This window comes from Dioscorea cayenensis, unplaced genomic scaffold, assembly GCF_009730915.1.
Source record: "Dioscorea cayenensis subsp. rotundata cultivar TDr96_F1 unplaced genomic scaffold, TDr96_F1_v2_PseudoChromosome.rev07_lg8_w22 25.fasta BLBR01001714.1, whole genome shotgun sequence".
In the NCBI taxonomy this organism is placed as follows: domain Eukaryota; kingdom Viridiplantae; phylum Streptophyta; class Magnoliopsida; order Dioscoreales; family Dioscoreaceae; genus Dioscorea; species Dioscorea cayenensis.
Genome location: NW_024088105.1, coordinates 1 through 53,557, shown reverse-complemented (window position 1 = coordinate 53,557; position 53,557 = coordinate 1). Strand labels below are relative to the sequence as shown.

At 33.5% G+C, this 53,557-nt stretch overlaps 7 protein-coding genes and 1 long non-coding RNA gene across 8 annotated transcripts; 2 read left to right on the top strand and 6 right to left on the bottom strand.

Annotated features, from left to right (window-relative positions):
- Nucleotides 1-895: 895 nt before the first annotated feature.
- On the top strand, nt 896-3,867 carry LOC120256901 (pollen receptor-like kinase 3). The gene is made up of 2 exons (XM_039264570.1): nt 896-2,321; nt 3,155-3,867. Exons 1-2 carry the CDS (start codon nt 896-898, stop codon nt 3,865-3,867), a joined length of 2,139 nt encoding a protein of 712 aa, XP_039120504.1.
- A 13,020-nt stretch (nt 3,868-16,887) lies between these two features.
- On the top strand, nt 16,888-19,715 carry LOC120256903 (probable nucleoredoxin 1). Its single transcript, XM_039264572.1, has 4 exons — nt 16,888-17,079; nt 17,390-17,873; nt 18,173-18,652; nt 18,868-19,715. Exons 1-4 carry the CDS (start codon nt 17,015-17,017, stop codon nt 19,528-19,530), a joined length of 1,692 nt encoding a protein of 563 aa, XP_039120506.1. The 5' UTR covers nt 16,888-17,014; the 3' UTR covers nt 19,531-19,715.
- Nucleotides 19,716-26,014: 6,299 nt separating this feature from the next.
- On the bottom strand, nt 26,015-29,707 carry LOC120256904. Its single transcript, XR_005535456.1, has 4 exons — nt 29,548-29,707; nt 28,303-28,484; nt 28,125-28,228; nt 26,015-26,438 (listed from the first exon to the last, which is right to left on the bottom strand). It is a non-coding gene; the product is annotated as an uncharacterized LOC120256904 (long non-coding RNA).
- A 162-nt stretch (nt 29,708-29,869) lies between these two features.
- On the bottom strand, nt 29,870-35,123 carry LOC120256902 (pentatricopeptide repeat-containing protein At3g18110, chloroplastic-like). The gene is given in 9 exon segments (XM_039264571.1): nt 29,870-30,391; nt 30,393-30,530; nt 31,010-31,100; nt 31,267-31,467; nt 31,613-32,073; nt 32,075-33,163; nt 33,165-34,742; nt 34,744-34,925; nt 34,928-35,123. Coding segments are annotated over 9 exon segments (4,335 nt in total). The 5' UTR covers nt 35,115-35,123; the 3' UTR covers nt 29,870-29,983.
- A 470-nt stretch (nt 35,124-35,593) lies between these two features.
- Nucleotides 35,594-38,185, bottom strand: LOC120256899 (transmembrane protein 87A-like). The gene is given in 6 exon segments (XM_039264568.1): nt 35,594-35,935; nt 36,086-36,222; nt 36,310-36,405; nt 36,492-36,929; nt 36,931-37,423; nt 37,888-38,185. Coding segments are annotated over 6 exon segments (1,560 nt in total). The 5' UTR covers nt 38,106-38,185; the 3' UTR covers nt 35,594-35,757.
- Nucleotides 38,186-38,635: 450 nt separating this feature from the next.
- On the bottom strand, nt 38,636-41,960 carry LOC120256900 (probable nucleoside diphosphate kinase 5). The gene is given in 6 exon segments (XM_039264569.1): nt 38,636-38,830; nt 38,922-39,031; nt 39,653-39,760; nt 41,123-41,295; nt 41,297-41,348; nt 41,908-41,960. Coding segments are annotated over 6 exon segments (522 nt in total). The 3' UTR covers nt 38,636-38,804.
- Nucleotides 41,961-43,223: 1,263 nt separating this feature from the next.
- Nucleotides 43,224-49,549, bottom strand: LOC120256897. Its single transcript, XM_039264564.1, is given in 9 exon segments — nt 43,224-44,200; nt 44,677-44,853; nt 45,533-45,651; nt 46,338-46,377; nt 46,379-46,441; nt 46,733-47,005; nt 47,157-47,354; nt 48,359-48,702; nt 49,178-49,549. Coding segments are annotated over 8 exon segments (2,007 nt in total). The 5' UTR covers nt 48,662-48,702; nt 49,178-49,549; the 3' UTR covers nt 43,224-43,366.
- Nucleotides 49,550-49,712: 163 nt separating this feature from the next.
- Nucleotides 49,713-52,798, bottom strand: LOC120256898 (protein AE7). The gene is made up of 6 exons (XM_039264567.1): nt 52,711-52,798; nt 52,116-52,246; nt 51,371-51,476; nt 51,164-51,263; nt 50,140-50,185; nt 49,713-50,054 (listed from the first exon to the last, which is right to left on the bottom strand). The coding sequence occupies exons 2-6, from the start codon at nt 52,237-52,239 to the stop codon at nt 49,954-49,956; spliced, it is 477 nt and encodes a 158-aa protein (XP_039120501.1). The 5' UTR covers nt 52,240-52,246; nt 52,711-52,798; the 3' UTR covers nt 49,713-49,953.
- Between the last annotated feature and the right edge of the window lie 759 nt (nt 52,799-53,557).

Sequence of the window (53,557 nt, the reverse complement as noted above, 5' to 3'; positions counted from 1 at the left end):
AAAGTTTCTAACTAGTTTTTCTTATCTTTTTTTAAAAGGTAATTTTTCTTAAGTGAAAACAAATAAGTGTTTTTTTTTCCATTTTTTAGGTTTATTTTTTTCTTTAATGATGAATTATTGTCTATTTAGCTTGAAATTGCATCATATTAATAGTGATTTTTCCTAATGTAATTTTGATCGAATTTATTCTTAATAATATCAATGATACTAATTGAAACATTCTTCCATACATCTCCTCATCTGTTAACCATTCTAATTTCATGATATAATAAAAATATTTTTTTTAATTATTTCAAATTATTATTGTATTCACATATATTTTTTAACCAGCTATTTTACAATAAGATAATTGGTATTTCAAATTTCTCTCAATTTATGGATGAAAGTTCAAATCCTGTGATGCAAAATGGTGTTTGATCAATAGATAAAAGTTATAAAAAACTTTTATTTACACCCACCAGTTTTTTACTAATATTACTAAAAACTAACAATTTCAAACTTAATTTTTTTTTGCTAGATAGTAATGAATACATACATACATATAATATTAATATTAATGTTTTTTTTAAATGAATTATTAATATACTTATTTTAAAAAACTAATCCCCCAATCACATTATGTCCTCCCATCCAAAGTCAACTCTTTGACTTGGTCAAAAAGTCAATTTTTATCAACCCCAATTTTATCTCCCACCACCTCTCCTCACCATCCCCTTTCTCCTCCTTTCCTCCCTCTCCTCAACCCCATCCTTAACCCAAAACACCCAAAAAAACATAAAAATAAAATAATAATAATAATAATAATAATAATAATAATAATAACAAATTCAAGAAATGGAAAACCAATACCAAAATCCACGTCCAATCTCCTCCCATGCATTTGCCTAACCCTTTCATGGATGCCCATGCAGCTTTCCTCATCCTCTTCATCCTTCTCCTCCTCCTCCATTCTCCGGCCACCTTCGCTGGAGAAGAACAACAAGATGAAGCTAAAGCTCTTCTCCAATTCAAGAACTCCCTCGCCATCTCCTCCACCGTCCTCTCCTCATGGATATCCAACACAAGCCCATGCAAAACTCAACCAACTTGGTCCGGTGTCTTCTGCATCAACGGCCTCGTTGCCGTTCTCCGTCTCGACAACATGAACCTCACCGGAAAACTCAACCCCTCTCCACTTCTCAATCTCCGAGGTCTTCGTGCTATTTCTCTAATCTCAAACTCACTTTCCGGCCCTCTTCCTGATTCCTTCTCTTCATTAACTTCTCTCCGAGCTTTATACCTTCAAGGAAACCAATTCTCCGGTCCAATCCCACCGGACTTTTTCTCCAAAATGACACGCCTTAAAAAACTCTGGTTATCCAAAAACCAGTTCACCGGCGCCATCCCCGGCTCCATCTCTTATGCAAAGAACTTGATTGAACTCCGACTCGAAGGCAATAAGCTCACCGGCCAAATCCCTGACTTAAGCTCACTCAAACTCTTAAAAGGTTTAAACCTTTCAGAGAACAATCTTGAAGGTGAAATTCCTGCTAGTCTTAGTCATTTCAGCGAGAGCTCTTTCGTCGGAAACCCGGGCTTGTGTGGTCCTCAGCTCAAGAACCAGCCATGCAAACCGAATAGCTCGGCGACAACAAACTCATCGGTAGAATTCATTGATGCTAAACAACAAAGCCAACCAGAAGAAAAGAAGAGCAATGTGGGCATATTTGTGTTAATGGTTATACTTGCTTGTGCCGTTGGATTTGCATGCATGTCAATAATTGCTCGTTCACGTACTAAATCAGATAGCTTTGAAACTCTTGGCCATGAACAAATGTTTTCGTCGAAAAGATCATCATCGGCAACAATGGCAACAACGGCATTAGCAGCAGCACAGTCATTACCCATGAGGACAACGGAAAGGAGTGTAGGAGAGGGAGCGGTAGCTCAGAAAAGACAAGAGAATGGGAATGGTAATGGTAATAATAACGGAACGGGACGGGGAACGGGGAAAGGGAATGGAGGGGAGTTGGTGATGGTGAATGAAGGGAAAGGGATAATAAGGTTGGGGGACTTGATGAAGGCAGCAGCGGAGGTGTTGGGGAATGGAGGATTGGGATCAGCTTACAAGGCAGTGATGGGGAATGGGGTGGCAGTGGTGGTGAAGAGGATGAGGGACATGAATAGGGTGGGAAGAGAAGGGTTTGAGGCAGAGATGAGAAGGTTTGGAAGGATGAATCATGGTAATGTTTTGCCACCTTTGGCTTACCATTATAGGAAGGATGAAAAGCTTGTTGTCTCTGAGTTTGTTCCTAAGGGTAGCTTGCTTTATCTTCTCCATGGTTAGTACTGTTTCTTTCTTCATTTTTCTTCTTCTTCTTCTTCTTCTTCTTTTTTGACTTTATATTTAGAGAATTTTGCATTTATATTTTTGATAGGTTTTGTAGCAATTGTTGGAATTGTTTATTTTGTTGTTTTAAAGTGCTAATAGGAACAAAAAATAATTTTATTTGAAAACTTATATAAATATTAATCCTGTTTTACCTAAGACTATACTGGTTTGATTTTTTTAGAATACAGATAAACTATTGATTATGAATGGAAATAAAATATTTGATATTTTAGAATAATAGTTTTTATTTAATTTTATAATATGGATAAACTATATCACACTTACGTGTGATATTTTAATCATATATGTCTTCTCATTAACATGTCATTATAACATTTTAATACTAATTATAAACTTTGACATATCATCATTATAACATTTTAATACTAATTATAAACTTTGACTCTTATAATAGAAATAGAGAATGACAACCCTAGTTACATTGAAAATAAAGAATTAAGAAAAACTAGATCCATATTATAATCTCACAGACATAACTGATCTTGATACATATATATATATATATATACATCTTTCCTTGTATGGACACATATATATTACAAAGCTTATTCATCTACTCCAATGTAACTATCCTTATCATCTATCTAAATACCAATATAAAAAAATTCATTAACATAGCGTGAATATATCTACCATTTCTTAAAATATATCTACTTATTATAAATTTTATTAGAACTGTCTATATTTGGTTTTCCTCTATCAAAATCACATCAAATTTCAGTTCTGATAAATTATATAAATATGTGAACATTTGTTTTGTAGGAGATAGAGGACAAGACCATGCAGCATTAAACTGGCCAAGACGTCTAAACATAATACTTGGCATAGTACGTGGACTTGCTTATATCCATGCAGAGCTTGTCACCACTGACATCCCTCATGGCAACCTCAAATCAGGCAACGTTCTCATTAATTCCAATTTTGACCCTCTCATAGCTGACTATGGCTACATCACTCTCATCAACCCTTCTCAAGCCTCTACAACCATGTTTGCTTACAAATCCCCTGAAGCCATTGAACAACGCCACGTGTCACCTAAATCTGATATCTATTGCCTCGGAATCATAATTCTTGAGATCATCACTGGCAAGTTTCCTTCACACTATTTAAATCAAACAAAAGGTGGTACTAATTTGATTGAGTGTGCTACTGTTGCTATTTCTCAAAATCAAGAAATAGATTTATTAGATCCTGCTTTAACAACTACTTCAACTTCATCAATCCCAGACATGCAAAACTTTTTACGTATTGGTTTAAGTTGTACTAAACCTAACCCTGATCAAAGACCTGACATTAAAGAAACAGTTAAGAGTGTTGAAGATGCTGGGATGATTGCAATAGAGAGATTGAAAGTAAAGACTAGTACTCATAATCAACAAGAGGTTTTTCAGTTGCAAGATGTTACTAGTGAATTGATATCTATTGATACTGATGAGAAAAAGAATGCGGAGAATGTATCCTTAGCCATATTGTAATGTGGTAATTCTTTTTTTTTTTAGTTCCTAGCATTTTGGAAAGATAATTCAAAGTTATATATATATATATTGTGATGTAGTATCACAATTGATTGAAGTCAAGAAAAAGTTGAATTGTTTAGAAGAGACTTGTTTTATTCAGCTAGTCAGAACTTATATTTTTCAATTGTTATTTTTTCAGTGTAGTGTTTGAGTATTTATTTGTAATTGATTTGATTATATATTTTGTATCTTGATGATAATTATGTGTATTTAGATGTCTTCATTAAGTTGTTTTGCATTACATTAAATTATCCAAGGCATTAGTTAATTCTCATGTAATAATATTATTTTATTTATAAAATATTGGATACATCTATAGAAACAATGAAATTTATTTTTTTATAATATTAAATATAAAAAAATAATTTAATATTAAGATTTTAATATTGTAAAAAAAAATCACTTTGCTTCACCCGAATATTTTATAAAACTTTTTTTTTTCGTTTTTAAGTTTATGATTATGAGATTTTTAAAAGGCACGAGTTCTAAATAGTTTAAGGTAAAGGTATCGAAAGCTTTAAAAAGAATAAACCTCTCTCCCAAATCCCAAAGAGTGTTATTTTATCTATAATATTCACATTGGAAACCACTTGCTGTTATTTGGACCAACATGTGTTGATCTTTGGTTTTTTAGATAGTGTTATATTTGTTTATTACCCATTGATTTTATTTTTAAATTTATATAATTTTTTTATTTATAAAATTTTTTAATTAGTAAGTTGATTTGGATTTAGTTATGTGTAAACAAACCCATTTGTATCTATATCTTATTATAAATTTGAGTATATAAAAATATATTCATAAATAAATTTAAATTTCACCCATAACAAAAAGTATTCACTCTAATATCAAGAATCTCAAATTTATCTATTTGAACATATCTTCAAAATTTTGAAGAAAATGTATACAAGTAATTATATGATTTACTAACATATACAATACTCATAATAATATTTTTGGATATATATGCAATTTGAAAAAAAATGAAAAAACAAATTATGCAGACCAAACAAAGATTTTTTTTTTTCATATTTAATTAATTATTAATGGTTAAAAACTTTTGCTTTGTAATATAAATTCATATTAAAGTGAGATTTATGTAGTTTTTGGTTAGATGTAGTTAAAAATGCAGTGGATTTTCAATTATAGTATAGCTGTAAATACTAGAGTTTAAAATGCAGAAGGGTCAAATATTGGTTGATTGTAATTGAAAATGTTGAATTTCAAAATTTTATGTTTGTTTGAAAGGATTTGTAAATCTAGATTTTGAAAACATGTGTTTGGTTAAATGTATTTTAAGATATAACCACCTTTGGTAGGGTTGCCTCACTTGGGTTATCACTAAATTTTTATATAGATCAGGGACCATATTAAAATAAATATTAAAATAAGTTTAAATGTATAATTTACAAGTGCCTATCTTCAAAATAAATAAATAAATAAAATTACCATCCGTAAATCTTTTAAATATATTTTATATTTCAAACTTAATTTTATCTTTTTTGGAGAATTCTCGAGACTTACGCTTTATCTTCTCAATATTTTCAAAAATATCTTTATTTACTGATGATGTAAATCTTATCTCTTTATAATTTCTTTATATCTCAATCTATACGATTTTAAAACATACTTTTAAACATAAATGGTACGTAAGTGATAATACACCAGAAATTATAACATTTTTACACATTTTTTAATCATTCAGTCTCGCATGAAAATAAATATTAAAATAAATAATATTTTTAAACATAAATGGTACTTTAGTGATATTACTTAAGTGACCATATTAAAATAAATATTAAAATAAGTTTAAATGTATAATTTACAAGTACCTATCTTCAAAATAAATAAATAATAAATCTTTTAAATATTTTATATTTCAAACCTAATTTTATCTTTTTGGAGATTTCTCGAGGCTTACACTTTATCTTCTCAATATTTTCACAAATGATGTAAATCTTATCTCTTTATAATTTCTTTATATCTCATTCCATACGATTTTAAAATATATTTTTAAATAGGTACTTAAGTGATAGTACGCCAGAAATTATAACATTTTTACACATTTTTTAATCATTCAGTCTCACACGACTTATAAGACTTTCTATTAAATTAGAAAGTGCAGTAGTTACAAATCCAAACATAATCCATTTGTAACTACTTTGAAGTTCATTTCAGTAGATTTTGAAAAATTTTATAATTTCAATTACATGTAATTCTACATCCGGCCAAACTAACACACCCTTAGTTTTCTCCAATATCTCAAAATCTTAACCATGGTTTTTTTTTTTTATAAATTCGGATTTAAAATTTATTTATTGTTTAAGTTGTAAAATTCATTACCCTATGATATATAAATTTCTAGTTATTATTGGTTCCCAATGTATAAGAATGAATTCATGCTATTTGGTTGTCATGTCATGTTATCTATCATGGAGTGTAAATAAAATTTGCATGTTACATTATATAAATGTGATATCAAATAAAATAATATTCCATTAATTGAATAGAAAATGATATATATGTCCTTATAAACAAGTGAAATTATACATACACATACATATTGAAAAAACTTAAATTATACATTACACACTACATGATTTTTAAGACATATCTTTATAATTAAACTCCTTATTTCCTTTCTATCTTATTTCTTTTATTCCTTTTTGGTTTGTTTTAAGATTTGTTATACTTTTAATTTTCAAACATTTTCATTTATAAAAGATTTTAATTAATAGGTTGATTTAGTTTTAATTATGTGTACAAAAACCCATTTGAATGTATATATCCAGAAAAGTTAAAATTTGAGTGTGTGCATATATATATATATATATATATATATATATATATATATATATATATATATATATAAATTTGGAAGCAATGCATACAAATAATTATATGATTTACTAGCATATATACTCAAATATTATTTTTGGATATATATACACACATATATAGAATTTTCAATAAAAAAAATTGAGGTTGTCTCATTCTTAGCTTTAAGTCTTAATTAAATTTAAATACTTAAATTTTTCTTGACTTAAAACAAAAAGAAAAATTCTTACAAATATTGTCAATATAAGAATTTCCAAAGTGCCTTAGTTCTAAATTAAACCTCCAAATTGCTGAACTGACATGCACCACAATAGACCAAATATGTGGTCAAATTAAAGTGACTTAACTCCATATTTGAGAAGTTTATGAACAGCCAAGAAGAGATGGTTAACTGATTCTTCTACCTTGTGACAAAAACACACATATCACAATTGGTAACATGTTTATATCCTCCTAATGTTTGAGATTATGGATATCAATTTTATTTTTTTAAACAAATTAGTTGAAAATTTTTTATTTTACAATCCCATCACATAATCTACTTACAAAAGTACTTGAGGAAGCTACATAACTATATATATCTAACATAGGAGTAGTACGTCATTATGTTCTCACACTAGGTTCTTGGATTCACTTTGTCTACTTCTTCGAAGTATATATAAAACATATGGAATAAAAAACTATTATTTTTATTTTTTATTTAATTATTTATCAAACAATTTTTTTAAAACTAGAGCTATAAAAATAAATTTATGCCACTCTTTGTTCCGGCCCAGCCAAGGATGGGGCGGACGGAGAATCCCCGTTCGTGAATCCATCCCAGTCCCTGTGGGCAATGCTACCACCTCCCCATACACTTATAAAATTTATTTTTTTAAAAAAAATTATTTAATATCAAAACACCCATAAAAAACAAAAAAATCATTCAATATAAAAGCTCCATAAAATAACATATCAAAAACTTATAAAAAAATCTCCAAATATTAATCAATATATAGCAAATCATAAATATAAAACTTATACAAGTACAATCATACAATCTAATACAAACTAAAACATAAAAGAATAATTAGAATTTTTGTTTTTCTTTTGAGAGGTTTTGAGAAATATTTTAAGGAGTTTTTATTTTAAAAATAATATTTTAAAAATTATAATGATAAAAGTATAATTAATTAAAGTAAATTAACCAGATAGGATCACGAGTTAGAGAGCACTCCCCATCCCCAACCCATTTAAGGCCCACACGGGGAAAAGAATTAAGAAATCTCCATTCTCATTTTACCGTGAAGATGAGAATTCACAGGCCCACTACCACCCTAGGTTTTCTCCAATATCTCACAAATCTCAATATGTCCAATATCTCACAAATCTCAATATGTTTTCTTTGTTTGTAAATCATTTATTATTTCAATTACAAAATCCATTATCTTATGTAATTATAAATTTCAAGTTGTTATTTATTGGTTTCCAATGCTTAAGAATGAGTTCATGCCATTGTTTGTTTTGCCATATTATATATCATGGATTCTAAATAAAATTTGCATGGTTTAATAATAAAAGTGTGATCTACGATAAAATAATATTTAATTAATTAAATGGTAAAATGACATTTATATCTCTCAAAAAACATGAAATTATATGTATATACATACCGCCGCTGGCAAAACTTAAATTTTAAAGTATATATACTAATTATAAACTATGACTTATGTTATAGTGAATTGAGAATAATATACCTAGTTTATATTAGAAATAAAGAGTTAATATAAACTATATTTATATTAAAATCTCATCATAACTCTTAAAACATGTACTTCTTTCTTTTGGGTGGCAACTATATGGACTAATTATATACATTATATTAGGCTGCCTCTAGATTTCAAATCTATAAGCGTTTCACAGTAATGATTAGATTTACATTTAATAGTTACTATCCATTCATGGTTATAGTATCATACAATACTTAACTCTTTTTTAATAGCACCAGATTAATATAATAACTAATAATATCTATAAAATAACAACCGTTAAATAACCATTAGATGATGATCTAACGTTTGCTGTCAAACGGCCTTAGATTTTAAGAAACTAAGGCCATCAACAGGATATTATACATATACATACATATGGATCTTTACAAACAAATAACTAAGTGCATCAGTTACATTGGCGCTAATATAATAAAATACATAAAAGTAACATCTCTAGACCCAACTTAATTATTAATAAATGAATATATCTTTTTTTTTCATATAACGTGGATAAGCAAGGGTCAAGGCATTCACACTACCGGGATTGACTATTTGATTCATGCACACTCACCCAATATACGTGGAGATTGGGTTTCAAGCTCATTCTCATAGCTAAAGGCTTTTTTTTAGTACCATTACATCATTATGAATCCTGAATAATTTCACAGTGGGATCAATAAGGGTGTTTGGTTATATCTGTTGGGTCCAGCCCATTTGTTGGGTTGGCCCATGTTTAAAAAAATGAAGCTATGTTGACTTATGGAGGAGGGCTTAAAGGGAATTTCACAGGGTAAATGCTCTCATCTTTGATGAGAATGAGGGTGTGACTATTCATGGTTTTTTGAGGAAGAAAAAGAAGAATAATCTAAGGAAGAGAAGGAGGAGCTAGGGTTCTTGGAGAAGGCAAGATTGGAAGGCTTCGTCGCGGATCTCTCCTAATCCTTTGGTTTTGATCCCTCAACTCTCATTCCTTAGGGTCCTTTTTGTGAACCATCCTAGTGTATGGATGATGTATGAGTGTTGAATCTCTTTTTCTTGTGAAATTCATGTTCTTTGCATGTACTCCTCTAGTGAGCTAGAGATCTTGTTGTTATCCCATAAGTCAACATAGTGGAAAACATGTTTAAGAGGTCTAAGGAGTCCCAGTGGTTTTTCCCTCGATTTGTAGGGGTTTCCACGCTAAAAATCGTTTCTTGTGTTGATATATGTTTGTTCATCTCATTCTAACTTGAATGAGGGGTTTAATAGCTTTTTATGAGTTGTTTTGAAGCTTTGAAGCCTTGTAGAACCTTTGGGAGGAGCATTGAAGCCTCGAGGAAGACTTTGAATGCATTTTACGGCTTATACTGGGTCTGCATCACGGGCCGCACGGAATCTCCAGTGAAGCTTCACGGGGTGTATGCGGGCGCATGACCCCCGTATGTGAGCGATGTTTTTGCTACTGATGCAGTGAGCGATGCTGGGTGAGCAGATGTTTTTGCTACGGTGCCGTGCGAGCGAGAGAGACTCACGGGCAAGCTTGCGCCGCGCACAGATTTTTCCGAGTGAACTTCACGGGCAAGTGTGCGCCCGCATACCGGGCCGCATGTGAGCGATAGCGATGCTACGATGTCGATTGAATAGTATATTACTACGGATTCTCAGCGTTTTTCACTGTTTCAAAACCCGTTTAAACCCCAACAATATCTACCATTTTTTGAAATGACTTTTTAAAAAATAAATTTTTATTTAAAAATGAAAACAACCATATTACATATGCATAAATTAAAAGAACAGATGATTCATTTGGTTTGTAGGACATAGAAGACTAGACCATGCAACGCTAAACTGGTTAAAAACTCTAAACACTGTGCATTGCAAGATGTCATTAGTGAATTGATATCTATAGATACCAATGAGAAAAAGAATTTGGTTAATGCATCCTTAGCCATATTCTAATATGGTAATTCTTTTTTAGTCCCTAGCATTTTGAAAACGAATGAGAAAAAAAAAAAATTCAAAATTATCAGGTTATACATATATTAATATTGTGATGATGTAGACCATGTCATATCACAATGGGAAAAAATTGTATTGTTTTAAAGAGACTTATTGTTGTGTAGATTGAGAACCTAATCAAATGGGAAAGAGTGCAGGGTGCATGCAATACTCTCACACAGAGAAGATAATCAACAATGACTTGAACTGATACTCTTCGGTTCACTGCAATTTCATTACTTATAAATTCACTAGATAAATAACAGCATACATTATGAGATCCATAAACAAACAGCTTATAAGCTTACACACATACTCATAAAGCACAAGTGTTTATACAGAAGATTCAAATTTGAATATTTGCATATAAAAGATCAAGCTTTTACCATTAATTTGGACAAAGAGTTTTAGTCTTTGTTTTTAAGATAGTGCTACATTTGTTTATTTTTGATTGGTTTTATTTTAAAATTTTAAATAATTTTTATTTGTAAAAGATTTTAATTAGTTTGTTTATTTGGGTTTAATTATGTGTATAAAGCCACATTTCTATGTATATTTCTAAATTAAAAAAAGTTAAAATTTGAATGTGTTTGTATATATATACATTATAAATACATGTATTTTTCAACCAAAAAGAAATGTATTCACCTATCTAATTTAACATACTTAAATTTATCTATTCTAATATATATAGAATTTTCTAATAGGCAAAAAAAAAGGGAATTTTGAAATTGTTAATTTCATTTTATGACATGGATTAAACCTTAATTAAATATAAATTTTTAAAACCTTCTTTGATTCCAAGAAAAATATTTTTCACAGATATTTCAGGTATAAAAATACATATGTGACTAAAGAAGAAGTTCAAAAAATTGTTTATGGTTTTTTACTAACCTTGGAACATTTAAAAAAAAAATAAAATTAGAGAACAAATAACCCCCCACCACCTTGGCGTTGAACAAGAAAAATTTAACAAAACCACTAGATGTGGTAACCATCCAGAAGAATTAATAAAAAGAACAAAGAACAAAAGTAAACAACAAAAGCTACGAACCAACAAGTATCTTCCACATTCCCCATTTTGGAAAAAGCTCTAGCCCGAGTTTTATTACTGTGTCTCCTCCGACGTTGGAGGCCCGCTAGACTCAATTAGCACAAGAACCTAAGAACTCCAGGCTATGAAGTATGGTCGCCATGGGTTCTTCAATTCTATCTTCACTTTGAGACCTTCTTCGAAAGATGAGAACTAAGACAATAGCATGCAATTAATTTTCAAAATAAGGCAATATACAGGCATGACATTAATATTAAAGATGTGATCATTTTTAATAAATCAAATATTCTAAGCTTTAACGACTAAAACTTCTAGTTCGTGGAAGACACTCCAAAGGTTTTTCATAGATAGCGGTAGGTGTATAAAATAATTTAATCAAGCAGTTCTGATTACTTTCTCTGCACTAGATTTTAAATTATAGTTGCTTTATATCATTTTTAAAAATTATGTAAAGCATATTGAATAAAAAACCATTATTTTTTTGTTTTTTTATTTAATCATCCATTAAACAATTCTTCAAGAACTTTTGATTTGTAAAACAACTTCATTTGAAAATAATCTTCAGTTTTCTCCAATATCTCAAAAATCTCAAATTCTCAACTATGTTTATATATATATATATGTATATTTCTAGTTAATTATTATTTAAATTAAAAAATCCATTCCCGTTGTTATTTATTGATTTCTAATGCATGAGAATGAATTCAGACCTTTATAAAAAAAAAAAAAAAAATCAGACCATTTGGTTGTCATGTCATACATATATCATGCATTCTAAATAAAATTTGCATGTTACAATGAAAATGTGATCTCAAATAAACTAATGTTTAATTAATTAAATGGTAACATGACATGTATATCCCTCTAAAAACATGAAATTATTATATGTATATTCTACACTCCCTGGTTCTTCAAAAAATATGTATGTAATTAAAGTTGGTGCAAAATAATCCAATGTATGTATAAAAAAAAATTATTCTGATCAATTTATACAAAATGACAAATTGGTAAAATATACATCACAACTCTCATCATCCCTCCTTATTTCTCTTTCTAACAATAAATAAATAAAAATAAAAATAGATTACCCCCTCCACACTCCTCAAGTGAACCAAACATAGAATTTTTTTTTTAAACCCTTTATTCTCCTCTCCTCATTACTCCTCCTCACCCCTCTCTCTTTGAACCAAACAACCGTCTCTGATTTTTCTATATATTTAAGTCATTTTCATTTATAACAGATTTTACTTGTGTGTTGAAACACATTTATATGTATATAAAAAAAAGAAGTTAAAATGGATCTATTCCCTAATATCTTCAAAATTTGGAAGTAAATGTACTTAAGTAATTATATGCTCTACTACCATATATACTCAAATATTATTTTTTTAATATATATAGATAGATAGATATGGAATTTTCAGAAAAAAATTGAAATTCTTAAACTCATTCTTAGCCTTAAATTAATTCTTAATTAAATATATATTTTTAAACTTTCCTTGATTTCAAAGATTATATATATATATATAATATTATTCAAACCTGTTTAAGTGATCCAAGCTTTTATTATCTAAACTAATCATAAACAGTATATATCATGAATTTTAGTTTAAGAATTATTATTATAGAACAGTTTCATATAATATTAATTGGTTACATTATAAATAATTACAAAAATAAATTAAAAAAAATACAACAATTCATTGTTTACTGGATTCTAATTATTATCTTATTTTCTCATTACAAAATTTAATATCTAATGTTAAAGAAAAAGAAGTCTTTAAGTCCTTAAGTCCTCATTAAAAGAAAAAGAAGTCTTTAAGTCCTTAAGTCCTTATTAAAGGAGAAACCAAATAAAAAAAAGTTATGTTTGTGATAAAGATGTTTGGTGGAAAGCTTGAGCTTATTTATGATATGAGTTAATGAACAAAATCGAATAAATTATTCAGCATTGAAGTTATTTGCGTGTTTTATTCCACACCATTTGTTTATTTTATTCTTTTATTTTCTTTAACTTTTTGGTGACAAAGTCGACAATGACAAAATCGAAGACAGACGAAGTGCAGAGATGCACGCGATTACGGTGGCTTGAATAGGGATGGCAACGGGTCGGGTCGGGTCGGGTGCGGGTATTACCATACCCATGCCACCCGACACGCCCACTAATATACTCGAACCCGACGGGTTTTAAAAACCCAAACCCACGCACGCCGACGGGATGATCAGGGTACCTGCAGAGTATACCCGCCCGCCCCAATATTAAAAAAACATTAATAAAAAATATATTATTTTTATAAAAAAAGTAACTTAGGGGCCGTTTGGTTCGTGGTAATGACGTATTACTCACGTAACGAGATTACCAGTAGTAATATGAGTGGGAATGTTATATTGTTGGGAATATTGGGGTAATTTAATATAACCATGTTTGGTTGCGAACTCTTATTAATGGGAATAATTTATTCACGTGTTTGGTTGTTATGGTAATCTATTTGTTAAAATATTAAAACTTATAAGATTACCATGGTAATCCAAGATAGACACCAAATTTGGTGGTAATAGGATTACCACTTCCTTGGTAATATTTATAAGTTGGTAATGTGATATTACCATCTAGATTACCACTTATGCAATGCCAAACGTGGTAATATTTTCAGATTACCACGTAACACGTGGTAATCTTTCTACATTACTGCGAACCAAACGGCCCCTAAAAGTAATTATAATTTTTTATAAAATAAAATTATTATAAAATTACAAGACCAAACAAAGACCTAAATTGTTAAGTTGTAGAACATATTAGTATATATATATATATATATATATGTATATATATATATATATATATATATATATATATATATATATATATATTATATAAATATTTTAGTAATTTTAATTTTGGATCAGGGTATGGGTTCGGTGCACGGGTCGGGTATTAGAATTCTCATACCCGCACTCGCACCCGCTTTCATCTAAGTCGGGTTTACTCGAACCCAGGCCGAAACCCCGGTCAAATCGGGTTTTACCCGTCAAACTCGGGTCGGGTTGGGTCGGGTATGGGTATTATTGCCATCCCTAGGCTTGAATGACCTCCTGTGAATAATCCCCCCGCTATGCAACCCTGGAGGGGAGAATGAGAGGTAATCCCTCACAGTAACTCCCAGGGGGACCTTAAATATAAATTAGTACTCGAGAGGTTTGAACTCGAGATCTCTCAATTCTGATCATGAGTAGTCTTATTGGGCCAAATTTTGGCCAGGGTTCATTTTCTTTAACTTTTTAGTTATTATTATTTAGAAAAATAAATTATAAATAAGATAGTTTCAAAACATTCTAGACAAACTATTTAACATTTAAATTTTTCAGACAAATCACTTATTTTGTTATTTTATTCCATCTTACAACATGTACTCTCCATTTAATATTTATAATTTTTATTTAATATTATATGTTTACATATAATCACGTAAGTTTTTAATTTAATATATTTTTTTTTGTTTAATATTATAAATTTCTGTTAATAATCTAATATTTTTGTTTAAAATTATATATTTTTTTTTAAAAATTAAAAAAATAATTCTGTCAACATCATCTAATCTTATGTTGATATAAGTCACTTTTATGTCAAGGGAAAAAAAAATTAGACCATCTCAAAATTAATCATTACTTTTGAAATCTTAGACATGAAAAGGATGTCCTATATAAGTTTTTAGTTAATAACTTTTTTTGAGACAAAAGTACTGTGACAATAAGTTCATGTAGTTGTCGGTCTGACAAATTCATTAAATTCTTTCTTTAAAGCTGAGGATTACATGAGTATCATTCATTACTCTGATGTGTCACTCATGACATCACTACATGGTCTTTCTCTTTGTCATGTATAATTTTAAATATATATATATAATGTAAATAAATAAAAAAAAGGAAAAAAACATTAAATAAAGCATAAAAAATTATAAAAAATATGACAATTTTTTTTTTATTTATCACAAAAATAGTGTAGTGGCTGCCCAACATTTTACAATAAAATAATATAATATATATCTACTGTAGTGACCATTATATTTCAATATAAAATAATAAAAAAATATACTGTAATAACTAATTTATTATAAAAGTGTGCTGATACTGTAAGTCTGTAACAAAACCATTAGATCTAATTAATCTTTAACTCTTCGATTCATATCTTGAATGTTTATGAATATCTTTTTTTATATGTCATAAAAATATATAGAAAAGAGATGGAGAAGAGGTAAATTATAATTAAGAGTGTTTGATATATATATATATATATTATTTATTGTCTATATTTTTTTTTTCTATTTATCATATATTTATTAAAATCTATATATACATATTTATATTGTGGATGAATTACTAATTACATATATAATATTTTAGAGTAAATTATATAATTGATCACTAAACTATCTATGAGTTTTTATATGGGTGTTAATGACTATCTGACGTAGCACGCCATGTCATGACGAGCTTTGCCACATCATTTTAACTCCAATGCCAGCGATTAAAAAAAGTTTATCCTTTTTCTTCTAATTTATTGACCAAAATAATAACTCATGGGATAGTTTATCGACTAATATATAATTTATCCCTAAATATTTTTTTACTTTCTTATAATAAATAAATAAATATATATAATATTTTATTCTCGTTAATTTTTTTTGATAAATTGAACGCTTTTGTATTTTTTATTTTTATCAGATTGTCTTTGAGATGTTTCGAACTCGAGATCTTTCAAACACAAACAAGATAATAAAATTACTGAGCATCTTTCGATCTTTATCAAGATAATAAAGCATTTGATTTCTTTTTCTCGCATGTATCACTTTGTCCCAATCATCCTCATATCATCATTTTGAATAATAATAATAATAATCATATACAAACAACCATCCAACCCGTTTTACAATCTTATCACATTCACATTCACTCAAATAAGTTTATAAAAAAAATATTTAAAATATCCTAAAAATTAACCTTTTTATTTTTTATTTAGGTAAAATCACAGGGCTTTTTTTTAAAATATGATATTAAATTTTCTATTTTTTTTTATTTGGACTAATAAAGATGGTTTATCTGCCATTATTTCTTTAGTTATCCATATTATTTTAAGAAAATCCGAAAGTTGCATGCTATTATTGACTTCATTCTAGTCTTTTATATTTCAAGTCCACGTCAACATGAATTTTTTTATTTTATTTTTATCTTATTTAATTTTATTTAAATAATTTTATTTTTATTTATTTATTTATTTTATTTTATTTTTATTTTTTTAGCTTGGTCACTAAGAAACCACCTTTGAGAATCACACTATAAAAGGAAAACCTGAGAGCCAAAAACAGAAGCATCACTGAAACCCTTTTTCTTTCTTTGTTCTTCTTCTTCTTCTTCTTATTCTCCGGCGATTTACAGCTATCAACGACGATGGCGGGTGTTGAAACGGCGGTAAACGGGGTCGGAAGCCATGATCTCGTCTCAATCCTCTCCGGCGAGTCCAGAGACTTCCTCGTCCGCCACAGCGGCGATCAGGTTCCGATCTTTTTTTTTTTTTAAAGTACTTTTGGAAATCTTCTTCTCACTTTCTTTGATTTAATTGAAAAAGAGAACAGAAATTATGTTGATAAATTTTCGAATTCTGGTTTTGTTGTGGTGTATTAGGTTTTTCCAAGTAGAAACGAACATCATCTGATTGGAAATTTCAATTATTTTCAGGAGATTTTTATTTTAGGGTTTTGGTTTTGTAGGAAAGATTTAATTTTAATTTTTTTTACCCTAATTGGATCTTTGATATTGGACTGGTGGATTGAAACTATGAGTTAATCCTCAAAATTAATTGCAGGTTAAGACTTGTGATCTTAAATGGAAAGGTTGTGGCTTTATACTTCTCTGCTTCATGGTGTGGACCTTGTAGGAGGTTTACTCCAAAGCTAATTGAGGTTTATGGTGAGCTCTCTTCACAGGGAAAGGGGTTTGAGGTTGTGTTTGTTTCAGGGGATGAGGATGAGGCAGCATTCAATGAATACTTTGCTAAAATGCCATGGCTTGCTATTCCATTCTCTGATGAGAAGACAAGGGATAGCTTGAATGAGTTGTTCAAGGTGAGGGGGATACCACATTTGGTTATCCTTAGTGAGAGTGGAGTTGTGCTTACTGAGGAGGGGGTGGAGGCTGTGAGAGAATACGGCGCCGAGGCTTACCCTTTCTCTCAGGAGAAGATCAAACAATTCCAGGAGGGAGAGATTGCAGCTAAGCAAGCGCAAACTCTTTGCAGTGTGCTTGTTTCTAACTCTCGTGATTTCTTGGTTTCGAAAGATGGAACTAAGGTAAACTCTTATATAATCATTATATATGTGTGTGTGTATTGTTTGTGTGATGATCTTAGTTTTGAATGATGAAACTAAGGTAAATTCTTAGCCATCATGTGTGTGTGTGTGTAACTTGATAAAACCTTAGCTTCAAATGATGGAACTAAGGTAAGTTATTTGACTGATCATTTATGAGTTTGTGCGTGTGTGTAGCTTCACATGATCTTAGTTTCGAATGATAGAATTAAGGTGAATTCTTAGACCGATCATTTATATATGTTTGTGTGTGTGTGTAATTGAGATGGATATGTGTATAGGTACCTGTGTCAGAGCTTGAAGGGAAAGTCGTAGGTCTCTACTTCTCGGTGAGCTCTTTCCCTGGTAGCCGTGAGTTCACGCCGTCGCTAGTGAAGGCATATGAAAAGCTGAAGGAAAATGGTGAGAATTTTGAGGTTGTGCTTGTGTCGTTGGATGATGAGGAGTCAACTTTCAATGCAAGCTTTGCAAGCATGCCTTGGCTTGCTATCCCCTTCAAGGACAAGGCCTTGGAAAAGTTACCCCGCTACTTTGAGCTCGAGACATTGCCAACACTTGTTATTCTTGGTCCTGATGGGAAGACTCTGAATTCAAATGTTGCTGAGCTTGTTGAAGAACATGGTCATGAAGCTTACCCATTTACTCCTGAGAAAATTCAGGAGCTTGCTGATGTGGCAAGGGTGAGAATGGAATCTCAGACATTAGAGTCCCTTCTTGTTTCTGGGGAGCTTAATTATGTCATTGGAAAAGATGGTGCAAAGGTATGCTCATCTGAATATGGTCTGAAATCAAGAACTGTTATTCTTCCATCTTCATTTAGTGAACCAGCAAGATTGATTTCTTTGCATTTTGCTCGACAAGTTGATACTCATACATAGCTTAACTGTTTGCCTTTGATTCATTTACAAAGTCATTTGTGGATATTCTTGAGAGATTTTGTATTTATCTCCTTGATGTCTGGTTTTTCTAATTGCAGATTCCAGTTTCCCAACTAGTTGGGAAGAACATCCTTCTCTACTTCTCTGCGCATTGGTGTCCTCCGTGCCGTGCATTCTTGCCCCAACTCATCACAACTTACAACAAGATCAAGGAGAAAGACAGCGCCTTCGAGTTAGTTTTCCTCTCAAGTGATAAAGATCAAAGCTCTTTCGATGACTACTTTGCTGAGATGCCATGGCTTGCACTTCCCTTTGGGGATGAAAGAAAGAAGTCCTTGAGCCGCAAATTCAAGATTCGGGGAATTCCGTCTCTTGTGGCCATTGGTTCATCAGGAAATACAGTGACCACTGAAGCAAGAGGTCTCATTATGGTTCATGGTGCTGATGCATACCCATTCACCGACGAGAGAATTAAGGAGTTGGAAGCTGAAATAGAGGAGATGGCAAAATCATGGCCGAAGACTCTGAAGCATCATCTACATGAAGAGCACGAACTCGTATTGACTCGCCGTAGGCGATACAATTGTGATGAATGCCAGGATGGAGGACAAGGGTGGTCCTTTTACTGTGAAGAATGCGACTTCGATTTGCACCCCAAGTGTGCATTAGCCAAAGAAAAAGGTGTTGCTAATGAGGAAGGCGAAGAAAAAACCGGCAAGGAAGGCTATGTTTGTGATGGAGAAGTTTGCTACAAAGCTTGAGGCTATTTAATTTGCAGCGACTAGTCCTTGTGCTAAAAATAAGAGAGTGTCATCTTGTGTTATGTCAGTGTGTTTTCCATGTTAAGTATTCTGAATATATTGTGAACTTTGAATCCTTGATCTATAATGAGTGATTTTGGTGTGGTGGTTCTATGTATTTTGATGGACCGTCTTTTCTTTCTTTACTTGTGTTTTTATTATTATTTACAAGGATGAATAAATGTTGAGGCTGATGGTCTTGCATGCATTCACGTAAAGTTGTCCTTCGCAGTAAAAAGGAAAAGTAAAATATTTGCATAAGGCAAATATGTCCTTAAGAAAATCAAGTTTTCAATGAGTTTATGTTGTTGAGTCCAGTCCATTCATTTGGTGGAGTAGACGAAATAAATGGCCCATGTTTAAAAAGAAAGGAAAAAAAACTATGTCAACTTATGAAAAGACAAAAGTGTAATATAAGGTGAGGTTTGGATGATTGATTACCCATTCGGGATAGGACATACTAGAGAAAAAAAGAAAAAGGGAGAACCAAGAAGGAAGAAAGAGTGTTGAACCAGGACAAGAGATTATTTGGCATTAAAATTTAGTGTCGGAGTTTATCCCAATATTTTTAAAATTGGACCAGATAATGAACCGGGTCTTATATTTGGTTATAGGTCAATCGGTATGATCCGTCGGACCAGATGATGTCATAAATAAATAATTATCTTAAATATTAAATATATATTTATTATATATATACATATAATAACAAACTTTATCATATTTTTAATCATAATTATCTTAAATATTTATTTTAATATCATTATGATTTTATCAAAATTATTGAAAATTTAAATAATTAATCTAGATAAAGCAACAAATACAACTCCCTAAACCTTTTATTTCTTAATCTATTAATCATAAATGCAATGATGATAACTACATAAATTAAACCACTAATTAAATTACTAATTATGTGAGGATGAGACAAGGCATGAATAAAAAAATTATAAACAAAACTAGAACTAAGTATGGTTAATTTAATTCTCATATTTAAGTCCTAAATGATATATACCTCTTAAACAATTTACAAGTTTTTGTTTATTTTCTCATACCTCCAAACTCCAAAGTTCCAAGAATCCAAACAATATTTTCGACAAATCAAGACTCAAAGAGCATCATAAAATTAAGAAAAATAAAAGAGCCAATTCATGCCCCAAGTCCTTTCTTACAAAAAAAAAAAAAAACAAAAAAAAAAACAAAAATTGAAAACCGGGTTCCATCCGGTTTTGGTCCGACCGGCCGGTTTACCGGTTTGGCCGGGTTTGACCGGTTTAAAATTTGGTCAACATTAATTCTAAAACCGGACCGGGCTATGGGCCGGTTCCCGGTTTTTCCGGTCCAACCGGCTGGACCGGTTCGGTTTTAAAAACATTGGTTTATCCAAATCCATTGGAGTGATCCTTGCAAATAGTTCTCCTCGGCTTTAGGGTTTGCTTCCTCATTCTATTTTCTTCTTGATGTTTGTTGTGCTGATCCATACTTGAGATGATGAACGTCTTGATGCAACTCTCTTGTTGATGCAGTGTTGTCATTCATCTAGTTGTATCTAGTGAGGACTCTTGTCATCCTATAGTTGATATAATGAAACATACTTCAAGTGGCTTTAAAGAGTCTTGTGATTTTTCCCTTGATCCAAAGGGGTTTTCACACAAAAACCTTGGTGTTTACTTCTTGTATTGTTGTTAATATCATTCTAACACATATTGAGGGGTTTGATAGCGTCTTGAGTTTGTTTCAAGGTTTGAAGGGGTATATTGGACCTAGGAAGGTCATACAAGCCTCATAGAGCCTTTACAAGTTTGGAAGAAGACTATGCAGGTAGTGTGCAGCCGCATAAAGACCGTACAGACTTGGCAGAGAGATCTTGCGGGCAGTATGCGCCCGTAGACGGACCGCACATTAAATAGTAACATCACTACAGTGTCATGAACAATGACATTTCTACAATAATTTCCGCTGGTCTTTACATTGTTGCATTGCAGGGAACCCCCAACAAGTGGAATTAGAGACCAGGTTGGAAAGGGATTGTTTATTATGAGTCGAGATGGCCAAACAAGCTTCATGTGAAATGATAAAGTCAACCCAATCGAATTATTCAATTTAGAAGCCCAAGATGTAATATTTCCTTATTGTAAAGAAATTGTACTTACCGGTGATGGGCAAAGCAAAGCCAAAGAAGGTGACTGATGATGAATGAGAAATACTACATCCAAAGGCTATTGCAACTATCAGGCAATAGGTAGATGTCAGTATATTTCATCATATCTCTAAAAAAGTCAAAGCCGATGAACTCTGGAAAAAGTTAGAAGCCATGTATGAAAAGAACACTTTCAGAAACAAGACCTCAATCATTCTAAGGCTAGTAAACTTGAAGTACAAAGATGGAAGAAGTATGACAGAGCATACTAGTGACTTTCAAGGCGTAGTGAACCAATTGGCTTCCATGAAGATGCTTTTTGAAGATTAGTTGCAAGCATTGTTACTCCTAAGCTCTTTACCAGATAGTTGGGAAACTTTAGTGGCATCTCTGAGCACTTCAACACCAAGTGGAAAGCTAACCATGGAAATGGTTAAGGAAAACCTATTGAGTGAAGAGACTAGAAGGAAGGAAAAAGGTGAAGTTTTCTTTGGGGTTCTTGTTTCTGAAAAGCCAGAAGGTTCGTGATAGGCAGGCATTCTCAAGGTCATGGCAACAAAGATACATCCAAAGACAGGTCGAAGAACAAGAAGAACATCAAGTGTTTTCATTGCAACAAGATGAGTCATATGAAAAAAGAGTACAGATTTCTCAAAAGAGAGCATAGTGGTGGAAGTAAAGAGAAGGAGACTAACACAATAGTCACAGAGGGTGACATCAGTGTCATTTGTGATGATGACTGTACTAATCTGGTGAGCCAAGAGAGTGACTGGGTATTTGACTCAAGAGTTTCATTTCATGTTACTCCCCATGGTAACTTCTTTTCTACTCTAGTGGTGACCTTGGAAGTGTCAAGATGGGTAATAGTGGTGCATCGAAGATAGTAGATATTGGAGACATTTGCTTGGAGACCAATAAGGGGTTTGAGCTAGTACTTAAGGATGTTAGGCATGTTCAAGATATTTACCAAGATTTGATATCCACAAGAAGGCTTGATGATGATGATGATGATGATGATGGGTTTGTTAGTTGATTTGGTGAGAGCAAGTGTAAGCTCACCAAAGGTTCTCTAGTGGTTGCTAGAGGGAAAAAGATGAATACACTCTATATTACGCAAGCTAAGCTACACATAAGAGAACTAAATGCAGTTCTACAAGATGCAAGTATTGAGCTATGCCATAGAAGACTTGGGCATGTTAGTGAGAAAGGGCTACAACTTCTCTCCAAGAAGAATCTTCTACCAAGCATGAAAGGAGCATATCTTAAAACATGTGTTGATTGCTTAACATGAAAAACACATAGAGTGGCATTTCATTCACACCCCATCCAGAAAATCAAATATTCTTGATTTGGTTCATACTGATGTTTGTTCTATGCAGACAAAACTTTAGGGGGTGGACACTATTTTGTGACCTTCATTAATGATCATTCAAGTAAGGTATGGGCAATTGTTTTGAAGACCAGAGATCAAGTGCTTGATGTCTCAGGGATTTCCATGTCAAAGTTGAAAGGGAGACATAAAAACAGTTTAAGTTGAAGATAGTAAGAGCAGATAATGGTGATGAATACAGAGGGTCATTTGAGAACTATTGTAGACTCCATGGAATAAGGTTTGAGGAGACTTTAACCAAGACACCTCAGCTCAATGGTATGGCTAAGAGAATGAACAGAACAAATGAAGAGAGGGTCAAGTACATGCTTTCTCATGCCAAGCTTCCTATATCTTTTTTGATGTTGTCTCGTTCTTAAGTTAAAATCTATATTAATTATAAATATTTAAATTTTCCTTAATTTCAAAGAAAAATAATTCTTAAAAATATTGTCAAGTGGCCAAATTATAGTGGCTCCACTCTGCATTTGAGAAGTTTGTGAGCAGTCAATAAGAGATGGTTAACAGATTTTTCTACTGTGTGACAAAAAAACAAATGCCACAATTGGTAATATGTTATATCCAAGATTTTCAGACCCGGACCAGCCATCGACCCGGAGAAAGGTAGGGGTCAGGGGTCGAGGGGTTCAACCTGGTTGAACCGAGGTTGAACTGGGGTCAATAATTTTTATTAAAAATAATATAATTTTTAGTTATATATAATTAAAAAAATTAAATATTGAAGAATAAAAAATAAAAAAAATAAAAACATGATTTTTAAAAATTTAAGCGAGTATTTTATATAAATAAATATTGAAGTACACCACATTAAAAATGTAAAATACACCCAATAACATAATAATAAACTAATATAAAATTAATTGAGAAGCATAAAAATATTCACAAGGAAATACACAACTAAAAAATTCATAAAAAAAATCAAAATAAAAATATTCCCTTGGTCTCTCCCTTCCTTAGTTTTATAATTTTACATTATAACCCTAAACATTAATATATTATAAAAATAAAATAAGAATTAAAAAAAAAAATTGGTGCAAACCCTTGTAGATGACCCGGCTGGGTCACCGGGTCATCGGTTCGATTGTCCGGGTTGCCGGTTCAACCCCGGTTTTATCAAAATCCGGTTTTATATATTGAACCGGACCGGTTTTAATGCCGGATCCTGGTTTACCCGATCCGACTGCCCGATCCGGTCTGGGTCTGAAAACATTGGTTATATCCTCCAGATGCTGAGATTTTACATATCAATTTAATTTTTTAAAACAAATTAGTTGAAATTTTTTTATTTTATAATCCCTATCACATAATCTACTCAAAAGAGTACTTGAGGAAGCTATACAATTATATATGACTAGTCATTATCTTCTCACACTAGCTAGGCCCTAGGATTAACTTTGTCCACTTCTTCAAAGTTTAGATAAAACATATGGAATAAAAACCTTTATTTTTATTTTTATTTTTAATTATTTATCACACAATTCTTTAAAAACTATAGTCCTGAAAAATAAAATCATGTTGAAATAAGCTTTAGTTTTCTCTAGTATCTCACAAATCTCAACATTTCCTTTTTGTTTGTAAATCATTTAATATTTAAATTAGAAAATCCAATACCTTATGTAATTACAAATCTCTAAGTTGTTATTTATTGGTTTCCAATGCTTAAGCATGAGTTCATGCCATTTGGTTGTTATGCCATATTATATATCATGGATTCTAAATAAAATTTGCATGTTTTATAATAAAAATGTGATCTGAAATAAAATGATATTAATTAATTTAATGGTAAAATAACATGTATAACCCTCTAAAATTATAAATACTTATATCTATATATATATATACATACGGCCGGCAACTTAAATTTTTAAGTGTAGATATTAATTATAAATTATGACTCATGCATGTTACAGTGAATAGAGAATAATATACCTAATTTATATTAGAAATAAAGAATTAAAATAAACTATATTTATATTAAAATCTCCTCATAACTCATAATACATTACGTCTTTTTTCTTTAGGGAGAAAATTACATAGACTTACATATACATCTAGAGTAATACTATTTAAGTCAAATTGGTATTAAAAAAAAAAAGAGTTATGTGAATATTAACATTGATCATTTGGACTGCCAATTCGACCTATCAATTCAGTCTAAATATCATTATTTTTTTTCCCATCATCAACATCATCATTATTTTGAATTACAATATTTTAAAATTTTGTCATTTCCTTTTTTTTTCTCCATATATATATTTTTCTATCATCATCATTATCATTTTCAATTAGAATATTTTATTCTTGTTATTTCCTTCTTTTTCTCCATATATATCTTTTGTATGATCAACATCATCATCATTCATTATTTTAGATTATAATGTTTTATTTTTGTTATTTCCTTCTTTTTCTCCATATATATATATATATATTTTCTATTATCATCCATCATCATCATCTTTTCGGATTATAATATTTTATTCTTGTTATTTCCTTCTCTTTCTCCATCTTTCTTTTTTTTTACATCATCCTCATTAATCATTATCACCATTTTGAATTATAGTACATATAATAATCATATACATATGACCATCCAACCCGTTTTACACAAACAGCCTTATCACATTCACATTCACTCAAACAAACTTCAAAAAAATAAAAATAAAAATATCCTAAAAATTAGCCCTTTTTCTTCTTTTTATTTTAAGTAAAATCAGAGGGACTTTTTTAGGATATTAAATTTTCTATTTTTTTTTAATTTGGATTGATAAAGATGGTTTACCTGCCAATTATATTCTTTGGTTTTCCATATTATTTTAAAAAAAAAAATCCAAAATTTTGAAAGCAGCTATTTATTGAGAAAAGATAAAAAAAATAAAACTACAAAAGGTTTAAACATAACAAGGAAAAGGCTAAAAACAAAAAACAACTGATACATAATAAAATAAAAAATAGATTAAAAATAGAACCTAATCTAATCCCTGATAGTAAAAACTAAAAAGACCTCACGTGTGAAGTTCTTCCCTTGATAGTTGCATGCTATTGATCTTATTCTAGTCTTTTAATATTTCAAGTCCACGTCAACATAAACTTTTTATTTTATTTTATTTTATCTTATTTTATTAATTTATTAGCTTGGTCTGAGAAATCACAGTATAAATAGAATACCTGAAAGCCAAAAAGAAGCATCACTGAATCCCTCTTTCTTCTTCAATGGTGGGTGTTGAAACGACGTTCAACGGCGTCGGAAAGCCATGATCTCGTCTCGATCCTCTCCGGCAAGTCCAGAGACTTCCTCATCCGCCACAATGGGGATCAGGTTCCGATCTTTTCACTTTTTATCTGTTAATAAATTCTCGAGTTCAATATTTGTTGTTGTGTATTAAGTTTTTCCAAGTGAAAACTAACTTCATTTGAATGAAAATTTCAATATTTTCAGGAGATTTCGTTTAGGAGGTGATTGGTTCGTAGTATCACAACGCAATGAGATTACTATGATAATGAGATTGAAAATGCTATATGCCAATAATCATGTTGGGTGGAAAACTCATATTATATATTAATCAACTTAATAATGTTCTAAATTTCTCAAAATACCAATATATATAATTTTAAATAAATTTAAATTTAAAGTAAAAAAAATTGAGATAAAAAAATAATTAAATTATAACATCAAAAATTAATTTTTACATAATTTTCCCAAAATATGTTTATATCTAAGATTTTGACTAAATTGAAAGCTAAGATAAAATGAAATTTTTACATAAAAAATTAATTATAATAATAAAAAATTTAAAGTTGAAAAATATTCCCAAAAAAATAACATCATCCAAAATTAATTAAATTTTTTTATCCAATGAGTAAATATGCAGTCTATTAAAATTATTATTTTTTAAACAAAAAGCATATTTGTTCAAAAATAAAAAATCAATTTACCGCCTACATGGTAACCCAACATAATCTGTTTTAATGATAATGAGATAATAAAATTACTTGATAATATTATAAAATTGGTAATCACATATTACTATCAATATTACCACCGCCGCCAATCCAAATATGGTAGACGGTAATGTTCCCTGAACCAAGGCCTCTTAGGGCTTTAGTTTAGTAGGAAAGATTATTATTATTATTATTTACTCTAATTGGATCTTTGATTTTGTACTGGTGGATTGAAACTATGAGTTAATCCTCAAAATTAATTGCAGGTTAAAGACTAGTGATCTCAAAGGAAAGATTGTGGCTTTATACTTCTCTGCTTCATGGTGTGGACCTTGTAGGAGGTTTACTCCAAAGCTAATTGAGGTTTATGGTGAGCTATCTTCACAGGGAAAGCAGTTTGGGGTTGTGTTTGTGAAGAAGCATTCAATGGATACTTTGCTAACATGCCATGGCTTGCTATTCCATTCTCTAATGATAAGACAAGGGATAGCTTAAATGAGTTGTTCAAGGTGAGGGATATACCACACTTGGTTATCCTCAGTGAGAGTGGAGTTGTGCTTACTGAGGAGGGGGTGAAGGTTGTGAGAGAATACGGCGCGGAGGCGTACCCTTTCTATCAAGAGAAGATCAAACAATTCCAGGAGGAAGAGGTTGCAGCTAAGCAAGCACAAACTCTTCGCAGTGTGCTTGCTTCTAACTCTCGTGATTTCTTGATTTCTTATGACGGAACTAAGGTGAACTCTTATCTAATCATTTTACATATATATATATATATATATGTGTGTGTGTGTGTGTAACTTGAGATAATCTAAGCTTCAAATGATGGAACTACGGTAAATTCTTTGACTGATCATTTATGTGTGCATGCGCCCGGTTGTGTGTGGGTGTAGCTTCATATGATCTTTAGTTTCAAATGATAGGATGTGTGTGTGTAATATGAGATGATATTAGTTTTGAATGATAGAAGGTGAATTCTTAGACCGATCATATATATATATATATAAGAAAAGATAATCTAGGTACATCCCTAAAATATTCATCCTCTAAAAATATATATGTCAATTGAGATGGATATATGTTAGGTACCTGTGTCAGAGCTTGAGGGGAAAGTTGTAGGTATCTACTTCTCAGCAAGCTCTTTCCCTGGTAGCAGTGAGTTCACGCCATTGCTAGTGAAGGTGTATGAAAAGCTGAAGCAAAAAGGTGAGAATTTTGAGGTTGTGCTAGTGTCATTAGATGATGAGGAGTCAACTTTCAATCATACCTTTGCGAGCATGCCTTGGCTTGCTATCCCCTTCAAGGACAAGGCCTTGGAAATTTTACCCCACTACTTTGAGCTCGAGACACTGCCGATGCTTGTTGTTCTTGATCCTGATGGGAAGACTCTGAATTCAAATGCTGTTGAGCTTGTTGAAGAACATGGTCATGAAGCTTACCCATTCACTCCTGGGAAAATTAAGGAGTTTGAAGCTGAAATAGAGGAGATGGCAAAATCGTGGCTAAAGACTCTGAAGCATCTTCTACATGAAGCGCACGAGCTAGTATTGACTCGCCGTAGGCGATACAATTGTGATGGATGCAAGGATGGAGGACAAGGATGGTCCTTTTACTGTGAACAATGCGACTTCAATTTGCACCCTAAGTGTGCATTAAAGGATGCTGGAAGAACCATGCCTTGGTCAGCCTAGCTAATGAGCAAGGCGAAGAAAAAACTAGCAAGGAAGGCTATATATGTTTGTGATGGAGATGTTTGCTACAAAGCTTAAGGCTATTTGCAGCGACTAGTTCTTGTGCTAAAAATAAGAGATTGTCATCTTGTCTCATATCAGTGTGTTTCCTGTATTTCGTATTCTGAATGTATTGTGATGAACTTTGAATCCTTAATCTATAATGAGTGATTTTAGTGTGGTGATTCTATGTATTTTGAATGACTGTCTTTTCTTTCTTTTCTTTATTAAGGATGAATAAATGTTGAGGCTGAAGGTCTTGCATGCATTTACTTCAAGGAAAAGAAAAATACTTGCATAAAACAAATATGCCCTCATGAAAATCAAGTTTAATAAGAGACTCAATGAGTTTATTATCAAGGTAACAGCAAAACAAGTGATGAAGAGACATGAACTCTAGACTCTATGATGAGCTTCAATGGCAAACAAGATGTGATACTAAACCACATGAAAAATAAGTATCTTCACAAATTCATAAAACTAACATTACAAAAAGTAAAATCAGAGCAACACAACGATATTAAAGAGGCTCAAATCATTTTCTGGTATTTGATTAGCCAAAGGAAATGAGATAGACATAGTGAATAAACCAAATGTGAAAATTAAACTTTCTTTACTTTCTGGTCCTCTATTCTAGTTCAATTAGAATATCATATCTCCTCAAGATAACCAAGATGTATAATCCTTTTTTTTTAACCAACATCTCCAAAATGATTGCTATTATTTGAATTCTTCCAGCACAGTATCACAGCTCATTTTAAAAAAGAACAATGATTAATTACCTCATGCATAAAGTTTTCCGCATCACATTGTTGCTCCATGCTTTTCATAAGCTTCTTCTTAGACAGTATTACTTCGAAAGAAGTCTGCGAAAGACCTCTAATAGCACCTTGAGGGAAGACAAGAAAGAAATGCTAGCAACCTTCAGTTACATGCATTTTTCCAGGGACCTAACATGCCAAAAAATAGCACCAACGAATCATCAGCCACATAAAAACCAAGGACCAAGATTCAGATAAAATATCAGTCATTTGCCAAAGAAAAAGAAAAAAAGACTACATAAAACATTGCACAAACCAAAAAAAAAAATCATAATCACCTGTACAGGGCAAAGCACTTGTGTTCTGGAGGAAGAAAAGAGGATATGATCATTTAGGCAGTGAGTTCCATGACCTTCCTTCTAATTTGATGAATAGAAGAGTTCAAATGCTTGATTTCTTAAGAACCTTGTGTAGCCATCTCATGAGCCTTATGTTGTCTTCTCATAAATTTTCTTGTGCGAAATTTTGTCGGCTTCCTTGCTCTAACAAGACCCCTTTCCCTCATTTTTTCCAGTTTTTCCCGGCTGCGTTCTAATTGGGTTTTCATAACCTTGTCCCTGGTTTCTTTAGGCAACAAAGCCAACTGTGCAAACTTCTTTGGCCGCAACTGCCCCAGTTGTTCATGTATATCATTGAAAGCCTGAACTAAACTAGCTCTCATGAAATATCCATCTGTGAGCTTCATTGAGTTTGTTTTAGGCAGAGATATTGCATCCTTCAACTCTAGGTCAAGACAGAAGGACGAGTCCTTCAGCCACATCCTAAGGGAGTGAGCCTTTGCCACAAGGAGCCCGTCACGAGTTTTAGCAAGGCAGAAACGGTGATCCCATCTCCCAAAGATAGGCTTTCAGTGTTTTATTTAGAGACACCATGTTGTATTCTGCACCCCCTGTTATTAATACAACAGACTTTGGTGACTCTGGAATCCCCTGCAGTGATGCATCCTGACACAGATATAGACAATGTGATCAGATGCCATATCCCTCAGAAATACAATGAACGTTATAAATGTGGCAATCCATGATCTTAAATCTTGAATGAACAATAGCGTGAGATTTAAAGAGACACATCCCATGACAAACATGGAGAGGCAGATAATATTTTCGGTGGTATCATTGAGCATAGAAATGCAAAATTATGTCTTACACAACCAATGATTTCAATTGAATGGTAGCGCTTGTTAAACTTTTGAAACCAACTCCATGTCGAAACAACTATAGTGATATATCTGAAATTAAAGACAAAAAAACTTGATCTTCTATAGGCTAATTTGATGATGAAAAAACCCCCAAAAAATGCTTTCTAGACAGTTCAAAGAGCACAAAAGTTATCTCAATCATGCAAAAAAACATTAACTATAGCAAACTTTAAGATGCCAATATAGTCACGAAGTTCATTAGAAAAGTATGTTTGAAGCACTGACTTGCATGAGATCAAGCCATAAAGTAAGAGCAACAAGAGCGGCACCGCCAGAGAGTTTCCTGAAATCAGCTCCCCAATCTTTCTCAGCAACCCTGCATCATTTACAAAATTGTTAGATCATACCCCCAAAGCTCGGAAGAGACAGGAGAGACTGCACTTGACATCTAACTGCTACAGTGGCAAAATGAGAGTAATGACTATATATGCATATATTAAAGATAAACAAAAAGAATATGACATCATGTATTATGATATTACCGGAACAAATTGTGGCGGTAAATGCTTTTCTTGATAGCCAATTGCAAAACCCATGATGCAGTCGCTCGTCTTTCAAATGCCCACAGTAGATCTTCAACTGCATTGACAAAGTTAAACGCAGCATTATCTTCCATAGGCCCCAAATCTTCAAGCAACCGGTCCACCTCCACAATCAGTGAGTCAGCTTTCTCTGTCAGCAGCCTGCATAACATGAAATAGAGGTTCTAAGAAAACAACAAACTTGAATGGTCCCAATATTCCGCTCACTGTAGGGAATGACATGAAAATAGAACCTCAATATGCACCATGTTATGTGAGAGTGAGAAAAACAGAGCAGTTATTGTACCTGATCGGAATATCAAAACCATTCTCCTGCAGTGCATTTAGGAGCAACATTGCATCATCAGTTTGCTCACATCTACTTGCAGCCCTGATAAAACAAGTCCAGATTCTATGATCTGGCTCCACACCATCTCTCTTCATCTCCAGAAGTTTTGTAATTCCCATGTTATAATCTCCCTTCTTCAGGTAAGCATCAATAACAGAACTGAAAGGCAGTGTACTGAGCTCCATCCCAGATGCTTTCAAGTTATTGAGAATGTTCTCTGCTTCCTGAGGATGCCCACCTGAGCCATATGAAACCATAAGCAGGTGCATCGTAGCAAGTGATGGCTGTACACCAGCTTCTTTCATCAGAGAAAGCACATTCTCAGCTTTAGAATGGTCTCCGGAGTCTCTATATATCTTCATCATAATATGGTAAATTAACCGATCCTGTATGCAAACTTTTGATCTCATATTCTCAAAAGAGTTCCTCAGCCTGTTCCCACAGTTGTTCCTTAGCACATGCAGCTAATAAGCTTTTGTATGTATCCATCTTGGGCTCCAAACCCTGTTTCTTCATATCATTTAGAAGAGAAAACCCTTCTTCAGGCCTCCTGTCCCTGCTGTACATCACTATAAGAGTGTTGTAAGTGTCCTCATCAGGTTTGTACCCTGCTTCTTGCATTTTCCTGTAAGTCTCCACTGTCTTCTTAAAATCTTCCACTCCAGTGTACATTTTGAGAAGTGAGTTGAAAATGGAAAGGTCAGGCTTAAAACCAATGCCTTCCATCTCAGCTAACATCAGTTCAACATCTCTCAATCGTTTTCCACGGCACAACAAAGCAAGCATACTCCTATACAGATGCATTGTGGGCAAATATCCTGCAGCCTTCATGCCATTGTAGATCTTCTTCACCTCAAAGATATTCCCGACTCTTGCATAGGCATCCAGCATCATCAGAACTGTACTTTTGCTAATTTTGAAGTCCATATCTTGCAGCTCCTGAACAACAACGTAGAGTTCATCTAGCCTCCCGTCAACAATCAATGCTTGCATGAGGCCATTAACAGAATCAATGGTAGGCTGAATACCATCTTTCATCATGGTATTGAAGATTGCCCTTGCCTGCTCATAGCGGCCATTTGCAGCGTATGCATTTATCAGAGCATTCCAGATTTTCCTATCAACTAGTGACCGTAATCTGAGATCCTCAACAATGCTTTCTGCTCTCTGCCACATCTTTAGCCTGCCATACGTCTCTATCAAATTAACATAAATAGAAAGATTGATTGCAATGCCAGCTCTTTCGGCCTGATTAACCAAGTGATGTGATGTTTCCGGAAAACCCATCTTGCAGAAAATATTGATCACACTCTCATAAATCTTCCAAGAAGGTTCCAGCCCAAGAAATTTCATGTCTGAAAATATTTGAGAAGCTTCATGGAAGAACTCAGTCTCTTCACAGCAGATGATCAAGCTTTCATACATGTTATAACTAGCACCAATGGATTCAAAGTTGCACACCCTCACCTTATTGTACTCTGCTATAGCAGCTTCTGCTTTGATGATCTTTGCACAACATGAAAATCGTAGCTTCTGCTATCAAAGTATGTGAATTGGGCGCATTTTCCTTTAAAAAATTGAGTAAATCATGCATCTCAGCATGCCTGCCTGATGAAACGAATGCATTCATGATAGAAAACAAATTCTCTCTTTCGGGCTCAAATCCTGCATCAACAGCACGTTTCAAAACTTCGGCAGCTTTAAAGAAGCACTCCCCTTTTACAAGAATTGACAAAATCACTTTCGAGCTGAACCCAGACTCCTCCATGTCCCTAACAACCTCTCTAATCTCCTCATCTTTACTCTCCTTCGCAAGAACGCCAAGCATAACACCATAAAGTCCCTTATCTGGCCTAAACCCATCCCGCATCATCTCCCTATACAACACCATTGCCTTCCTCACATCGTTAGACCTCAAAAGAATATCCACCATCACCGAATAAGCTAAATTGTCGGGCTTGATCCCTGACTTCCTCATAAGCTCAAATGTGCGAACCGCCTCATCTCGCATGCCAGCCTTTGCATACCCGCAAATCAAAGCACTATATGCCCTCAGTGTCGGCCTCACCCCAGCCTCCACCATCTCCCCCATCACCCTCTCCGCCTCCGTCACCTTATCAGCCTTCCCCAACGAATCAATCAACACTGTATATGTCACAGCATCAGGACTACATCCATCCTCTCTCATCTCTCGATACAACTCCACAACCAAATCCAACATCCCCATTTTCCCATACATATGTATCATCGTATTATAAGTAATCTCATCCTTCTTGAATCCAGCATTCACCATTTGCTCACAAACTCTCTCAACCTCCTCAACATCACCATCTCTCGCAAATGCATATAACAAAGCATTATAAGTGACAGCATCCGGTGAAAAACCTCTCTGACCCAATTCATCAAACACCCTGCGGGCATCCCTTGCCATACCACAGCGAGCATAAACAGACACCATACCATTATAAGTCCACAAATCCGGCAGGCATTTCGAAGCCTCCATGCTCTCAAAGACCTCCACTGCCTCACTGAAGCTCAAACTATGCGAGCAAGCACTAATAAGAGTATTGAAAGTGATGGTATCGGGACGAAGCCCAGCATTGCGGACTTGCTGGAGAAGCTCACGAGCAGAGCCAGGAACCATAAGGCCGGCCTTCGCCTTGGCATTGATGAGAGTGTTGAAGCTCACAAGATCAGGGGCGATGCTCCGGGACTTCATCTCTTCAAGAAGCTTCTGGACGTCGTTGAAACGGGCGGCGCGGGCGTAGACGCCCATCATGGCATTATAAACCTGGACGGCGACGGCGGAGGGGTTGGACTCCGGGTCGGCGCAGCGAGCGAAGAGTTCCTCGGCGATGAGGGTTTGGCGAGCGCGGCCGAGGACGGAGAGAATGGTGGAGAGGAGGCGAGGGCCGGGGGAGTGGCGGCGGTGGAGGGTGAGCCATTCGAAGACCTCGAGAGAGCGGCGCCAGTTGACGTGGCCGACGGTTTTGACGACGAAGCAGAGGTCGGTGGGGGTCATCTGCACGGCACGTGAGTCGAGGATGTCGGCGACGAATTCGGATGGGTTGAGGGCGAGGATCCGACCCTGATAAGAGCTCGACGCGCTGGCGCCAGTCTTTGGCTCGCTTCAGAGCCAGCTTGTTCAGCTTTTTGGCGCGGGTTCGGCTGCGTTTGGAGTCAAGTGGCTCGGCGGCGGGAAGCGGGTTCGGATCTGATTCGGATTCGGGTCTGGAGGTGGATCCGATTGGGGGATGGGAGGGAGAGGGAGGGGAGAGGAAGGGGAATAGTCGGTGAGATTGAGGTTGGGCCATCGGATGGAAGGTATTGAACGGTTGTAGATGAAGTCTGGTGAGGGTTCGCCGGAGGTGGTGGTGGTGGTGGAGCCGGCGGAGTGGAGCCGGCGGGGAACGGCGGAGAAGACGGTGATCGGAGAAGCGGTGAAGGAGATTGATGGCATTGTGATAGAACGAAGCATGAGCGGGAGTGAAAGGGAGGGAAGAAGGCAGAGAGATATAATTAGAAGGGTCTGTGCTTATCTCTAGGCAGATGAACGGCCGATTTTAGATAGCACATATCTCGAGGCATATCATAAAGAAAAAGATAAATCATCGGTTTTAAAAAGTTATAATTTTACCGTTTATTTTTATTTATTTTTTTTATAATTTTTGTTATAATTTGATTATCTAAATATAGACTATTAACGATGTATGTTCAAATAACTAAATTATAATAAAAAATAAAAATCATAATTTTATAAAAAAATTTATAAAACTGGATAACCAAATTAAGAATATGATAGGAGACTGTTTAAATTGTTTACCCTAAATTATATATTAAATTTAATTTAATATCAATTAAGATAATAACTTTCCAGAATCCAATTGAAAGACAACTAAACCAACACTAACCAAATGTGAAAAAAAGTGGTGATGAATTCTCATTTCTCTTTGATAGTAGTAATTGTAGTAAACTCTAATCCAATTCTTATCTTAATCTTGACAAGTAAAAGTAGCACAAGGGGTGTAAAAAGGAAGAAAAGAATAAGCCAAAAAAGGGAGAAGTTTAATGTTACAAAATGTGGTATGTTGTGGCTTGGGTTACTACTCCCTCTTATCTTGTTCAAGATCACCATTTTGTTGATCTTCAAGTTTTGAGTTCAGTGTTGTACTGTAATCTGGTTTGGTGGTTGTCCTTTGATGAGAAATGTAGCTGGTTTTATCGGTGGAAGAGAGTTTTCTCTGTCGAAATCTTCGTTGCTTTCCGTCTGAGTATGCATACCTGACGAGCAGTGAGACAGAGATTTCTATGACAACTGTAAAAATAATAAAGAGATGTCTTTCAATGGTAACTATGTTAACTGGAATTGACAATCTCAGTGAAATGAACAAAGGAAATGATGAAAAGCATAAATGAAATGGAGAGAACTACCTCATTGAGTTCTGGGATGGCGACCAGAGAGCACAGACGACGCAAAGAAGTGAGAAGGATAAGACATGCCAGAAAGCCGGAATGATCCAAGCATTTTCCCATCGTTCATTGTATCCATCGGTCGACTTGAAGTAAACCTGCAAGAAGACCATGGCAAAAGTTTTCATGAAGTAATAATCACAGTGGAGTTACAAATACAAAATTGTACAATATATGAACATTACCTCGAAGCAGATCCAACAGACAGATACAATGGTAGCCGCGGCCAATGCATTTCTGAATTTCATATAAATCTCTAGCTTTGCCGCCATTCGTCTAGCCTGTTAGATTAACATATCAATTGGTGTTCCTTCATATAAGAACTAATGGACATTAAGGTAGTAAACTAGTGTAAATTCAGCTACACCTGGAGTTTGTCCAGTGTTTTGTATAGAGATCTGAAAATCCAAAGAATGAAGAATCCATCCAAGAGAGCCACTGGAAAAACCAAGAATAGCCTTGCTTTACCAGAGAGATCACTTACAGCTCCTACATTCTCTGCCACTTCAAGGACCTCAGAAGCTAGAAAAAAGGTTGCTCCAAGCATCATCACTTTGGAGGTAAGGCCACCAAGAGTAGGCCTTACAACTCCAAATCCCATTGAAACAACAAGGATAAGCACACGCGCAACCGTCCGCTTAACAGCACCAAAGGTTACTGCCCAAAATGTGATCCCGCCTGGACGAACACCGGTTTCATTGAATTTAGCATAATCAAAGTACCACAATGCCATTTCAAACATCCCCAATGCGATAACAAGTGTTACACAATTCTGCAGTGGTATGACCTCTCTCCAAAACTTCGCGTACTTGGGAAAACCAAAAGATACCAAGTACCACAAAGGCAAGAGACATTAACCCATAGAAATTCATGAGAGGAGCCATCCTCCCAGGAAGATACCCAGTTGGGTTTTTCCATATGGTCTTGCCTTCTACAACCAATCCATCAAGCGATGAATCACAATAAACGAAGTACAAGTTATACATCCCAGTCCTTAATATAGGTATCGTTTGAGACGGTAATGTTGCAACAACTTCATTTCCTTTGAAGGAAGCAGCTAAGACTTTTGGCCAACCAGGGTTCTTCGCAGACTCACGGTGTATGATAGTCCCCTCTGTACAAGCACCCAATTTTGCAAGGTCAGTTGTGCAGCAAACGGCTCTTAGACCACCATATGCTGAGCCTCCGATAGTCTCACGATCTTCAACCTCGAAAATTATGGCCTGAACCATCACCTCATCAGTGTCTTTCTTCTTGGAAGCAAATTCTTCAGACCTCATAAATGTGATCTTTTCAAATCTAATTCCATAAAGACAATACAAAACATTGAGTTCATCACTTCATTCTCACAATTTTATCTTGTAGATTCAACCTACATATAAATTCAAGTTGAGTTTTTTATACAAAAAGTGAGATAACAAAAGATACTACAGAACAATAAAATTCATTCTTTTACATGAGCTCTTGAATCATTCTAAGCTTTACAACTTCTTCTACCATTAACACTCCACTGTAAACAAATTTCACTTCCTGGAAATTTTCTCTCAATTCTTTGCAATACTACTCAATTAACACAAAAAATTCTAGTAAAAGCATGAAGGTGTTACACTATTTCCATTCCAGCAAACAATTTAGTAACCAAAACAAATGCCAAAACAAAAGCAACAGCACTAGATCTCAATTTCCAATCAAATATCTCGAGAAACTACACTAGATCTGAGAAGGAATCATATAGAAACTAAACCAGTAATAAAGAGGATTACCGAATGGAAGCCTCCTCGCTGGCAAGTCCAGTAGCATTAGAGCCAGGAATGGACGCATAAAGGCCCTCACTTCCACCATAAAGCACGAACGCATTCCCCTTGGCTGTGAACTTCTCGCCAGCGTAGTCATGGACGGATGCAGCAGCGAAATGGATAAGGAACACGGAGAGGAGAAGCAGAGCCAATGCAAAGCTATAGGAGCCATGGAACTCCGCCATTGAAGCTAGAAAGGAGTGGGAGAGAGCTCGGAGAACGAGCTGGATCTGGTCTAATGGAGAGAAACGCAGGGGTTTTGGGTTTTTATAGTCTCTCTTTGTTCGTCGGTGAAGAAGAGAAAGTGTATATATATATATATATATATAGAGAGAGAGAGAGAGAGAGAGAGTAAATTATCATTTAGTCCTTAAAAGTTATATTAATAAAAAAGAGATACTCGTTTACTTATTATTTAATTTTGATTTAAATTTTAAATTGGATTTATTTTAAGTAATGTTTTATCAGCTTTTTGGAATGGGAAGTAAAATGAAATAAAATAAATGATAAATAATTTTGTTGAAATAGAATGGCAAATAATTTTGCTATTTTTCAGGGTGTGGCAAGTAAAGTCTCAAATAATTAAATAATAAATGATAAATAATTTTGTTGAAATAGAATGGCAAATAAGAATTTCCATCTACACTGTTGATATTATAACAAAACCTATTAAAAGTCTATTTAAATTTACCAATATATATATATACAATTTTCTTGATTTAAATATTATAAGACAACAAAAAAAAGGAGTAACAAAACTGTCTTGATTTACAACAACTTTGATTTAAATAAATTATAGAAAAAAAAATACATTGTCAGTAACACAATGTAAATAAAAATAACTGAAAGTCCAGTGAGCTTGAAAGAACATCTGATGTGAGTGTTTAGAGTTCATCATGCTTTAAAGCTTCTGCAAAATGGGAACCAGTATTAATATAACATGGTTAGAATTTCGATTTATATATATATATATATATACTCATGAATATATATGAAAATACCTGCAGATATATCTTTAAAGAAAAATGAAATTTCTCGTGCAGCAGATAGGCGAGAATCCGAACCATGGACACAATTCCTTTCAGTGCTCGACCCGCACATAGCTCTAATGCTGCATGATAAACTCGAGAAAAGGTTAACCGGAAATTCTACAGTTTCATCGATGAAAGAAAATGGTTAATGTGCAGTAAAATATTGAGCTGAGAATAAACTGTTGCTCACTCAATTTGTGCAATTTTCATTGTTCATGGTCTCATGGTTAATTGAACATGCCATATGTAATTTAAAAAGTAATTATTTAACTTCTTTAGTTTTCAGATGTGTAATCTGCTACTCAAACAATTGAGCTCCTGCCACATGACTTGAGAAATTGAATGTGTTCAACAAGAGAACTAAATTGAATATTTTTTTACTTAAAGAACTAAGTGATAGATCAGCAGTGGCTTTAAAAGAGATTGTTTGAGATCATCTCATGTTGTTTTTCTGAACTGAAGAATTAAGTAGAATTTTGTACATTTAATAGCAACTGAATGGAAGTTGGCATTCATATCCAAAAAGTCCAAAGAGAATTACATAAAAGATTGCCAAGCAGATTTGCATGTACCACTGTACAGTTTGTAGTATAAGATGGGTCAAGAAAGGTATATTTTTATTGGGAAAGTAAATATCTTTTTCATCATCACGACACAAAGTAAACGATTGCATAATAACTAGTTATGTACAACATACAAACCTGTTAGGATGAGAAATTTTGGCCTGTTTTGCATCAGTCGGTCCAATTAAAGAGCGCCAATCAGAGATTGCATTATACTTCTCGATAACCATAACAAGAACTGGACCACTAAACCATTGATCAAATTAGTCAAGCATATAAATCATTTGTTGCTAGTCAAACAGATTTATACTTTCTACAGTAAGGAAACAAAATCGAAGAAACATGCACATAAGTATGTATGACAACGCAAGAACAGGTACAACCATAAAACTCAAAAAGATGGCCATCAGCGCAAAAAGAGACAAGTTCCGGATACTGCCAACTTCATGCAAGTAACAACTGCAAACATACCAAGGGCATGGTACAAGGAAGAAAAAGAAATGAACATACTGTTGCAAGAATAAATGGTCATATCTGCATTAGAGATGCTTCTAGGCTTTCTTCATATAACAGTCCTAAGTACTTAACTCGTCTATTTAATCCACTTGTAAATCGGTAGCAAGGAATGGGGAGGTTTGTCCTATTATTTTGTTGAAATTGTTATTGATGATATTCAAGAATGTTGTAATACAAACAACCAGAAATGTGATATTAAAATTTATACAATACTAGCTTTCTAATGTATATATTGGCCCTTCAATACTGCTATCTAATGGTGGGTTGTAATAATAGCATTATTCTTTACATATCTGTGATTTAAAGTCTATTAGCGAGGCATTAATTTGAAGCATTTAGGCAAAGGATTAGGCTAACTAGGCATTAAAAAGAGAATTCTTAAGTGTTTGAATGGGCAGAGGACTAAGTCTGCTATGAAAACTTTGTTACTTGGATAAATGAGAAATTAACAAGGGCATTATTTACTAATTATACTTTTCTTACCGCTTACATAATTAAAAAAACCATCCATATCTCAATATAAGTTTCAAATAATGTAAAAAGTATGTTTATAATTAGTATAGTACTATTACAAACTAGAAATAATAAATTATAGGTTTTTTTTTAAAAAAAAAAAACCCATATTTTCACTGTTTATTGAGATTTTAGGTACTTGTATTTGCTAAAATGCCTCCTATTTCATTCAGAAGAAAATAAACTCACAAGAATATCAAATTCAAGAATTAGATGAGAATGATGATAGTGTCACGACATGAGATATCTCATGTATACTCAAAGTGAAACTCGCATTAAGTATAAATTGTTCATAAAAGGTTGTTTGCCAAAATTCATGAGATAATACATTAAGGTTTAGTGGATGGTGTTTATCTATAATTTTCACTAAACTAGGTTAAAACATAGCATTAAACTTAATACCCATGTTCTGGATATTAATCAGGACTGACCCCGCCTTAATAACATCCACTTAATACCCAATCAAACAAATCCAAGAAAACTATGTTTATCTACAACAAATACCTTCATGAGAACAAAAAAAGAGAATGAGCCTTGGAACTTCATAATGTTAATTAGAATAAATGAAAGCAATAATACCTCATCATATATCTAACAAGGTCAGGGAAGAAACTTTTCGCCGAATGTTCAGCGTAAAAGAGCTTCGCTTTTTCTTCATCTAGCTGAATCATCATCTCTCTTACTATACCAAATCCTGATCTTATAATTGTCTTCTTTATATCATCAGTATAGTTACCAAGCAAACCATCAGGGTTTGATCATTGCCAATGTCCTCTCTTTCTCCGAATCCGCATTACATATATAACTACAATCTCATAGAAGAACACACCATAACTGACACAACACTCAGTGAAACAATCAGAGTTACGTAAATTTCATCATATAATAATAATAATGATAATCCTACATTGATTAATGCAATTAGTTTGGACTTACAAAAAAAACTCATTTTTTTTTTTTGTTTGAATCAACATAATATTTGTTTGGTTTGCATCTGATAAAAATTTTCAATGCCAGATAAAACATGAAAAGAAGAGATCCATTGAAAAGCTTCAGATCAGTACATTTTATTGCCAAAATCTAATAATCCAATAGTTATCAAGAAAAAGAAAGCAGTAAACACATCAAGAGTCCAAGACATCAACTTTTCATAATCCGAGTGGTTTTTAGTGAAATTTATCTTCTAAAAATCCAAATTTCAGTGCGAGAAACTTAAGAGAAACATCAGCGAATGAAAATATCAGGAATTTAAAGAACACTGTTGAATTAGGAGAAAATTAGTTAGAATCGATCCAAATTAGTGTCATTAGATTAGAATTCAAGCTCAAAAGCGACGATAAAAAATAGAAATTTTTGAATTTTACCTGAGAATCAGGAGAGAAGAGAAGATGAGCAGCGAAACAGCGATCGAATTCATGAGGAATGGGGAAAATCTGAGAGGTTTGTCTTCTTTGCGAGTGAAGAAGGGTTTTGCTTTCTTTTTACATATTGGCCCTTGGAAAAATTAAAATGGGTAAAGTTCACAATTGGTCCCTCAGTTGTGCCCAAATAATGTTTTTTTTTTTTTCAAATTCATCTTAACTGAATTAAAAATTAAAAAAATTATATAATTTAAGGACTAAATGATGTTTTATTTTTAATTTAAGAGATCAAAATCTAGGAACTAATTATAGCTTTGACCACGAATTAAAACTCATTGCATTCTAAAATGTCTGAAATAATTTTTAATCTCTCATCAATTTTATTCTCTCTTCTATACCTTATTTTTACAATTTTTTTTACAACCAATATATATATATAATAACCAATATATATATATATATAATATATATACATAGACTTGTCCTCAGTACGATTATAAATCTTATGTCTCTATGGCAACTAACATCTTTACAAAAAAAAAAATTATAAACGAATAATCTATACAACACAGGTAGATTTGAAATTTAAGTAACTTGATTTTCAACCGTTGGATGAAATCCAATGATCTTCATTAAGTTTTGAATTTCTATTACTGTATATATAAATAGTAACACAATAAAATATATGATACATAATAATTTGACCTGAACTACACCGTTCATGATGCACAATCATTCAATCAATTCCAGTCATTGAATCTGATTTTTACTAGATCCATAGTTAAGCTAAAATAAACCTTAACACCAGTTTGGTCAATAGTACAAATATTTAGTAACTGTTGTTTGACACTATTGATGTATTTACTATAGTAAAATATGTCTATCTCTCCCAGACCTTTTGAACTCTGAGGACGTTCTCAGAGTATGTTTTCTTATATATATATATATATATATATAAATACACACACCTATCAAGAGGGAACTTGCTTGCGAAATTCCAAGTTTGCCATTTATCTTTTTGTTAACTCCATAGATGTTGCAATATTGCGAAAATTGAAGTGCTTGTTCACTCAATATCTTATGGCCAAGGGTTCAGCAAACATTTTCTGGTTTTAAACTTAAAGATATTTTAAAAAAAATTAAAAAGTAGCAATTGTAGCATATGAAGAATTCCCATCATGAAGTAGAGCAGATCACCAATACACAACACACACATACATTCTTTCTACTTTTTAAAATACAAAACAAAAATAATTGTATTTCACTGCCAAAATGACAGTCTTCCATGCTTGGAACTCCACTCCTAATCATTTATCTACAGATTGCTCAGCAAAAATCTTATGTTGGGTTAGAGCACTACACAAAAAAAAAATTCTAAAATGAGATCAGTGCACTATGTTTTGCTCTAAATGAGGGTTAGTTTATCAACTGAGTTACCTGCAGAACTTTACCACTTTAACAATCACAAAGAACCAGTTGTTTGACTTGTTTCATTCACTGAATCATCCATCTCAAGTTCAGCTATCAATTGCTCAATATTTCTCCTGTAAATAGGCATGTAATGGTCATTGATCATCATTTGCGATAGTCTCAGTTTGCCATACAACGACCTCGGAGTTGAGAAAATCCCAATCTTCGGCTTCTCTGGTTCAATACAGTGATCTTCCTCATCACTGCCGCTATCCTTATCGTCATCATCTTCGTGTACTGGCTCGTCGGGGAGTATGTTCACAATGTGCATAATCTTGCCGGGTGGGTAAAATCTCCTCATCTCTGATGTGGGACCGGGAAGGAGGCTCTCCGATGTGCTCTCAGCCACCTCCGCTGCCGCTGCATCCTCCTCTTCCCTTATTTCCTTGGCAATGTCAGCTTCTTCTTCAGTTGCCGGTGGTCTGTACAACTCATTCTCAAGCTGTTGCCATAGTTCTACCTCTGTCATGCTATCCTCAGTCCTTCCATGACCCACAAGATCCTCACCCTCGCTGACATCATCTTCATCATCCCGGTGAGTAGGACCATTCCCACCACCATTTGCCGAACACTGGGCTTCCATCTCAGAAGTCCAGCCTTTACCCTCGGATGTGACTACCTCTGTTGTTTCCAATGTAATGGTTTCAGTTGCTGTTCGGAGAGGTTCAGAACTGGTTATTGTTGAGCCAATGGATATTGTGCTTGATTCTACAATGGAACCTTTGTTAGTCCGACGACGAGGTCCAATACACGACCAAGAGGATAACCGTAATGGTTGACGGGTCCATGCAGCCTGTGCCACATTCCGAGCTCGCTTCATCACGACCTGCAAAGTTAAATAAATCATAAGCCTATAGACTACAGGGTCACTTTCAGTCATAAGTTGGAGCAAGATCCATACACAACAAAGAAGGCATTTCTACCCTACTTGCATGTACAAAAACACCATTTACCTTCATCATGTACATGTTCCTTTTTATTAATCTTCCAAAACATAACATTTTGGTACCAAAAAAACAGGTGCAAGGTAAAGATCACTAGTATTGGATTCTTGTCCTGCTATAGAGATGAACATAATAATACACACATCTGGAGGTTTTGGTTGTGATTTGCAAGGTTGCATTCACGTATGTGTGCGAATGCAGTAGGTTGCCCTTGACACATATTTAGATGTAAGTAATATACACATATAGAGATCCCATTGTAACACGCAATCATGCAGTCATAGGTTTATGCAAATTCACTAGGTATCAATAGACAACCAAATTATAAAAACAGGGCAGGTCAATCTAGAGAGCAGACCTGAGTTCCAGTGGATACCGGGCGGAGGATTGCACCAGCACCAGCAACCCTGGCTCTAGCACTGGCTATGGATGGGAGACGAGATCCTAGTGCAGATGCAGAACGATACACCGTGCTAAGGATTCTTGTTTGCTCAATTTGATTACGCAGATCATTCAGCCATGCTGATGCTGTTACCTGCCCAATAAAATTTACAAAATTATTTTTTTCCAATACAAACATTTCCATAAGAATTTGTCAATCTATAATAAAACATCACCAGTACCCTCATTTCTCAGATAAACATTCTAAGAGGAGCTTCTCTTGGAAAAAATTATGTGGAGCCCCATCATACTGCACATACGTTGCTTTGAGATTAGTGATTAAGTTATTAATTTTGATTAAATTATATATGAATTTCATAGTTCACCAATCCCAAAGCAACACATATATGGTGCACCAGAGTCCTCATAATACTTTCTAATAGGAGCTCCTCTCAGAATCGTTTCTCTGACAATAGGATTTCAACTTTATATTGCAGTGAACCTAGCCGGTATGTATTTTATGGAATACAACAATTGCTAGTTGAATTGCAGATGCAACCTTCCATTGACCTAGCTGGATTACTCTTACCTATAATGTTTAGATCTAGTTGAGAAAGAATGGAGTAAATGGTTTATGCAGGACTCTCAATCCATTATCATTTTGCAACATCTCCCATTCTTATAATAAAAGATTTGAAAACAGTCTTTTAGGCAACAATGGAATGAACAAGAGGGTGTAACATTAGCAGAACATAAACTATTTCCAAACCAATTAAAGGCATAATTAACATCTCCTGCATCTGTACTAAAGAATCAAAGTTTTAGAATAGAACCTCAGCACGTAGATCATCTACAGAAGCCGCAGAAAAGGTAGGCACAAGATCAGCTCCGTTAATTACTGAGGTGATAAAGTCCACACCTGACTCTGCCAACTCCCATGTCATACAGGCAGCTGCATGTGGAATAAAATGGAATTAAGACAAACACCACCTTTAAAAGAATATGCTATGCATTACAATATAATTCTTTAAATAGTACAAACTCATGAGATGAATCATAGTTAACCAAATACAAAATGGCCTGCTAATAGTCTAATGCATAAACTGAAACTCACAATGCACCTAAGCGTAAGCAAGTGAAGACTACTTATTGAGTCCTACGTAATTACACCTGATATTGTTCTTTCCTCAAATTTATGCATTAGCATTATTGATTCTCAAATATAACTAAGAAGCAGACCGCGCAAACAAAATGTTCCAGCATCAACATTTGACCATCTAGTCTATCTTACATAGGCTAGTACAGGAACCAATCACGCAAAAGGGCACAGTTTATACACAAACAAAAACATGGTTCTTGGAGTAAAAGAATAAAGCCATGTGCCACCATGAAGTCAGAGAAAAGGGACATATAGTTTAGATGCAATTACTACATAAACTGATGTAGCAGAATTTTCTTGTGTGTTCCTTATAAACTGTATGTGATATCCTTGATTAACATTTGAAGCACAAAAGTAGACAATAATCTTGCAATAACATCTCAAATAAGCATTGGCTCCAAACTCAAACTACCTAAAACTTCCATTCAAAATGGCTTACAATAGGAGATACAAATGTTTGTTTTAAGAGAAAACAAAACCTGGAGCAAATGTTACACAAGTGGTGGTGGAGAAACTCTTGTTGTTCCCGCAAAACGTAAGTCAAAAGTGCTGCTGTACCTCCACCAAGAGAGTGCCCCACTATCTGAAGGCAAATGTTCACCAAATAAATAAATAAGCCACTGGTGTCATGAACATAACAAACATCAAAATGTTTCAAACAAGCAATAAATGTCAGAAAAAGTCAGAGGACTCACAACTAAACAGAAGGTAAGTAAAATAGGCAGTACGTGATGCTACAACCATCACTTAGATATATATGTAAAGAATTAACATTCTTAGATCAATAAAATAACAGGCTGAAGCAACATTATTTTAATACTATGGATATTCAACTCAGTAAAAATCCAATACGAACTAGCATGATAAGGATCACCTTTAGTTTGTAATCTGGATAGTCATGCAATGCTTTTGTGAGACAAGGAGTTGCCAGCTTTGCAATCCAACGTGCAGCTGCAACCATTCCACAGTGTGCATAACCAAGAACTAAATCACTGACGCCACCTTCTTTTATAACAGTATGATGGAATGGCACAACTGCACCAGTTGCAGCTGTTAGTGTATCCCTGATGCTATGAGTTCCTCTGATCAGAAGCAGAATACAGTTTGTGTTTTTATCAGCTATAATTGTAAATGCTGGCTTCAAGATCTGCAAGAAAAGACTTATTAAAGTTAATCAAGTCAACATCATACAATATTACCTCAAACAATAGATAATACCAGTAGAATTTCACAGTCTCTTGTGAATCTAGCAGAACATAATTTCAAGTTATCAAGATAAATAACACAAGATTACTCACTCCTGCTTTAGGTTCTTGAAGAATAACATCTTCTTCAGAATACCCAGTTGCCTCCAAAAATAAAGGAAATGGTTTTTTCGAAAAATGCCAACAAAGGGTCAGCAAATTCAACAGGTACTTGAGTTCGGCAGTAATCTGTCCTCCTCTAAGTTGTACACTCTCTTCTCCAGCATAGATACTTGCCACATGTAGGTTCCCCTGTGTGGTGCAGATAAAGAATAAAACCAAACTCTTCAGTCATTGCACCAAAAAATTTAAATAAATAAAATAAAATAATTGAAGACACAATTTTTTAGGCAGAAGTTTCTTTCCCTAAGGAGGCAATCAGCAGGCAACAACAGTATATTGGTGTATATGTCGTTTAAGTTTAAGAATATTTAGATAATAGTTAGAACAAATAGAACAACAAAAAAATTTAGTGCAAGAATCTGATAACTATCATCACAGTACTTCAGAGAAATATGAGCCACTGTTTTTAAAAGATATCATGAAAAATGAAATTTTTAAAAGAAAAGAAGCATGATAGTCTTATGCTTTAGTTATCTTAGAAAACCAGCAAAGTATCTGGATTTAGTCCAATAGATCCCAGCCTATCTTCCTAGAACAGAATTTATGTGCAAGCATATAATAACCTAAGCCATTTGAATAATGTAAATTAGAAACAGAAAGCTCCTCATAATTAAGTCATTTCATGTGTTGAAGCCTCTCCAAAATAAAGATTCATGTCAATATGCTGGTGTTCAACCTTAACCAACTCCAAGTGAAAATACATGCCCTCGCTGTCCTTCATGACAAGCTTATCACGAATAATAGCTTGGCATCATGTGACCATTCAGTAGTTTAAGAAACTTCAGGAATACCACACATAAAGAAGAGATGAGCAATGCTGCATGAACATCTGTCACCTTGACTAAATAAGTCAATAGAGGGCTTCCTACATAGAAGTAAACACTGTGACACATTTTGCTAATTGAAACTTATCTTGCTATTAGCTCCTCTTGATGGGTTCTACTAACATATAATTAAAACTGATATCATTCACTACTGCCTCCTATAGATAAGAAGTATGACTAATACTTAAAATGAGTAGAGTTTATACTAAAAATTTAGAGAATTGATTGAATCTCTGCACCATATTTTGAATGGCTATAACATAAAATGATAAAACGCATGCCAAAGAAAGATGAAGAGTGTTTACCTACCTGCCTCTTCAAGAGAAAGCTGATGCCAAAAGCCAGATCTCCAATTGGCCATTTCCCTAGAGTCTCTGAGTATGTAAACCTTAAAGTCTCAGATAAGGTTGATATGGTCTCCAACCATGTTGCAGGGGCCTGTGCAGGCCTCCGAGAGACCTGGTTCCTTCCTGAAGAAGAGGGATTCAATGGCTCCCTGCTGTTTTCACCATCTTCTCCTTCTTCACACTGAGCAGCCTTAAGTTTCTGATTCAGTGTGTAGTAAAGAAGGGCAGCTGCCCCTGCTGCAGTCGCCATAGTCGCAGTCGCCATTCAGTCCAACTTCCAAATCCAAGAACACTAAAAATCTTCTTCTTTTATCAAAGAAGATACAAAACATTACAGAAACTTGAGAAGAATGGAAGAATTTCTCTTGAAAATTGAAAAAAAATTAAGAAAATAAAACTCATATATGATCTCTCTGTGATCAAAACACCACAAGAAATTTAAGATTACGAAACAAAACATCTCGATCCCCCGAACCACAAAAATAAAAAAAAACCAATAAAAGCACTGATCAGACACAGCAAAACTTCAAATCAAGAAAACTCTACAAACTTTCCCAGAAAAACAATAAAAACAAACCCAAAATCGCCTCCAAATTAGCAAAAATCCATCCATATCAAAAGAAAGATCAAAACCAACCCAAGAAAACCTATTACAAGACATGGAGACGCACAACCAGAGACAAAAGCAACCAAAACCCAGAAGATCAACAATACAACATCCAAAAACCCTAGATCTCAAGAACTAAATCAAACAAAAGGCTTGAAAAACATCATCGCATACCTAGATACAACTCCAATCAATCTAAGAAAGTGAGAAATTCTTCTCTCCAAGTGATCAAGGAATGATTGGGAAGGAGAACGAGGAGAGATTTCGATCTTCGGAGTCTCTGAAGAACTTCGATGGAATTGGTTTTCTTTTTGCTTTTCGGCGAAGCGATCTTTTTTTCCGCGAACGACGAAGCGAGACAATGAACGCGGCGTCCACCGAACAAGAAGAAAACATGACTCGAAAACCGACTCCATTTCATATTTCTCACGACTTTTGCACTTACTCACTTTGCCGACTCCTTTTTGTGACTCATCCGATGTGGCACTTTCCCATTGGCCAGTCCCATTATCACTTTGGGTCAAGTATTATTTGCAAATTAAACCCTACAAAGTATAATAACTACATACACACACCCTACAAAGAAATATGAACATGATTAAAGACAAAAAGATTGATGTTATTATGTTGACATTATCAATGACAGAATAAAAAGTAATTGCAAAATAAAATAATAATAAAGAAGTAATAATAAGCAATCAATTGCAAGGAAAAAAAAAAGGTATCATCTTTAGTCTTTACAAGTCACACAAAGTCATAGAACAAAAACCAGGAACCCTGTTGCTAGTATTTCCTATAAACCAGCAGATGTTATGAATATGAGAGAAAATTTAACCTTCGGTTAAGAAGTATTAAGTTTTATCATATTTTTTCAACAAGTGGAAACATCAATGAACATCATGTAACACATTGTATAATATTGAGACCGAAGAAAAAAAAATCCGATAGTTTTAAATGTAGGTGGCTGCCAAGCACTCATCAACCATTTCTAAGAGTCGGGGGTTTTCCAATGCGGCGGCTACTCGTTCTTTATCGTTTAACTGTTTGTTCACTGCAAGTTAGGAAAGGAATCATTTGTAAAAAATCATAGAAAATGTTCGGGTAGTGTATGAAGCACGAGGGCAAAAAAACCATACCGGCGGCTTCGGTAGCATGAGTTCCAGGTGCTACTCTAATATCAACCTGCAATAATGCAAGAAGAACAAGTTGAGTGTGACTACAAGAAGACAGGCTGAGATTGAGCTCAGATCTTGATGTGCATAGCATAGAAATGTATTTAACACGGAAAAGGGGCAATTTTGAGGCAGTACAACCCGAATATATTGCCAACAACCATACTTAACATGCAAATGTTATGAATACAATGGAAGAATAAAATTCCAAATTAATTACTTGTATGATGAGCTATAATCCGTACCTGAAGACATGAAGCATTTAAAGAAAAATAAAAAGTAAAAAAACATAATAATCCATCACTTTACCTTAAATACAAAAATGATAATAATGATGATGTTAGAATTGGAAAAACATAATAATCATAGAAGACCTTTGATTATTTTCCACTACACCCAAAGTAGCTCCATGGGTCTTGGACCCAATTCCTCATCAAAACAAACTTTCAGTGTTGATTAAGATGGCACAATCATTGCTTGCTTTCACTAATGGAATACTTCAAAGATATTTTTGGAGATCCACACTGGAATATAATTGCACAAACGGAATTGAGACAGCAAAAATGAGGTTGCATCTTTATTATAAACTTCAGACTATTGAGAGGGTCACCCACTTATAATGAGATATCATAACAAATATAGATGGCTGTCCACAAAATAATATATTGATACCCTTCAATTGAAGTTCGAGGGATCACAAAATTTGAACAAGTTAAACATCAGAAAGTCTATAATAGTAAAAGAGGTACATAACACGCTTCTCTATGCAGTGGATAAATACAAAGTACTTAATGCACCGTGGAGTAAAGAAAAGGATTCTCAAATAAAGGGATAAAATTCTATGGAGGCAATTTGACACATAGTTAAACCAGCAGCAAGGGGAAATAAATATAATTAGTTCATTCGTTCTTTCTTAGAGTGAAGTTATAGGTATTAAAGATAATTTCCAAACTACTTCTATATTGCAGAAGAAACAAATTGAGCATACCTTATACCGAGAAGGTAGACTGCGCATTAGTTTCACACGCAGACAAAGTCCAATAACAGTAGCCATACTGCAATGTTCAACCGTTGGAGTAAAAGTCACCCTGAATTACCCATGGTACCATCAATACATTTCTCAACACAGACACACACACAAGACACAAATTTCTTTTATTTCCAAAAGAAAGTTTCAGTTAAACCAGAAACTTACCTAACATAACTTTGCTGGTCATCAAGTTCAATGGAATCTTCTGTTACCACTTTTAACTCTTCCAAGGAATATGGGTGTTCTGGGTCCTTTATATCTCTAACATGTTGTACAAATTGTCAAGGAATAAAAACCATTTGTCATAGGACTGAGAGTAGATATAGAGCAGATTAACATCCACAAGTCATGCACTGATAGAACCAACAAGAACCAATCATACGGATAAGATTAGTTTTGCATGTCCACGATTCCCCACTCTCATAATGTTTTTATTTCAACATAAAACACATCCTCCCCAAACTTTTACACTAAGAAAACAGCTTTGACCCAAAATAAAAAATAAAAAAAGATTCGTGAAAAGTCTTAACCTTTTAACTAAATAACAAGGTTCAGAGTGAATGATTTTCTACACATATGACATATTTATTCTCTTAGTAACTTATTGTATATTAATCTCCTTAACATTACAATTGCATAAATATACTCACAAACTCATAAAATTTGTCAAGATACCTCTAGAGACCAATGTTCAGCCAAGAAATTATCAACGTGCCGTGGCACCTATAAATTGTTAATTGGTTTGCTTCTCAAGTCTAATTAAGCACACTCAACCAAGATAAGTGTCATCAAAACAGTACGATTCTGAGATATTACAAGCTGAAAAAGAACTAATACTTAGATAATGTTAGATAAATATGCATAAAAACAACACAAGTAAATGTATATAGTTTAGTACGATAAAGGATATCAAAAATTTCCAGCTGATCGATGGGCTCTACAGCATACTCATCTATAACTACTGGTGAGCTTCGTAGATGTCTCTCTTTTCTTTCATATACCACAGGATTAGCATTAATCAACCCTGTCACCATTATTCCACTGCACTAACAGAAAACCAAGCACAAATTATTATCTTTTCCACCTCTTCCATTCCTATTTACCAAATTACAATTTCAAGCAATAAATTCACAACAATGAGCAAAGTTACAACTTTTGATTTCCAGAATTCATAAGAACTCAAATTTGAACCACCAAAAGCAAGAGGACAGATCAAAACCTTAGATAAGCAAGTAAATAACAAGAAATCCATAAACAAATTCAAAAATTCAAAAAAATCAACCGCCGAACTTAAAACTTTTGATTCCCAGAATTGCCAACAAGATCAAAACCCTAGAAAAATCAAGTAGATACACAAGACAATAAACCACAACCCAATAAGTACAATCACATAGCGAGATAATTCGATTTAAATCCAATAAATCAAAAACCCTAGAGACGATTCTAATTCAAAGAATTCAACAAATCCCTAACAATCAAAGGATTCAAGAAACAATCATACATACCCGGAAGAAGATACGAATCCAAGAAGAACTTTTTTCAATCTCTCTCGCGGATTCAATCCCAGAGAACTCTCCCCGCGATCGATGTTTGATATATAGTCCGAGAAGAAATGGTTCTTTAAAATAATAAAATAATAAATAAATAAATAACCAGGGACTTGAAAGCAAAATAACTCATTTTTAAAAAATATGTTTAATTTACATTAATTTATGTAGTTATTTTAAAATTTTAAATTCCACATTAATTTTTAAAATATTCTAGGAATTCTCTCCGACTTCGAATCGGAATTTTTAAAACTTTGTTTAAAATTTTGTAAAGAGTCTTTGGGATAATATTATAAAATAATATAATTAAATAACATCTACCATAAAAACTATTTTATATTTTAGATTTTAAAATTTTTATAGACATTTATTGCATAAATAATTAAGTGATATTAATGTTTTTCAATTATTAATATTATAAATAATATAAATAAAAACTTAAATATTATAACAAAAATTAAAATTATTCCTTCAAACACTTACATCTACTTTAATAATATTTATAGATATGCAAAAAAAATACTAATAATAATAATAATAATTTCTTAGTCTATTGTAAATGAATCTCTCTCTTGATCTATTGTCACTAAATCCCCTATGTAAATCCTCTCAGTAAAATATTTGTGTCTCACTAAAAGACGAACACAAAAGGTTAATTTTGCATATATACAGTTGTACACGCCTCTAACATATATATAGATATATTATTAAAGTAAATTTTTTTATTATACATTGAAAATATAAATATATATATATATATATATATATATATATGTTTAAACTTTTAAAAATATTAAACAGCTAA

Coding starts and splice junctions, on each gene's coding strand:
- LOC120256903 (XM_039264572.1), top strand. CDS start 17,015: ATGATCTCGTCTCAATCCTCTCCGGCGAGTCCAGAGACTTCCTCGTCC. Junction 17,080..17,389: donor TCCGCCACAGCGGCGATCAG/GTTCCGATCTTT, acceptor AATTAATTGCAG/GTTAAGACTTGTGATCTTAA. Junction 18,653..18,867: donor TTGGAAAAGATGGTGCAAAG/GTATGCTCATCT, acceptor TTCTAATTGCAG/ATTCCAGTTTCCCAACTAGT.
- LOC120256898 (XM_039264567.1), bottom strand. CDS start 52,239: ATGGTGACAGGGTTGATTAATGCTAATCCTGTGGTATATGAAAGAAAA. Junction 51,264..51,370: donor GACCAGCAAAGTTATGTTAG/GTAAGTTTCTGG, acceptor TGGGTAATTCAG/GGTGACTTTTACTCCAACGG. Junction 50,055..50,139: donor TCATGCTACCGAAGCCGCCG/GTATGGTTTTTT, acceptor CCTAACTTGCAG/TGAACAAACAGTTAAACGAT.
- LOC120256901 (XM_039264570.1), top strand. CDS start 896: ATGGATGCCCATGCAGCTTTCCTCATCCTCTTCATCCTTCTCCTCCTC. Junction 2,322..3,154: donor CTTGCTTTATCTTCTCCATG/GTTAGTACTGTT, acceptor TTTGTTTTGTAG/GAGATAGAGGACAAGACCAT.